Here is a 65,420-nt window from a genome sequence, read left to right on the forward strand (position 1 = left end):
TAATAATTTTGCCTTTGAATTTTCAGCCATCACTAGTAATTCTCAAAGTTTGTTTATTACTTGTTCTATTTATATTTTATTAAAAACAATTTGTTAATATCTATGAAATCTTCATATTTTATTTACTTTCCGCAATAATAGGCCATTCAATATCAGAATGTGATAATTTCTTTTAAATTTTCAGCTATCAACAGAAAAAAAAGAAACTCATCATCAGTGTCCTTACTGCAGCTATTCCAGCTATTGGACAACCCTCTTAAAGAGACACCTTAGAATTCACTCTGGGGGAAAAACCCGATCAGTGTGTCATTTGCAAGAAATGTTTTAAAAGACAGTCGAATTTGCAGCGACATATTGTTTCTCATTCAAATTATACATTTCAACATAATTTCATTCAATCGTTTTGTTATTTTTGTGATAATCTACTTAACCTTAAAAATAGGAGACCTTAATAATCTATGAAACCTTCAATAAAAAGTTTTGTATGTTGTTTTTTAAAATAAAATGTTTTACATTTCTTTTGTTTTTACATTGTGTCTTTGCAATTTTCAAGTTTATATTACCTAATATCCTTTTCTAGTTGAAATAATTATTAGTACTCATAATTTATTTTAATTATTTCAGACATTTTTGTGACTTATTTTGTGCATTTTTTAAAAACATAGTTAGATGCATGTTTTTTTAACCTAGTTTTTTTCTTCTTGTTTTTACCAATTTAATATTCACATTATGTATTCTTCTAGTTAAAGTAGTACCACTGCTCATGGTATCTACTTTTTTAAAGACATGTTGCTCTTTCTGTTTTGTTTTTTTTAACCTTTTTCGTAATTATTAATTTAATTTTGTCAAATAGCATTTTCTTAGTTAAAATAATTGTTCATTCGCAGTTTATTTAAACTTCATCCTGACAAAATGCGGGGAGAAATATTACACTGTAATTAACATGTTACTTATTCCAAAAACTTTTTTGTGTGTAGTGTGTATCACCTGTTTTCAAGTAAGTAATCTCACATAAAGATTTTAAAATTTATTTGTAGCATTCTTTTACATTTTAGCGGAAATAACTGTTGTGTTGCCTAAAGTCTTCTTTTTATTTTATTTTGTTGTGTACAATTCTGAGTAATAAATAAATCTGCTATTCAAATGTTAAATTTGTGATTAATGAATTAGTTTGCTTAAATACAATTATAAAAGCATTAAATAGTTTGATTTAACATTTTTTTTAAAAAAATTTCAGCTTTTTCTGGTATGTATATATAATTTAGTGTTATATTAATCGTAGAAAATCACAGCTAATCAGTCACACATTAAGGCTAATATGGAATTTTTTCACTGTAGTTTTCCAATGTTTCAAAAGGAAATCAAATTTTTAGTTCCACACTGCTCTCATAAATTTTAAGTTTTTAAATAATGTTTTGGACTGTCTTATGATTAACTACATTAAATGTCTCTTTTATGTTGTTTGCATTGATCATATTAATTTAATATTGTTATTTAACAAATTTGATTTAAAACATATTATTTGTATTTGCTGTAAATTTAGATAAAATTTAGAAAAGAAATGCCTGTAAATGTTATACCTGTTGCAAAATGGGTTCTGAATTGTTTTATTTAAGAGCAATTGATTTATTTTTACAGATTCATGTTTCAGAGATAAATTATATTTCTACGCATGAAAGGTAAAATTACGTATATCCCAAACATAATTTTTATAAATGCTAATTCTGTGGAAGGAAATGTGAATTTCCTGCAAAAATATTTCAGAAAGTGGTGCAATTGGTGTAAATATTTTTATTGAATGTGAATGTCTAAGATCACATAGTTTGCAGTTTAATTATTTGAAGACTTTTTGAAACATTTTTACTAAACCATGTGGTTGGTTTCATAATTAAATCAAAGAAAAACATAAAAAGATAAATTCGAATAAAACCACACCTCATGGAAAGTTTAGCTTGGTAAAAGCCTTGAAGACAGCCTGTTTGGTACATCCTATTGAATCAATATCATAAGCCAATATTTGAACAGACTTTTGAATAATTGTACCCAGTGTATTTATATTGACATCTCTAATTGCTTTTTCCAATGCAATGTTAAATAGCCTGCAAGGAGGGTGTCTCCTTTTCTTAAACCTCTTTGCATGTAAAAATGGTCATACATTTTATTCTGTTTTTGACATCTTTAAGGGACATTTTTACAAGGTTAACTAGTTTATATGGGATTCTAAATTCAACCATACTAATGCTATAAACGCTACAATGAAATTTCAGAAAACTGATATAACAGTTGTTTTGTTTTTTTTCCAAACATTTTTGCAATATGTGTAGCTTGTTTTACAAAAATCTGTGTCGAATATATAAAATCTTAATTTTTAATTTTTCTATTTCACTCTTGTATGAACAATAATACAAAGAAAAAAAATCACTCCAAAAACAATTCACATTTTACTTAGATATTTATGCCAGCAATTTATATTTTTTATTGACAGCTAGCAGTGAAAAACTAAATAATGGTATGCAATCCCTTTACTTCCATAAAGCAAATGAATCATCTTGTGAATAAATCTGTTATTGAAAAAATTATGAATATATTGTAATTTTTCAGCTTTTCCTGGAACAAGTGTAATTCATCGATGCCCTTTTTGCAATTATGAAAGCGTTTGGAAGTCTGTTCTAACGAGGCACATTAGAATTCACACTGGTGAAAAACCTTTTCAATGCAACATTTGCTACAAGCGTTTTAATAGAAATTCAACATTGAAGAGCCACATGTTTACACATTCAAGGCCGCAGCTCATGTGAATAGATGTTTATATCAGATAGTCTTATGATAGACTGTCTAGAACTTGAACTTAAAGACATTGACTTTGTTTCAGCCACTGTAATTTATTAGTTTTAGTTGTTTTTTAAGTAAGTTCGTTTTGTGGTGTACCCTAATAGGTGACACATGCTTGTGTCGTGTCTCGGCATTCCTTGGGAACAACTGTCCTCAGTTGCAGCTGTGTAATAAAACTGTCAGATCAGCTCTGTGTCTTTAAAATGTTCAAATTTAACAAATTGCTTGTCATAGGGCCGGGATAGTCTGGTTGGTAGGACAATGGGTCTTTGTCCAAGAGGTCGTGAGTTCGATCCTCACCTGCCGAAGACTCCCCATTTAGTAAATGGTTACTGGTGCATGTTAAATCTGTTGAGTCTCAAAGTCCTCCATGTTCCCATAACAAATCAATACCTCTAGGAGTACTGATCCACGAGTTTCCTTGTCTTCTAGATTGATTTAAAATTACAAGGCTACAGAGTTGAACCATTAGTAGTCTAAACCTAAAAATTGGGTCGGCTGTTCAACGACGGATATAAAATTTAAAATCACTCGTCGAATCATGCATGAGACATGGTCAGTGATGCGTTTTTAGTTGGCAAAAAATCTGTCTACTACATAGATTCGCTGGCAGATTTGTGAATTAGCAAAATTCCCTTCCATGCTGACAGGAAATTTTGCTACTCTATGACAGCGACTCTCTCCACAGCCCAGGTCTCAGCTATATTGGACTCTGTTGGTTGGAAAGTGTTTGACCACCCCTCCCTAAATCCCAGACTTTGGTCTGAGTGATTTCCGTCTTTTTCAATACTTCAAGCATCATTTTGGCAGCAATCTCTATATCAAAGACGAATATGTGAAACCGGCTGCGACCTCTTGTTTAACGGAGCATGCGACAAATTTGTATGAAAAGGGCCTAGAATCTAGTTGTAAGGTATGATAAGTGTTTAAACAAACTTTGTAACTATGCTGAGAAAAAGATAAACACATGTGGAATCTGAAAATAAATTTGCTTCTTGAAATTTTCTTTTGTTTGGTTTTTATTTTCAAATGACCCTTACTTAAGAATCAACCATCGTATTTATGTGAAATATGTAGGAGTTAAATTTCTAAAGACATTAAGTATATTGCTCTGTCATTAAAAATTTTGTTATGATTTCTTAACAATTACTATAAGTAGAACTTAAATTTTTTTTTTCAAAATTTCTGTATGAAGTGTTTTAATATTGTACCTAATTGTATTATTACAAAAAACTATTGATTTATAATGTCTTATAACCTATATTTCTTCGTAACTAATATTTCTGTGGAATGAAAAGTAATTTTCTTCTGGCCCAATTATTTAAAAAAATTTCTAATCGATTTTTATGAGAATTTTTTGTTTTTTTGATAAAGCTTATTAAAATCTTGTTGTGTGTGGATTAATTATATGTTAGCAAAATTTAAATATCTTAAACATATCTTAAAACTGTGCTTTATTGTCATGTCTAATAAAGAATTATAATAAAAAAAACATAAATTATGCAATTTTTGCTAATTATTATATTAAATAATAAAATTATATGTGTATACATATAAACTAAAATAATAGTTCAGTTTTCTGAGGCATTTATTCGAAGAATGTATACTTTTTCCATGCAGTTAGCATTAATAATAAAGAATGGAATGATGTTCTGTAGCCGCATTATTTCAAAATAAATTATTCCCTTATAGAATAAATCCACTATTTCAATTATAAATAATCTGTTTTAATTTTTCAGCTTTTTCTGGAACAAGTGTTTTTCATCAGTGTCCTTTTTGCAATTTCAAAAGCAGTTGGAAGTCATGTCTTAACAGACACTTCAGAATTCACACAGGTGAAAAACCCCATCAGTGTAGCGTTTGCTCCAAACAGTTTAGCAGGGCATCAAACTTGAAAATCCACATGCTGAGACATTTGAAGATGCAGAAGTGTTAATGTATAAATGTTTTAATGAAGTAATTTAGTTAGTTTTATCACTGACTATTAATTATCATCTATTTAGCTAAAGGAAATTATTATTTTTTATTATATCATATTTAAAATATGTGGGAATATGAATTTCTAAGGAGTTAAAAACTATTGTTTTTATTAGTGATATTGAATTTTTTTCAATAGATTTTTGCAGCACTGTAATTTAAAATTTTGTAATGAATACAAATTTACATAATTAACAATTACTGATAATGGAACTTAGACAGATATGATGGAAATGGTTGTACACATTGATAATTAACCTATTCACATTTCTTCTCTTAGAAGCTGTTAATTTATGTTATGATTATTGTTATGTCATGATTGCTTATTTATGGTTTGATTACTGTTATGTTATAATTACTTGTTTTATGTTATTGTTTGATTCATCTCATGATTTCTACTGATTATACTTCATAATAAATTATTATCATTACCATTGTCCGTGCCAACCCAATAGATATTTTTAATATTTCTTAAATGTCTTTAGTTATCAGTAAGATTAAGCTTTATTTATCAAAATGTATTTTTTGCAAGACGTAATCTTTTTAGGAATAGCATCATAAAATTCACATATATAAAGATATTTAACATTAGATACTAAAAGTCCACTCATTTTAGCAGAGAAAATGTTGTCCTTCCTTCCTTCCTCAATGGCACGACAGCCCCGGGTGGGCCCTGGCCTTCTCAATCAACTTCCTCCAGGCCTGCCTCCGCCTGGCAGTTATCTTCCAGTTTGAGACTTTTAAGACTGAAAAGTCTCTTTCCACGCAGTCGGTCCATCTCAGCTTTGGTCGACCTCTGGGCCTTGATCCGATGGGCTGAGCCAAAAAGATTATGTTTGTCGAACGCTCTCTGTTCATTCGAATGATGTGACCAGCCCATTTAATTCTTTGAATTTTTACGTACTTGACAACATCAGGCTCTCTAAGGGCCCGATAGAGTTCTGAGTTTGAACGTCTGTACCAAGTACCACAACATAAAAAACTTTCAACTGTAGCAGATGTTTTAGGCAAAGATATCACATGTTCTACCTTTTAAAGAAAATCTCAATATGAATATTTTATTTTTATTTTATAGCCGGCCCAATTTTGGGTTTACGACTACCAATGTTCAACTCCGTAGCCTTTTATTTTTGAACCTAATACAGAAGACAAGAGAACTCGTGCATTAAGTATTGAGAGAAATTTGCCTTCAAACGGGTTAGTTTCATCAAAGAGGACTTTTTGATGAAACTAACCCGTATTTACTTTACATTGAGAGGAAAATTTTGAGAATCTCCCACAGTTAACCCGATGGAAAGTAGATTCTTTTTTTTATGTGTGTCTTTTTTAAAACTTGCATTTGAATTTTTTTTTTAAAAAAGTTTTAATTTTATTTTAAAATGAATATTATTTGATTTGTGTAAGACTGGACATGATGATTGACTTTGTTTATGTATCATATTTAATGATTCAAAGCCAGTTCTGATCCAGACATGGATGATAATCACCCGTTATTCTTTGTTTTTTCTTCCCCTTCATATGTGCAGTCTTCAAAGTGATTGCTTGACCATAGCTTAGAACGAATGGCCTACAATGCAATCTTTGTAACTACTTGATCTTTTGGAAGAATGATCTGCACAAGTATATGAAAATACATATTTGTGAAAAACCCATTGAAAATTGCACCTGTGGCAAATGTTTTGAAATGAACTTGAAGGATCTATGTTATCTCACATGAAAATGAAATAACTATTCTTTTTGTTACCAATGTAATTTAAGCGTGTTTTTATGTTTTAAAAAATAAATTGCTTTCCTTTCTTTTTTCTATTTTGTTTTTATTTAGATAATACTTTTTATACTTACAGAAATGCAAAACTATAGAAGTGCAAAAGAGGAAAAAAAAAACCTATTAAGGTTATGTGCTAATTTTTAAAAAAATGTTCTTAATGTAAAAGTTAAATAACTGTTTATCACAAAGATAATTATTAATTATATCCTTTATCTAGTTATAATACTTAATCATATCAAAAAAGAAAATTCATGAATAATACCATTTGGGTGAATTTTTATTTAATCTTTCAGTAACTTAAAAAATATTTGATAAAATAAATTGGTAAAATATTTTCTTTAAATTGTATTGCTCGTACCAAAAAAGTATGTTAATGTACATTTTGTTTCTATTCAAGCATTTATAAGAATTATGTTACTAAACACATATGAAATACACATATTTGCAGGGATTTTTTTTCCTTTTAAGTTTTTTTATAGTCTCTTTTGATTAAGTTATTTAATCGTTTGTCCTATTAAATGTATTTATTGCATTCTGTGGTAAAGAATAGTAATAAAAAATTGAAAGAACTCTTACAATTTTGTGCAATAGTAATTTAAAAAGAATTCTTTATCATAAATAACTGTGTAAAAGGGGGAGGGGAATTATTTATGATTTACATCTTTGCTTCTTATTACAATTATCAAATTTTTAAAAAAATCTTAAAAATGTTTTGTGTGAGTTTTTAATGAATTTTTAAGTAACTCAAAAAAAAAAAATTATCTTTAAATTTTTCAGCTTTTACCGAATAAGTGCATCAGTGTACATTTTGTAACTATTCAAGCGTTCATATGAATGATGTAACGAATCACATGAGAATTCACACAGGTGAAAAACCTTTTTGTTGCGATCTTTGTGACTACTCGAACACTTTTAAGAGAGGCATAACCAGTCCACACTGGTGAAAAACTCTTTCCATGTGACCTTTGCGGAAGATGTTTCTCTCAATAATCTAGTTTGAAAACTCACATGAAGCATTCATACTACTTTTTTGCAATTAATGCAAAATAAAAGTGTTTTCTTACCTATTCTGCAAAATAAATGTGTCTTTTAATTTGTTTGTAATTGATATAAATTGCAGATTGATTTATAATTTTTTTTAAACCATTTTTTAAATCTTATCTTTTCAAGTATTCATTATGATTATCCTATAAGATGTCTCTATTAAATTCCATTAAAAAATTTAAACAACCTGCTGCAATTTTATGTTGTGGTTTTTAAAGGGTGGCATAATTGATGTTAAATAAATTATTAAAACTATGAAAATATATTATGAATTATGCTTTGCTTTTTTAATGTTTACTCACTGATATATATATTTTTGAAAGAAAGAAAAGTTTATATGAAATCTTAAAAGTATTTATGGTGTGAATTTTTAATGCATTTTTAAATAACTCCAGAAAAATATAAATATTTTCTTTAAATTTTTCAGCTCTTGTGAAAAAGTTGCATCAGTGTACGTTTTGCAACTATTCAAGCATTTATAAGAATGACGTTACGAAACACATAAGAATTCACACAGGTGAAAAACCCTTTCACTGCCATCTTTGTGACTACTCAAGCACTTGGAAAAGGGGTATAACCAGACACATGAAAGTTCACACTGGAGAAAAACCCTTTCCATGTGGCCTATGTGGAAGATGTTTTTCTGAAAAATCTAGTTTGAAAACTCATATGTTAACTCACATGAAACTTTTATAGTATTTTTTTGTAATCAATGTAAAATAATAGTGTTTTTTTCTCCATATACTCTGCAAAATAAATATGTGTTTTAATTTTTTTTTAAATATAGGAAACTCATTTTAATTCAATATATTAAGTTATATGAACAAATAATAAGTCTTCTCAAATTTCTTGTTGAGCACAAAGTAAAAATTATATATATATATTTTTGTTTTGAGTTATTCATTGTTATTATTTGTTTATCTCTGAGTATATTTTTTAATCTTTATGAGTCATTTTAGTGCAATTACAATTTTTTTCTGAAAAATGTATAGCGGCAATGTGCGGTCAAAGTTTTTATAAGTCAATGAAGCAGTCTGGTAAACTTAATCGTCGTGAGATAAGTTTGTAATCTTACCATTGCATAACCACATATTTAAAACATGCTATAAGAAAATAACAACACTTCAAGTTCAACTGTTTATTCTTTCAAGACTACAATTTCAAAACTTAAAGCCTGAGTAAGTACACACACACACAAAAAAAAGAAAACTTTCAAGGAAATAAATTGTAATGTAAAAAAAAAGTGGTACAAGAAAAAATATGGAACAATGCAAAACGTATTTTCATCTTTATTAAGAACTTGAAACTTCAAAGTGGAGAAAACAGGAATTTTACCAATTATGGTACACGGGAAATTCCTGCTAGATCAATGACGTTCTGACGTCACTCATACCGTTAAAATTAAGTATATTTTATTCTTTAAATATATTTTAACTTAATGCTTTTCAACTTAATTAAACTCTTAATTCTATAGCTGTTTATTATAGCATGTTTTTTATGTCTCTCTTTGAGTTTGAATTAACAAGAGTTAACTGTACCTGCTTCTCTTCTTGTATCTACTCGTGGATGGCACTTATTTTAGTGCCATCTCATTCATATTATTTTATAGTGTGTCATCTAAAGCCAATTATTTCACATAATTTATACAAAATATTTATATAATTGACTTGTTTTTATTTTATTTTAATCTTGTAATCATGTCTAAAATAATTTTTAGACATGATTACATGATGAAATAATTATAAATTAGTTGTATAGATAAATTCTTCTCAATAAAACTATATAAATATCTGGCTACAAAAATTGTCTAACACCAGTCTTTTTAAATGTATTGTCCGAAAACATATTATAGAAAGTTCTATTTTAAAATGATCCGTGCAATTTTTTTTCATTAATTCTTCTAATTTCTTCTAAAAATAAATTTAAGAAAGAGAGTAATTAGTAAACAAAATTTTATTGCAATTATTCTCTCATTAAATATTAGAGTAAAGATTTATGTAATTTCAAGTTAAAAAAAATTACACTTAGATGTAATTTTGTCTCGTTAGGTGTTTTATTTCTGGATCATAAAGTTTTATATATTATTTTAAGATTTCAAATGTATAATAATGAACTAAATTTTTAACTATCTTTAAAAATTACTAAAATTACCCCTCTTAGTTTTGCAGTATATAATAAAATATAAAAAAGAAATTTAAAGCTATAATATTTATTTATAAAGATTTTGTTCACTTTTTTAGCACCATGATAATAAAACTTCCCTATTTTTTTAAAAATTTCTATTTTACATTTTTAGATTTTGCTAAGCAAGTTGGAATACATCAAAGTAATTTTTACAACCATTCAAGTATTTTGAATTGGGATATAGCAAGACACGAAAGAACCACCAAAGATTCGAAAAAATTTCGCTGTAGTCTTTGCACCTATTCAAGTGATTGGAGGAAAAATGTAAAGAGACATATGAGAACCCATACTGGCGAGAAACCCTTTCAATGTGGATCTTGTGGAAAGTGTTTTACTCAGAGTTCTAGTTTGAAAACTCATATAATTGCTACTCACACGAAAACATAATTTTTATTTTTTGTGATGCATATTGTGCAAATTTTAACTAATTTTTCTGCAAATATCTTACAAAATAAATACATTTTCACTCTGTTAATTTATTTTATGATTGTGTTTTTATTAACTTGTCTTTGTGATTAAATTGTCCTGTGTGGTTGGAATTTTGTTTTTAAAATTTCAACCGCTTTCTGACTAGCTGGAGCACTTAATAACTCTCTGGAAATCTGTGTCTGAAGGCAATGTAAATTTGAAACTAATACTGTCCAGTTTATTGGCAGTATGTATTGTAATTAAACACCAAATAGAATTGTTATTAAATAAAAAATACTACACCATCTGCCTAGCTGTGTAATCAAGTTTAAACTGTAGTTCTGTGCTGGAAGAGCAATGGAAGTATCAGTCATTTTTTGACCGCTTCTCATAGAATTCAGCATCATATAATCGACAAAAGGAATTTATCCTTAATAGAAATTTTATCCACTAACTACTCTTTAAAAAAAAAAGCAATTGAAAATTATCGGTTATTAGTTAGATACGTCTCTTTTAACTTTTCCTCAATCAACAACATTAAATTTGCTACACCAGAAAACTGTTTAGTTCCTGTAGTAATAGTTTGGCCTGTCACTAGATGGCAGTATCATTGGCTGTAGGGTCAAGCTTTCTTATATTTAGTTATTTTGATTTCTTTAAAGTTATGAGTAAATTGTCTGCAGGGTATATTAATGTTTTTGATGGTATCGATATTGTGTAAATTATTATGTGCCATTTCCTTCATTTTGCTAATCGCCTGTTTTTATTGAATGCTGATGTTACACTATTCTTTATTGTCACCACTCTCAGTTAACTATTTTCATTATTAATGCTTATACTTACAGTTTTGTTGTAAATTCAATCTTTTATTTCATCAGAATGTTCAATGTGAGGTTGACCGAAAAGTGTCGACCTTTCACAAAAAAGTGATTATTCAGCCTCAAAAAGATTAAGTTGCTTTTTTAAGCAATGAATGGAATCAAATGCAGTAAATAAAGAGACTAAGCAAGACAGATCTCATTGCACAAAATTTCTGATACTTTTTTGTTGGTTATGTTTTATCTTTCTCAGCTAAAGTGTAAATCTTCCGAGATGGTAGGAAAGGGAAGTTTATTACCATCTAATGAATTTAGATGTAACCATCTAAGTACAATGAGATTCTGAATTCTAGTGACTGAGTGAAAGTTGTGTCACCTTTTAGTTTAGATCAGCTATTCCCAATTTTCTTCGGCTACAGAAACCGAAGTGATCCTCCTTGTTTTGGCGGAACCCTGACCTTATAACCAAGGTTTATTTAGGTAACTGTGAACTTTATAAATTATAGAAGACTATATTTAATTAGAGAAATGATTATTTTTATTGTTTTGTCATTGTAGTGCATCTACCCACACTCATTAATTTTATATTAGGTTTTAAAACCGACAGTTAAATTTGCAGTCCTTCTATGTCTAATCTAGTTATGAATCTGGTGAATATGCATAAGCTGAAAATGAATGAAATAAGCTGAGTTATAGTTTTCTTCGAAATGAAAACTTAAAAGAACTGCTATAAACGTCAATTTGTCAGAAAAATCGTCATCTTGTAATGCTTCCAGCATTCTGATACATAATTCCAATCGACAGACATTATCCTCCGAGGTTAAGTGTACAAGAGCTGCACACGATACGGTTTGAATTGTGACTGTTGTCTTTTAGCTATTTATCTAAAAATGTTTGTTTCCTAATTTTGGTTATAAAACTCATTTTAAAGATTAATTCTTTTTGCATTAATACATTAAATTTTATGTAATTTTTTAAAACAATTTGAGAATTTTCTTTTATTCCTTCTTTTGTATAAAAGGGTGTAAATAATGACTGGAAAAAATGTGTTAATCTAAAAAAAGTGTTTCTGTAAATGGTTTATCTAGTTTTTAAAGTCCCCCAAAATTTTAAGCATCACAATTTCTTTTAACGATTTCTGTTTAAATTTTGCAGCTTTTTCCAGGAAGGGTAGACTACATCAGTGCACTTTTTGCAATTACTCAAGCATTTGGAAAAATGATTTAACAAGACACATAAGGACCCACACTGGTGAGAAACCTTTCCAATGTGGAACTTGTGGGAAATGTTTTAGTCAGAAATCAGTATTGAGAGGTCATATGTTTACTCACATGAAAATTTGAGAATCATTTTTGTGTAAATATGTAAATCAGAAGCGGTTTTCTTTCATTCATTTAATTCTGTAACAATATCTATTTAAATTTTCCAGCTCTTCATAAGAAACATCAATGTGAATTTTGCAACTATTCAAGCTTTAGAAAAAATGATCTAACCAGGCATACAAGCATCCACACTGGTCTTAAACCATATCACTGTGCTTTCTGCAATTATTCAAGCAGTTGGAAGAACAATGTTAGAAAGCACACCATAATCCACACACCTGGAAGACTTATTTCAGAAACCAATATCGACTAAACAAATGATGATTCTAAAGAACATTTTTAATGAGTGTTAATTGCAAGTGTTTCTTGAAATATTTCTAAAAAAATAATTGTTATATGTGTTCAGACTATCAGACTAGGGTTATTTTTCCCCCATCTTTGCAACAAAAAAGAAGATCTACCATTTTAAAGTTGTAATTTATCATGATTGAATTTATCGGTCATGAGATCAATAAAATATATTTTAAGCTTTTGGGAGTTTTTATGTTGTAGTAGCTTCAGGTGACATATTGTAAACTCTGTAAAACATTACAATATTTTTAGTTCTGGAATTTTTTTTGTAATAGAAAGTAAAAATTAAAAAACGAAATTCAAAAGTAACGAATGATAAAATGTTACAATATGTTGTTCTTTTGTTTATTTTTGTACAACATAACATAATGTCGATAAAGGAAACTTAGGTCCAAGCCTACATTGTAACATTTTAGCTCCCAAAATTACTAAAAACTTTATCCTTGCTCAATGAAGGAGCAAGAAAGCTTTATATGATTTCTGCAATTGTATTTCTATTTTGACATTTAATTTAAAATGTAACTCCTGTGTTACATGAAATCTTTTGATAAAATAAGTTTTTTGGAATTATTTCATTTATCTTCAAGTTATCTCTAGTTTTTTAATTAGTTCAGTTTTTTTTAAAAAAAATCATTTTATGAAATAATATGAGAAAAAGCATTCTGTTTATATAATGTACTTTCTGAGAAAGAATTTTATTTCTGAGAAATGTATATTCAGATGTAATTTTGTTATTGTAATTTTAGATAAATAAAATAAGTACAAAGTGACCTCAAGCACTGGATACTCCTTGTCCTTTTTTCTATATCCTTGTTTTTAATATGGCCTTTGAAACTTTTAATAAATGAATTATTCTCTTACTAAAAACACATATTTATGACAAATAATAATTTGAAATGTCCAAAACTAATATGCACCTTTTTTTACTGACCTAAATTTCTTACATTCCAAACTTTGAAGAAAAAAAAGGATCAAAGTAACCCATGTTTACGATACTGCTTTAAAATGAGCAAAGTTAAATTTGGTCAACCTTCTTTCTTTTATTTTTTTAGAATTACTTAAAAGTCTCTTTAATTTTAAATTATGAAGCTCATTTAAAAGAATTTTTAATGTTTAATAATTGTTAAAATTTAAAAAAAAAACTTCTATGCAAGTTGTTCATGTAATTGATAATACTTGAAAAAAATATGTATGTATAGTTTGTCTAAGATATGTGTTGTGTTATCTGGAAACATTGGTGTTACCACGCTGTGGCATTATTATTTTTTTAAAATTTGCTTGCATGAGCTTAGTGGCATGGTTATTAAATTCAGTTTAACTTTTATTAACATTGTTTTTAAACTGAGTTCTGATAAAAACTTGTTTAAATAAAACATAAAGAAGGGTTTATAGAGCTGAAAGTTTGGTGTTTTCATTTTACTTTATCTGCCAGAGTTAGTGGTATGTTAGATGATACATATATATTTATACTTAAAATTTTTTTTTGCATTGATAATAATTAATCTAATTTCTGAGCACCGAAAAGTTTGATAAACTATTTAATTTATCTAAAAAATTAAAAATTATTTTACTCTTTCTAACTTTTCAAGCGGTTGCTAAAGTACAATCTTGTAACTAAGCACGTTAGAACTCGTCATGATTGAGAAGCAGAGGTGTTGTATTGCTGCAATCATCCTTATTGTTATATAATTCTATTTAACCATTTGTTTATTCAATTTTACTTTGTTTTATCCCTTTTCCCAGGTTGCACTGCCATGAACAATCTATAAATTTTATTTATAACAACAATTTATAAAGTAACAATGTATGTAAACAATTTATAAAGTTGTATTTTAAAATTTCATTTCTTAATGACTATTCAACTGATTTCTTTCAAATGTTTTATTTGGTTACTTAAAATTACATAGGATGTATTTACAATTATGTGCAAAAGTTTTTAATCTCATAAAAAAAATTCCTGAGATATAGTGAGATTTGCAAAAATTGAAATTGGCATGAGATAGCTTCAATTTTCAATTGCTGTCCTTTGAGCCCTATTGCCCATATTTTGCTTATCCCAACTTCAAATCAGTGCACAAAAAAAGGGACTGTTACTTTAGAGAAAGCATGTTTGATTTCGTAGCTTATTGGCACCTATTACTAATTCCCATGGTAAAAATTAATCTTTAAATTGGCACTTAGTTTGTGTAAATCTAATCATTGGAACAAAAGTTATTGAGGATGATTTATTTTCCTATTATGACTCTCTGTACTCATTACTTTCTATAACAAGCATGAAATATGTGCATTTTTTCAAACTTTTCTTTTTGGTTTTTCAGCATTTTGGAAGAAGTGTGGAATACATCATTGTAATTTTTGTCCTTATTCAACGGTTTTCAAAGCAGACCTAACAAGGCATATCAGAACTCACACTGGGGAAAAACCCTATCAGTGCAACGTTTGCAAAAAATCTTTTAATCAGAAGTGCAATTTAAAGAAGCACTTACATACTCATTATAAGTTAGCCATGTGAAAATAATGTGTGGACATAGACAATTTTCATGCTTTTTATAATCTCATTTATATTTATGTACATTGTTATTTTTTTATATGTTTTGTAATTTATTATAGTGGTATAAAAGTTCTTTGCCATCCGATTTCAAAACCACTCTAGCTATTTGAAAGTCCAACCTTTTTATTTTGAAGCTTAAAATGAGAATTGTGTTTTACTTTTGTATATCTTTGAAAAAAAATGCAAAGCTTAGTTTTTATTAAAGTTAACAATTGGTTTTTATATTTGTTATTGATAAAATTTTATTGTTAAACAGAAAAATAAAGCTTAAAGCGAACAAACATTTGTGTACATTAGTTTTCAAAACATGTTTATTCATATTGTTCATCTAAAATTGATTTCTCACTATTTTTAGCATGAAAAATACAATGTGCTTTTAATTTTCTGTACTACACTCACTTTTAATAATAAGTTTTTGAAAAAAGTATTAAAAATTAAAAAAAATTTTTTTTTAATATTTGTAGTGATAACTGAAATTTATATAATTCTGTGTTATTTGAAGAACTGAGTCAGCAAAATATGCCTAATAATAGTACATTTTAATCAAATCATAAAGTATTGCAAAAAAATCAATTATTTTAATTTCTAGTTTATGGAATTCAGTTTTACTTATATGAAATCGTTTTATGAAAAAATTCTAAAAAGGATTTAATATTTTTTATTAATTAATTGTAGATTTTTATTTACTTATTAGCTGGAAGACTGATGATGAGATTGCTCTTCTTGTATATCAATAGTTTTAGATTTATTCTACTTATTATAGGCAAAGTAATGGGTTGATAATAAATGTTTAACTGTCACAAATGCAAGCGAAGCTTGGAGAAAAAAATTGGGTGAAAATAAATGTTTTGGAAAAAAAAAATCTATTCCCTGTTTTTATTAACTAGACAGCTAAATTACTACCTCTAAGGTTGTGAGCATTCTGTTAAGGTATCTGTAATTTAAAGTGTCAATTTTTAATTTAGAGAAAAATTTATTTGTGCTTATAATTTTTACAAATTGACTGTAAAAATTTTAAGGTTTGAAAACCCAAAGATTTTCTCTTTTTTTTTTAAAAAAATTATGTACCCTCTAGTGTATCTGTTTGTTACAAGAATAATATAAGTCTGTTTTATCAAACTTTTCTTTTGGTTTTTCAGTCATTTTGAGGAAGAGTGGCATACATCATTGTCATTTTTGTTCTTATTCTACAATTTTCAAGACAGATCTAACAAGGCACATCAGAACTCACACTGGTGAAAAACCTTATCAGTGTGCCATTTGTAAGAAACGCTTTAATCAGAAGGGCAATTTAAAGATGCACATGCTTACTCATTATAAGTGATCCATGTGAAGTATTACATGTAATGCATGTGTGTATTGTACTCACAATAACATTTCCTATAAATGTTAATGCTTGTGTCATATGTGAAAATTTTTCCTATTCCTTGTAATTTCTTTAATTACATGTTTTATTGATTTTCAATATATTTTCTAATTTGTTATGATAGAACTGAAGTTTTCCTTTCTTATTGTTGTTTAAAAGGAGATTTAATTTTGCATATTTTTTACTAAAAGTGAAAATCAGTGAAGCTCAGTTTTTGCAATTGTTTGTTTTTTTTCTTTGTAAATAATGCATTTTTCTCTTAAAATACACACAAAGAAATAGTTAAAATAATATTAGAGAATATATACATTTTATTATATATTTTATTAAAATAATTATAAAAAAATATATTAAATATTTTTTTCAATAAACTCTAAAAAAATATTTAATATATACAGTACAGAACCCGTTATCTGGAAATCAGAAAACCGGAAAACCAAAAAAACCGGAATGAAATTCCATACATTTCCCCGCTATTTTCAAAAGAAAATTTTTTTTTTCCTCATAAGATTTTAGGATTTTTCTTTCTACTTTGAAAGATGTTTATCTTACCTTCATTTTGGAAATAATCATTAGTGTATTACTTCGTTTTAAGATTATTTCCAAATTTTTTTTTTTTTTAGTTGGGTTTAACAATAAAAAAAGACGGCTTTTTGTAGCGATTCAGAAAACCGGAAAAATCAGTTATCCGGAATAGCGATGGTCCCGATCGTTCCGGATAATCGGTTCCCTACTGTATTTTTTATATTATTCATAAGATTTTTATTTACTGATTAGCTGGAAGACTGCTGGTTTACTGCTCTGCTTGCATATCAGTAGTTTTAGGTATATTTATTCTACATATTAAAGGGAAAGTAGTTGTTTGATAGAAATAAATGCTTCAATGTCACAGACTCAAATGAATTCTGCAGTAAAAAAGTTGGGCAAAAACGAATGTTTTGAATTATAAAATAAAATATCTATTCCCTTTTTTTATTTACTAGATTATTAAATTCTCACCTCTAAGATTGTGAACATTCTGTTTAGGTATCGGTAATTTAAAATGTGCATTTACAACTTAGAGAAAAAAAAAATTGTATTTATAAATTTTAAAAATTTACTGGACAATTTTCAATGTGTGAAATCACAATGATTTTTCTTTAAATTTCATGTACAGACTATGTATCTGTTTGTGGCAAAAGTCCATTTTATCAAACTTTTCTTTTGGTTTTTCAGTCATTTTGAGGAAGAGTGGCATACATCATTGTCAATTTTGTTCTTATTCTACCATTTTCAAGACAGATCTAACAAGACACATCAGAACTCACACTGGTGAAAAACCTTATCAGTGCACCATTTGTAAGAAACACTTTAATCGGAAGGGCAATTTAAAGATGCACATGCTTATTCATTATAAGTCTTCTATGTGAAGTGTTACATGACATGCATGTATGTGTTGTACTCACAATAACATTTCCTGGAAATGTTAATGCTTGTATCATATGTGGAAATTTTTCATACTGCTTGTAATTTCTTTAGCTGCATATTTCTTTGTTTTTAGATATATTTTATGATTTTTTATAATAGAACTGAAGTTTTTATTTCTTATTTTTGTTTAAAAGAAGATCTTATATTTTAATTTTGCATATTTTTTACTAGAAGTGCAAAGCAGTGAGGCTAAGTTTTTGTAGACGTTTATAATTGTTTGTTTCTTTGTAAATAATACATTTTTGTCTTGAAATACACACAACAAAATAGTTAAAACAATATTAGGGAATTATTTATTATTATACCTTTTATTAAAATAATTATTTAAAAAAAATTATTAAATATTCTTATTTACTGATTAACTGAAGACGGATGCTCGCATATCGGTAGTTTTAAATTTATTTTACTTATTATAGGCCAAGAAATTGTATGATGGAAATAAATGCTTCAATGTCACAGATGCACAGGAATTCTGGAGTTAAAAATGAACGTTTTGAACTATAAAATAAAATGTCTATTCCCTTTTTTATGTTTACTAAAACTAAACTCAGTGGCGCTACAGCCCATAGAGGGCCAAGGCCTAATGTGCCCATCTCAGTTTTCTTGACCTTGCACTCTGGTGTGCAGGAGCAGATGTTCCGGTCAGGTGGTCAGCCGAACGGGGAACCCCCAGTGTTTTCCCAAGCATGCTTGGTACTCATTTATCGAACCACTGAAGGGATGAAAGGCTGAGTAAACCTTGCCCGGCCCCAGGATCGAACCAGGGACCTGTGGCACGACAGCACGAAGTGCTACCGCTCAGCCGCGGTTAAATTCCCACTTCTAAGTTTGTGATCTTTCTGTTAAAGTATCTGTAGCCTAAAATGTCCATTTGTTGTTTATAATTTTTTTTTGTATTTATAATTTTAAATGTAATTTAATTTTAATTGTAATGTAATTTCATGCACACACTATGTAACTGTTTGTGGCAAACTTAAAATAAGTCCATTTTATCAAACTTTTCTTTTGGTTTTTCAGTACTTTTGAAGAAGAGTGGCATACATCATTGTCATTTTTGTTCTTACTGTACAATTTTCAAGACAGATCTGACAAGGCACATTAGAACTCACACTGGTGAAAAACCTTATCAGTGTACAATTTGTAAGAAATGCTTTAATCGGAAAAGTATCTTAAAAATGCACATGCTTACTCATTATAAATCTTGTATGTGAAGTGTTACATAATATCCATGTGTGTATGGTACGCACAATAACATTTCCTGGAAATGTTAGTGCTTGTCATGTTTTCACATTTTTCATAGTGCTTGTAATTTCTTTAATTACATGTTTTATTGATTTTCAATATATTTTGTTATTCATAATATAACTGAAGTTCTTTACCCAGAAATCGCAGAATGATACGATATGATGGGCCCTACAAATTCCTAGAAAATAGAACTTTTTATTTCTTGTTTTTGTTTAAAATGAGAATTAATAGTATCTAACTTTTGAATATATTTTAGCAAAAGTGCAAAGCAGTGAAGCTAAGGTTTTGTAAATGTGTTTACAGTTGTTTTTTCCTTTGTGAATAATAAAGTTTTATCTAGAAGCACAAAAATAATAGTTAAAACAGTATCAAAGGATTATTATTATACATTTTTATCTTAATTATAAAAAGTAATAGCAAATTTGTATGTAGTGTTTAACTGTAGGTGTTATTGATATTTAAAATGATTTGTTTTTACTTAATTTGTTATTAGTTTGACATTGTTGTTAATGATTGAATATGCTTTTAATATCTGTATCATTTTCATGCAATCTAAAACCCACTTTTCCAATGCTATTTACAAGCACAATTTTTCTAAAAGTAAAGTAAATATTTAAGAAGCAGAAATGAATAAAAAAGGTTCTGTTCATTTATGTAATTATAGTTAATAACTGCGTTAACCTTAATTTTTACCAAAGTATTAAAAAAAATGCGTGAAGTTTTTTTTTGTTTAATTAAATAATGTCTTTTTACACTCTGACAAATATTTTTTAATATTCAATATCAATTTTTAATTTTTCTTAAAATTTCTAATTTGGGACTTGCACCACATTATGGAATTTTAATTTAATACTTTGTTTTATATCTAGTTGAAAATGTTAGTGAATCAATAAACCTACTTGAAAAATTTATTGTTATAGAAAGCTTAGAATTGAAGAATTATAAAATGGCATCTTCATAGAAAATACAACTAGACTAAAAAGTTTCATAACTAACAGTTCCTCAAACTAAAACTAAATAGTTCCGTGGGTAATGTTCAACTTCAAATAATCACATGTTGTCAACTTGTCATGAAGGGAAAGTCATATTACAGGTCTGATGAGATATTTCAAGTTTTGATGGGATATTTTGCTCAATTTAATGTACAGTTTAACGGAAATAACAGATCAGTTTGGTGTAAAAATGTTACTCATACAAAAAGCAGGCTGATCACTATATATCCTCAAGTACTTTTATTGTATTTTTATAACATTTTGCAAATTGTATTTTAATAATGTTATTTCTTCTTTCTTTGTTCATTTTAAAATTGCACTTTCAACAAATAGCAAGAGCAATTTTTATTATGCAATCAACATTCTCCTAATTATGTTAATTTTTTAAAAAAATAATGAAAAGGGAAGTTTAATTTTAAATTTCTTTTTAATGTATACTATTACTTTTAATTACTGTATGTTAATCATCAATGTTTTTTCAATAAAAAATTATTTGTTTCTATACTTTGTTTAAATTCTTAACTTAGCTACTTTATTTCTGATGTACAATGATTTAACTCAAAAATTTAAATATTTATTTTATGCTGAGTTTCAATTAAAATAACATTTCAAGTATCTCATATGAATTAAAAATCTTATCGTATGAAGTAAATATTACATGGCTGTTCATCTGAATAATTGAGTCTTGACAATTGAAGTAGATTGGGAATATGACTAACTACACTCGATGCTATAGAACAATGTAGGAATGTATTGTTATATTGAATCAAATGTTAATTTTAATTAGCTAATGAACTTGCATCTAAAATTATTATAATTGGCAAAACTTAGCTCAAACTTGTAAAGAAAGCTGAAGAATTTCTCGATATACAAATTCAGGTTCTAAAGACTTAAAATTATTAACCTGTAAAGTAGCCAAATATCAAAAGCATTAGCCAATTTTCAAAACTCTTAACCAATGGCAAAACTTAAAAAAAATTTTTGATTGATTGTTTTCCCATAAAAAACTTCAAATGAAAATACATTAAAATTTAAATGATGAGTCTATTTGCAGTTGGAGAGGAGTAATTGAGCAATGAATGGGAAATAAATAAATATAGGTTGGGGTTAATTTTTAATTACTTTCTAGACTAGAGATGGGCAGTAGTATAAGGATAAACCTGAAGCATCATTAATTTGTTTTCACGTGATACTGCTGGACCGGGTAAGGAACGTATTCATCTGTATTTTGCGGTAGTTTGTTTTATGCTTATGTAATCTCTTCTGTTGCTTATGCTGACATTATCTGGATTTATTATAATTCTAACTTATCATGCGATGTATTAAACAGAAATTACTGTATTCAAATTTTTAAAAAAATATACCGGAGTTTTACGTAAAAATTCCTTTTGACCCTTTCTTTGGATTTTATTTTCTAGGATTGAGGAGAATATATATATATTTTTTCAGTAAAAGAATAATTTGCCAAAACACAAATTTTCTCACCGAGTTAACGATCTTATTGGCGAGGAAAAGAATGCTTAGCACAGGGCCTAAAATTAAAAGATAAATTTTATACCTCTATTTTTGTGAGTTTACTTCAGAGGTGAGGTAATTTAGGAATATGGTTAGAATTAGCTAAGTGTTGATTAATACCGATATACAGAGCCGGATTATACCTTTCGTAGGCCCTAGGCACAGAGCCGGATTATACCTTTCGTGGGCCCTAGGCATAGCCGTTTTTGGGCCCTCCCCTCCTTCCCCCACTCCTCCCCTCTTTTCAAAATATATGCTAAAATTTTCTTGCATATTTTTTTTAACATTTTTATTAATATGGATTTTAATTTACAAATTTGTTTATCGAACTTTATCTGCAATACCGACATAATACCGATATTGCAGTTGATATCGATAATACCATTGTGATTAGTTCGATCGATAACAATGTTAAAGATAAACTTGTGAATACTTTTCCTAATGTTCACATTGCATTAAGTATATATTTGTCGACTCTTGGATCAAATGCAGAAGGAGAAAGATCTTTCTCCAGATTAAAATCGATAAAAAATTATTTGCGTTCAACAATGATCGTTTGGCATCGCTCGCACTTATGTCTATTGAATACGACATTTTGCGTAGTTTTGGAATTCGACAGCTAATACAAGATTTCGTTGAGTCCAAAAATCGCGAAAAAGTAATATATTAGATCATAAGATTCTGCAAAATAATTTATTACCGAAAATTATTATATTTTTATATGTATCTTTATAATTTTGTGCAAAATACACTTGTTGTTTTTAAAGCTAAATTATTTTTGTCAACAAATTTTTTTCTCCCAAAGATTTTTGTAGGCCCCTGAATTTTGTAGGCCCTAGGCACGTGCCTATAGGTTAATCCGGCTCTGCCGATATATATATATATATATATTGTGTTAACCTTAGAAAATACCTAATGCTCAATATTTTACAATTAAACTATTTTTTCTTAATGAGTTTTGTTTTCTATATGTAGTTTAATAATATGCCATCGCTGTGTAAAAAAGAAATTCGATCTTTTCAAAATTGAATTCATATATTTCATGTTTAATCAATACAGAGTTTCCAATAATTACAATTTATCCATAATTGTTACAATTTTGTTATCAAGGTTACAGCTGAGTAATAAAAGCTATATTTTTTGAGAATTTTCTTTATAATCTTTCCAAAATAATTTTTTTTCCTTGACTTCCTAAAGTTAGGAAATTTTCTTGTTTGCTGTGAATTTCTGATAAAAGTAACGCTTGTGTTTTTTTTTATTTAATAGTTAACTCATCCTTAATATTAGTTAGATACCTGTATAGAATTAAGTAATCAAAACACCTTGAAGTGTGCTATTTCAAAATTTGTTAAGATTATTTTTATTATTGTACTTTTAATTATTGATAGGTTGTTTAGAAAGTTCACATCTCTGTTTATATTTACCAAGTGTAAATAAAATACCTCAAAAGTTTCATTAAAATAAATTTTATATTTTGGATTTAGAACCGTCTTTAAAAAAAAAAGCTTGTTTTTATTCCTATTTTCCCTAGTGTTTATCCCCTTTGATCCTAGTGTTCCATGGAGAACCTTTGCTTGGCTTGAAGAAAATAATTTATTCCAGCAGCTCTTCAGTTAAAGGAGTGTCAAATAATAAATTTTTCTGTTTCAACAAAAAACATTTTTGTATGATAATATTTTTGTATACAAGGAATATATATGTCATATATCAACTTGGTGATTAATCATTTTCTGAATTTAGAAAATTAGTTTTTCTGATTGATTATTAGAATCACATGTTGATTTTTCAAGTTAAAGAGTGGAGTTAAGTAACAAATGGGCTGTGTCATGATTTTAATGAAAATAATATGGAATGAATAACTTATTATGCTTAGATTTCCCTGTTTTCTTTTCTATATTTTAATTTATATTTAATGAGTGGTGTATCAATATGATGATTAAACTCTATATTTTATGAGAGTTTATCTGATTGAGCGTTTCTTATTACAGATAGAACTACGAAAAAGACATTTCTTTGTAAATGTAGTTTATTTTGCTTAGTATTAGTGAAATAAATGAACCTCAACCTTTTTTGACACGAACTTCAGTTCTAGGAAAAGTTCATAGCATTGCAACATTAGTTCTGGGCCACTGACAAAAATTCCATCTTTTTTATATGTTACATGTATATATGTATGTTTAAAAAAAATCTGTATTCTATTTTTTTAATAAACTGTGATATTCTCATTTTTAAATTAAAATTTTGAGCTTATCTGTTTTACACAAAAACTTATTTAAAAAAAGGTATTTTTATAATTAGCTTTTAAAGTTTTTTTTCTTACAATCCTATTTTTATTATTTTGAAATAAATACAGTAGACTCTTGATTTATCAGAACTGGGTTATCCAGTTTGCAGATTATCGCCCCCCCCCCCCCNNCCCCCCCCCCCCCGTGCCTTAAAATGTATAAGTAGGGAGAGACCACATTTTTCTCAACCCTTCTATTATGTTGGATTTGTTCAGCTAACTTTATGTAAGAATGTAATATACTATAGTATAATTGTAAATCTTAATGTACTAAAATTTTGTTTCATTCTTTTTCTTTTTAAAATTCTTGAATTATTGTTTAATTGTATATATAACACTTTTGTATATATGTCTATTGTACAACACTATACATGTGTTTTTTGTAATATTTTTTTTTTAAATTTCTTGAAATTTGCACACATTTGATTATTTATTATACTCATTTATTCAATATAAGACAATTCCTGCACTCCTTAGTTAATCAAGAGTTTATTGTACTTATGTATTGTTATTAGATTTACTAAATATAATGCCTGTTGTTATTTGATTTGCTACATCTAAATGTTTTCAATGATGTCAATCAACTAAAGTTATTTCCCTGAATAAATCCCCATTTATTTAAAAATATCGTGAAATGAGTATTCAATTATCTAATGATATATTTGAAATATTTATAATTTAGATGCATTCTTGCTTAATGTGTATTTTATGTATCAAGGAAAGCGAATGTGGTTCTTACAGTAGCTTTTATTTTAATGTTTCAGCATTTCTTATTCCAAGGAAAGACAAAAAACATCAGTGCATTTATTGTCACTACTCTGCTGTTAAGAAGAGAGATGTTACTAGGCATATGAGAACTCACACTGGTGAAAAACCTTTTCAATGCGAGACTTGTGGAAAGTTTTTCTCAAGAAAGACTAATGTGTTGCGACACAAAATAACACACATCAAATAACGCATTGCAAAATTGATTGAGGTAGAAAGCTGAGAATTGAAGAATTATAAAATGGCATCCTCATAGAAAATATAACTTAACTAAAACGTTCCATAACTAATAGTTCCTCAAACTAAAACTGAATAGTTCCATAGAAGATGTTCAACTTCAAATAATCACATGTTGTCAACTTCTATTGATGAAAGGAATGTCATATTACAGGGATAGACAAGTTCTGATGGGATATTTTGCTCCATTTAATGCTGTATGGAAATATTATTAAAGGTACTCGATAGTCCCATCAGTACATAATGGGTTAAGTTTTCTTCTATAAGTGTTTTACAAAAACCGTAGCAACTAATTGAGCAAACTAATTATTAATTTTTGCTACTATTTGTGAAGAGTTGAAAAATTCTTTTGGTTTATTATTTAAAACTTGTTGATTTAGCTTTGATTTTCTGAGGTATTGTAAAGCTTCACGCAAATTTTTTTGACATATAAGATTCATTCTGAGCTATTATTGATTCGCAGATTATATGATTGCTGATGAAAGTCATTTTAGGGTATTCTCTTAGCTTCAGGAAAACTTGAGTTTTTATTGTGCTTTAAGAAATTTTGAAGCTAAAACTATTATTTTATAAGTTGCTATTATTACAACTAACAGTTTTTAAAGAAATTTTGCTTGTAAATATTTTCTACTCTTAGATAATTCAAAACATCTATATTAACTTAAATTGAATGTTTAGCAGCAATTTTTGCTCATGACAGCATTAGTTTAGTTTTAAATTTCTTTTTAATGTGTACTATTACTTTACTGTATAATATTTGAAATACTGTATGTTAATCGTCAATGTTTTTTCAATAAAATTTTTTTTGTTTCTATGCTTTGTTTAAATTTATAAGTTAGCTACTCTATTTCTGATTTACAATGATTTAAATTAAATTTATGTTTTTTGAGAATTTTCTTTATAATCTTTCAAAAGTAAGTTTTTCTTCCTTAACTTCATAAGGTTATGTAATTTTTATGATTGCAGCAAATATTTGATAAAAGTAACACTCAGTCTTTTTTTAAATTTTATATTCAATAATAAATTCATTGTTTTCATTAGGTATATACCTGTATAGAATTCAATAGTAGTACACCTTAAAATGTTCTATTTTGCAATACAAAATTTGTTAAAATTATTTGTATTATTGTGTTTCTAATTACTGATAACTAGCTTGAAAAGTTAGCATTTCGGTTTATATATTTCAAATATAAATAAAATATCTTAAAGGTTTCATCAAAATTAATTTAATATTTTGGATTTAGAACCTTCTTTAAAAAAGCTTGTTTTTATTTCTATTTTCCGTAATGTTCCATGGAGAACCTTTGCTTGCCTTGAAAAAAAAATGTCAAAATTATTCCAGTAGCTCATCAGTTAAAGGGGTGCCAAATAATAAACTTTTCTGTTTCAACAAAAATCATTTTTTCTATGATCATATTTTTGTTTCAAAACAATGATGTGTCATAAATCAACTTGATGATTAATCATTTTCTAAATTTTGAAAATGACTTTTTCTGATTATTAGAATCAGCTTTTGATTTGTCACGCTAAAGAGTGGAATTATGTAACAAAAATGCTGGTCATGATTTTAATGAAAATAATATAGAATGAATAACTTATTCTGATTAGAACTCTCTGTTTTCTTTTCTATATTTAATTTTAATTCATATTTAATGAGTGGTGTATCAATATGATGATTAAACTCTATATTTTATGAGAGTTTATCTGATTGAGCGTTTCTTATTACAGATAGAACTACGAAAAAGACTTCTTCTTAAATGTAGTTTATTTTGCTTAGTATTAGTGAAATAAATGAACCTCAACCTTTTTGACATGAACTTCAGTTCCAGAAAAAGTTCTTGGTATTGCAACATTAGCTCTGGGCCGCTGACAAAAATTCCATCTTTTGTTGCATGTATATATATATATGTTTAAAATAAATCCATATTCTATTTTTGTAATAAACTGTATTTTTAAATTAAAATTTTGAGCTTATCTGTTTTACACAAAAACTTTTTTAAGAAAAGGTATGTTTTAAGCTTTTTTTTTGTTACAATCCTATTTTTATTGTTTTAAAATAAATACAGTAGACTCTTGATTTATCAGAACTAAGCTATCCAGTTTGCAGATTATCACCCCCCCCCCTCTGCCTTAAAATGCATAAGTATGGAGAGACTACATTTTTCTCAACCCTTCAATTATGGTGGATTTGTTCAGCTAACTATTTAACAATGTAATATACTATAGTATAATTGTAAATCTTAATATACTAAAATTTAATTTCATTCTTTTTCTTTTTAAAATTCTTAAATAATTGTGTAATTGTATATATAACACTTTTGTATATATGTCTATTGTACAACACTATACTTATATTTTTTATAATATTATAAAAAACAATTGCTTAAAATTTGCATACATTTGATTATTTAATATACTCATTTATTCAATATGAGACAATTCCTGCTCGCTTTAGTTAATCAAGAGTTATTAGATTTACTAAATATAATGCATGTTATTAGATTTGCTGAATCTAAATTTTTTCAATGATGTCAATAAACTAAAGTTATTTCCCTGAATAAATCCCCAGTTATTTAAAAATATCTTGAAATGAGTATTCAATTATTTACTAATAATATATTTTAAGCATTTATAATTTAGATGCATTATTGCTTAATGTGTATTTTATGTATCAGGGAAAGCAAATGTGGTTCTTTCAGTAACTTTCATATTAATGTTTCAGCATTTCTTATTCCAAGGAAAGACAAAAAACATCAGTGCATTTATTGTCACTACTCTGCTGTTAAGAAGAGAGATGTTATTAGGCATATGAGAACTCACACTGGTGAAAAACCTTTTCAATGTTCTGTCTGTAACAAACGCTTCAGTGTGAAATCTGCTGCCAAAAACCATATGCTAAATAAACATTCATTTTTCCCGATGTAACTTTCAAGCTATACAGTATTAATTCAAAAAAATTATGCAGTATTACCATAGAATATAGAAAGGAGAAGAAGTCCAGCTCTTCAAGTATGTAACTAACACGAAAAATTGCTCAGTGAGCTATGCTACACGAGAAAATCATCTTACAGGGTAAGCAATGTACTCAGATTTAACAGAGCATCATAGATACCAAGATCCATCGCATAAAAAGCAAAGTGACAGTCATGAGGTATGTTCCCTCTGAACTGGTTGGAGAACCTTACATGTATGCTGCCTCCATCATTTTATTCTTTCTTTCTATGTCAAAATGTGTTAGCAGATTAATGAACATGGATGATATAAATGTATTCTCCAAGATATATCTTAGTTAATAGTATGGTATCAATAGTATGAAAATGCCGAACAAATAACAAAAAATAATAAGTGAAAACTTTTCTTCTCCTCAACCCCAGCAGTGAATTGGAGAAGAAAGTGGAAACCTGTTTCTAAAACCACTGTTGTTGTGCCTCTAAAAGTAGTATTTTTTCTTTTATACACAGGAACCACATCAAACCTCGGGGGGGGGGGGACTGGTTTACTTTATGTCTATGGAATCTAGTTTTCTTCCCCCATTTATCTTCTTTGGTATAACCTTGCATGGTTGAAAATTCATTTTGATCAATGGTACTTGCAAATAGTTCTGTTTTTTTTATTTATTTGACTGTTCAAGTAACATTGTTTTGATACTGTAATTTTTTAAAAAGTAATACTGTTTTGCGTGACAAGAAATATTTTTGTTTCAGCACTTATCATGAAAGCTAGACTTCACCACTGTACTTTGTGCAACTATTCAGCCTTTAGGAAGAATGATGTAACTAAGCACATTAGAACTCACACTGGTGAAAGACCCTTTCAATGTAACCTATGTAATAAATGTTTCACAGTTAAAACTGCTTTATTCAGACATTTGATAACTGTTCATAAAAAGAATCCTTATTTGTAATTTACGTCAAGTGCTTTTTGCTCTGAGTTAATTCAAAGCTTTCCTGTCAAAATATTGCATTTATTCTAGCCTTTAAATGGTTTTGTGGTGTAAATTAATTATAGTGTGTATTATAGTAACTCTGTTATCCTATTGTTTTGATGTTTCAGCACTCCTCCGGAAAACTAGGCTACATCGTTGTACGTTTTGCAACTACTCGGCAGTTTTGAAAGCAGATGTTACCAAACATATTAGAACTCATACTGGTGAAAAACCTTTCCGCTGTTTTATTTGTAACAAATGTTTTACTCAAACATCTACTCTAATAAGACACATGGCTGTTCACAAAGAAAATTCATATTTGTAATCCATGTAAGTTGCAAGCCAAGTGCAGGTATCAATGTGAATTTCAAATCTCTTTTGCTGCAAGTATTTTTGAATCTGCTTGTTAAAACATAGTGATTTCACTGTCTGTTAAAGAATTTTATATTATTAAAGGCTTTATAAATGTGAAACATAAATTTCTATTTTATTATTGTATTAGTTTATTGTTAACAAAATCTTACTTTGTTTTACATATCATTTTATTGTTTTAATCGCTTTTTTTCATAAGCAAGGCCACACCAGGCTGTGTGCAAGAGAGTGCTTTTGACATAGTATGAGTCAAAAAAAGAATTCTAACATCAGTCTTCACTTCATCTACTCTTAATTTATTAACAAAAGAAATCTTAATTCACTAAACATTATTAAAGTCACTCATTGAATTATGTCTTTCATGATTTATATCCTGCAAAATACCCATATACTATGAGATTCACTATCTCCATTTCTGCAAAATCATATTTCACAATTGTTCCATTGTTTTTGTAAGTGAAATAGGTATATTTTTTTATTTTCACCATTGTCGAGGCTTTTAAAGTTTTGTGTTTAAATAAATTTTGAAGTAGTGCCAAAGGTTAATCAAATTGGGTAATGTTTTTTTACACTGTGATTTGATGAAACATCAAAATCCAACAATGATTATTAAAATCATTAAAAAAAATAATAAATAAAGGACGTTTAATTCAAAATAGACTTATTCAACTTTAAAACAATAACGGCTCAATTGATTTAGTGTAACATATTAGCTATTAAATATTTTTCTCACCTTTATCATTAAAATAAATCATGAGGACATATTTGAAGTATCTATTCAAATTAGATTCCTTTATAATGCATACAATATGCTTCATTGACCTCGTAGTTAAAAAAGTTTAAAGTGTGAAGGATAATTGCCTAACATTTATTAGTGGTACAACATTTAGAGTATGTAAATTTAACTTTTTCTTGCCTGAAGATATTTTTGTGGTATTAACTCATAGCACATTAAACATTTGAAATACTGTCAGCAGAAAGACAAAATCTAGCTAGTCTTTGGGAGCATATTATAATGTTGCAACCTTGCTTTAATCTTCATCTGAATCAAATTTTTATTTCCAAGAAATGCTGTGCATGATGCATTTTGCTTTTAAAAAATCGTATGCAAAAATGTCTTGATGGAGATAACAACTTACAACAGTTCTAAAATTTGGTAAGTTTAATTGAAACCATTTTATTGCAGCTCAAAAATTTCAAAATGATCTTTGTATGATGTTTTTCCTGTAAAATATCCTTATTTGTAATCCATGTGAATTGAAGGTATTGTTGTTTAATGCTAGTGACTGTAAAAATTGTAAGCGCCATTTGTTTCGAGTTTATCTGTATCCCTCTTTCCAAAATCAAAGTGGTTACAGTTGTTTTATTGTGTTAATAGATATTTCACGTAGCATAAAATAAAAATATCTTACTACAGTTACCATTTTACTATTTCAGCATTCTTCCGGAAAGCGTCACACCGGTGCTCTTTTTGCGACTACTCTGCAATTTCAAAGGCACACCTAAATAGACACATGAGAACGCACACAGGTGAAAAACCTTTTCCGTGTGACACTTGTAATAAATGTTTCACTCAGAAGTCTACTATGATCAGGCACATGATGACTGTTCACTTGAAGAATCCCTACTTGTAATCTAGAAAGTGCTTGAAATATTTTCAAATCTCTCTATGAAAAACCGAAAAGCTTTTTAATAGTTCTATATTTGCAAATTATTACATAGATGCATAGCATAAAACCAATTTTGTTACAGATATTATTTTCATATTTCAGCGTTCTTGAGGATACATCAGTGTTCATTTTGCAACTACTCAGCTGTTTCAAAGGCGCATGTCACTAGACACATGAGAATACACACTGGTGAAAGACCTTTTCAGTGCGATACTTGTAATAAAAGTTTTACCTTTAAGTCTGCTATGCTGAGGCATATGATGACTGTTCACACAAAGAGTCCTCACTTGTAATCTGTGTAAATTGCAATCAAGTTCTTTTTTTAAGAAAAAAGGAAAATTTTAAATTATTCTTTTTATTTGTACATATAAAATGCCCTATGTACAAGGGGTGATCAAATGAAAAGGTACGAAACGTCACGGTGGGTACAAATGCAGACTTTATTCAAAATATACACCATAGGCCTGAGCACAACGATCCCACTGATGAACACCGCAGGATTCCTTGTTCCCAGAATTCCTGTGGCCGTGACGAGACCCAGTCCTACACAGCGTCCTTGAGTATGTCGTCCGAATTGAAGTGCTTCCTTTTCAGGTGTTTTCTTCAGTGAATCAAACACATGGAAATCGCAGGGCAACATGTCCAGACTATAGGGCGGATGGTCCAGCGCCTCCCACTTTAACTTGGCCAGTTCCATCTGTGTGACTCTGGAGACATGTAGACGCGCGTTATCATGGAGCAGAACCACACCCTCTGTGAGCAGCCCCGGTCTTTTGTTCTTGATGGACCTGCATAGGCGTCAAAGTGTCTCACAGTACGCATCGGAGTTAATGGTTTTTCTGTGCTCGAGTTTCTGCTCCTCATACGGACTGTCGCATCATTTGGACGCCGCTTTTGATAAGAGCCTCTGCTCTCTCCTGCGCGGGCGCCCGCCTGCGCATGCTCCGATTCCAGTCAGAGACTCCAATCGCTTCCCGAGATGTCTCGCTACGTTCTCCCATGGCGGAATATGCAAATATTTAACTGTTACGTTTTTACATCGTTTCGTACCTTTTCATTTGATCACCCCTTGTATATATGGTGATAAGACAAACTTGGAGGTGTGGTACAGCTTTTTGCATAGCAATGTATGGTTAGAAGTGTCACATTGAATCATGAACATAGAAAATGAGGTGCGACAAAATATCGTTAAAAGTGTTTCTTCGCAATAATGTTAACATTAAATGCTTGAAATTGTGACTGCTAACACTATCAGTAGTATGAAATGATTGATTGGTGAGCAGTTCCGATAATGCCAAGCATGTTGTATGTACTTGCACTTTCAAAAAATCCGAAGATTTTTAAAAAAATTCGACCCATTTAAAAAATTAGTTTTTTAATTGAGTTAATTAGAATCTCCTGAATCATTACCTTCAAACAGCTTTCATAAGAAATATTTGATGTTCTTTAAATCTGGACATATTGTAAAAGATGGTGTTGTAAATGAACATTATTTTTCTTTTCATGTCTCATTTCATATTTTTGCCCTACCGTGTCATTGCAGACCAATAATTCCTATACAAAATTCATATTTTAGTTAGCTGTAACCACCACTCAAATTTTGTTCCCTGACCAAACAATGTACATAATTTTTGCTACTAGAAACAATTTATTTTATTTCTTCTAATTTGTGTTTTCATTGTTTTATTTCTGAAAATAATTTTTTTAAACTTATTTCCATTTAGAAGTATTGAGAAAAAATTCCTTTCCCAACTTACTTTTTTCCTTCAGACATTTATTTTATATTAAAACACTGAAACCTCCAGGAAAGACCACCTCTGTGTAGTGACCTTCTCTTTTTATGAACACTTTTGAAGGGACTCATTGTTTTATTCCATAGACGAGAAAACCTTTGGGAGAGACATCAAAACCTACCTCAGCGACCGGGCAAACCTTCACACCAAATGCGATAAAAGTCAAATGGGGAAACACGAAAAAGTATCAAAACAAATAAGTAGATTTAAATGTATTCAAAATAATTGAGAGTAGCTTTTATTTAGAGATCTCTTTCTGACGATCTCTGAACGAGATCGATAACCTCATGTTGCAGTCAGAGTGCACTTAAGACAATGCTATGTATGATTTATTTTCAGAGTTGTAAATTAATTTTGAAAGAAACTTATTTTAGAAAAAACTAAGCATTTTAAGCAAACAAACTATTTCTCATTTTCTAAAGTTAAAAAAATTTTATGATATAAAATGAAATTTAAACTTAGGCAAAAAACATAATTGTTTATTTTATCTAAAGTAGTTCTATCATTCATACTTGATAAATTGAAGCTAAGTTTTATTCATTGATCGGGTTTTCATGAACCCAACACAAATGGAACTTTTGTACCAAGAAAATGACACTAAGTAAAATTTAAATTGCTTGAGAAAACAATCATCTACCTTCGATAACATTTTGAAGTCAATGGAAGTAACCCCTAATATCGACCAACCTCCATTGACGACCCTTTTTAATGTAGAACAGAGAGTGGTCTCTCCGAAGAGGTTACTCAGTATTTGTTTCAAACTTCCTAAATTTTAGTATAGTTGAATACTTTCAACTTTTTTTTTGTTATGTGTAAGAATAAATTATTGTATTTTTGTGAATTGTTTATTAATTTAATATATGTGTCTAAATTAATGTATGCAAAATTTTTTATCATTTATGTTAAACTTGTTTTTCATCAAAAAACACAGTTTTAATCAATGCTTGTTTTTATCAAAACCAGCAAAAATTAATTTAGAGAGCAGTGAGATGAGAATTTCAACAGTGCATAATGTTAAATTTTTGAGGAATTATTTTCTTTTCTGAATAGTCAGGCAAATATCACTAAAATTAGATTTCTTTTTCATCTTGTTTTAGTTAGCAAGATATGTAATCTTTAATTATTTTGAACAGAAATGTCATTAGAGTGGTGCAATCAGGAAATTTTTCTTCATTCCTATTATTCTATGTGGTAGTGATACTATTTGGATATATGTATCCTTATTAACATCATATTCGGAAATTTTTCTATTCTTAAATATTTCAATTATTTTTAATATTTTTCTTTAGTATTGACATTTCAAAATTCATTATTGTTTTTTATTAAATCATATATATGAAATTTCAAAAGAAGTGGCTGTCTCTGCATTTTTAGGGGTTTATCGAACTTTATATTAATCAAAATTATATAGTTATAACTAAGGTTTATTTAAATATTTTTATGGGATTTTAAAAGAGTGGTCACTTAACTCAATATATTTACTATTTATGCCCTACATGTTGTCTACATCAAATGTAAAAATTAAATGACAGTTTATAATTTGAAGGAAAAAATATAAAAAAGAAAATTTAAGTTTGTTTTGAGAGGAAAGGAAGGAAAATAAAAAGGAAAAAAATCATATCTATTATAATAATGTAAGCGATAAAGCGGAGTTCTAAGTAATTTAATTTTCTAAGAGTACAACAGACAGAAATGTCTCAAAATGTTTTACCCAAGATTCCCCAAAACCTGTGATAGTACTGATTATAAACTTCAATAATACTTCTAGTTTTGTAAATATCCCAGAAAGAAATAGAAAAATATAGCTATCTTTATTATTTTAATGTTGGGATACTGTAAGAAGACACATGATGTGCAGAGATTTCTTGATAATAAGATATCACTCTTACTGTTTGTCAACCATGCTTCTTCTGAACAAAATTCTATAGGTATACTTTAATAGTCAATAGAATTATGTACAAATGCATCAATTTTATTTAAAGTGTTCTTAGTATGTTATAGTCTCTTATACCTTACAGGTTTTTGGGTCTTAAAAATGACCTACAGATGATAATGTATGTTTAAAATCCATCTTACCTGTAGATTGTTTTTGCAATAATACTTGAATAAACTAAAATATTCGTATATATTGATTTATAGATTCTATATTTTTCCCAAATTTTTAATATCTGGTATTATTCTGAACATTAAACTTTTTGAATTTTTTTTTCTATATCATGACATTTATATAAAATTATTCTTTTTTGTATATTACTAACAGTATGTTGTCAAATATCATAATGATCGTCAATTGTATATTATATCTATGAGCAAAAGATGTAACAGCTTCTAAATAAAATTTATTGTAATTCGATTTTATATCAAATCTAGAATTTTTTTGTTTTATTCTTTTATGCACTTTTACATTCTAATACATATGTATCTCTCTAATATGGTTTGTTTTTATTACCTATTTTTTGTTTTAAATTGTTTTTGTAATAAAATTACTATAAAATAATTTTATTGGTATTTTAATCTTCAAAAATTATACGCATTTTTATTTTATAATATTCTCAGTTTTATTTTTGCAGCTTTGGAAAGAGGGTTCAAGATTCACCAATGTTCCTATTGTGCATACCGGACGGCTTTCAAAAAAGATTTAACCAGACACATCAGAATTCATACTGGCGAGAAACCCTTTCAGTGCACCTATTGTAAGAAGCGTTTTACACAGAATTCTAACTTGAAAAGTCACATGATTACTCACTTTAAGAAACTTTAGGATTTAGTGATTTTGTTTAGTTGAAAATGATTTTTTTAATTGCTCTCATTGGGTATCACTCATTTGTTATGTATTTACTTATTTATTTCTAAGTTCAGCTTGGGTAATTTTCTTAAAGATTTGCATTTTTATTTTTTTCTTCTATTCCATTGCTGCAAAAGATTTACTTTATTATCCAAAATAGTTATTAACTATTTTTCTATATATTTTTGTAATTATCCATAAAGTAGAGTTAAAAGAATATCTGGCAAAAAAAAAAAAAAAAAAAAAAAACGTCTCTGGATTTTATATATTTATTTATTTTAGTTCTTTGTTGTTGTAATGTTTTATATCTTAATAATATCATTATACATATATACGTCTGTATGTACAGTAGAAACCTGGCTTTCTGGAATTTGCCAAGTGTTGAAGGTTGAAGCTTCAACTATCTGGAATTGAGGTTTTGATCTCTCCTACATCCTACTTAAAACTTTCTTTTATTAAACAATTTGTGTGTTTAATTAGACGATAGTTATGAAACTATAAAAAAAAAAAAAATTTAACTTAAATTTCTCTTAATTCATTTACTATTTAAATAGTGACATACTTTCTTGTTATGGTTTGTATAAAGGTGGTATGCGTAATGAAAATTTGTCTACAAGTTTTAAAATTGTTTACAAATGATGGTTACTGAAACTATAAGACATTTTAACTTAAATTTCCCTTAATTTATTTACCATTAAAATAGCGACATAATACTTTCGTGTTATGGTTTGTTAATAGGTGGTCTGTGTAATTAAAATTTGTCTGCAAGTTTTGCAACCTAATTTTTATAAATGATGGTTACTCGAGCCACGAGGGCTCAGGGGATTGAGGCCTCACCTTCCAATGAGGTGAGCCGGGATCGCATCGCAGCTATGTCTGGTTGATATGAATCTGCATCCAACTTGTACCCACCACAGTGCTAATGTGAAATATCCTCTGTGGTAGACAGATCATGGGTTACAGTCACCTTGTTGTCAGGCTAACCGTAGGAGGTTCTCATGATCTTCCTCACCATGTAACACAAATGCGGGTGCGTTCCATCAAAAAGTCCTCCAAAAAGGCAAACTTCTCCCAATACTTGATCCAGGAGCTCTCTTGTCTTCTGGATTGGGTTCAAAATTTTCAAGGCTATGGAGTTGAACATTAGTAGTCATAAACCCCCCAAAAAATTGGGTCAGCTGTGCAACGACGGTTATAAAATAAAATAAAATGAAATGATGGTTACTGAAAGTATAAAAATTTCAATTTCTCTTAATTCATTTACAATTTAAATAGTGACTTAATACTTTCTTTTTTGATTTAATGATCAGATCTTCACATTCGAGAACTTGTACTTTATGGTTCGCGGGGGTGATTTCAAATATGCTAAAAAATAAGTACAGACGATATATTAAAATACGAAATCGGGCACAAAAATGTACTTTCTCTGAATAATGAGTTTGATGGATTCGAATTTCTGACTCCTAGAATATAGGGGGTAGCTGTAATCTAGAAAATATGGTCCTAATATTTTGGTTAGGAGAACGCTCCAAAATTTGAACCCCTTAATGTTAATTTTACTTTTTGCATATTTCTCTATATAAAATTTCTTGGTCACCTCCTCGTTTAACAGCAGCTCCAACTCTATCGGTAGCTCCTTAGTCATGATCAGTCTCAAAAAATCACCATGATTCATATTCAAAATTTTTCTCAGCTATGAGCTTCTTTAAAAGGGAAAAAATTATGCTGATATTGCATTGTGGGACCATCCAAAAAAGGGTGTCAATTTTTAATGGAACTTCCTTAAGGTGATCTAATATTGGTTGAAGTTGAGCTCAAATTACAGTTGGCTTATAATCATCATAGCTCTGAAATTGCGTAAAAAATTAATAAAAAAACTGATTCTTCTTTATATAAAATTCTAGTTTCTATTAAATTCTTCTTGTTTTCTTGAACCTCCAGGACGATATGCTTGAATTTCTGTGGCAAGTTTGCAAACATAATATTCTGAGAAGTCAATGTGAACTGTTGCTTTATATTGAAGCTTTTCTTCATAATTTTATTATGCATGATATTGCTGTCTAATATTGAAAATGTGTTTTATGAATCTGTTCATGGTATTGAATTTTGTTATCAGTTCAAAAATGCTAGTCTCCATTATTTCTTTTGACATAACATGAATCTGAATTCTTCTCTATTTGTAGTAACAGTTTTCTATTGCTCATTTAATTTATTTGACTGCCACTTTGTTTTATCACTGCCTTCATTGAAATTTGTATGTATTCATAAAATTCATATGTAATATGTATATCGTCACTGCTTGTTGGAATACATAAAATGGATGAAGTCTAGTGAACGCACAATATGTAACTTTCACAGAGACATTTTTCTTGACTAACGTTTTATGAAGATTTTTTTAAAATTATCTTAAGAGATATCTACTTTGCCTTTTTATCATGTTAAGTTTGATAGTCTCATTTTTTTACCAACTATTGCCCTTCTGAACATCTTGTTGTAAAAAGAATGTACATGTTCATATGATTCTATTAGACTTAGAATAGATTCTATTTGACTTAGAATATGATTCACCAGAAACGTAAAGTGTTTTTGAAAATTTATTATGAAACATTAAAATGAGTATATAAAATATAGCATTATAATGGTTGCAAATGATGTTAAAATTGATTTAAAAAAATTTGGGTAAGGAAAATTTTATTCGTAATTAAGAATTTGAATTCCATATTCTGATTAAAATTTGTCCGAAAAAGAGACTTTTCGGAATTTTAACTTTGTCACAAGTTAGACATGTCATTTCAAAGAAGAAAAAGAATCTTTTGGCAAAACAACTCTTACAAATATTAAATATGATTTTTGATTTAGATTAAAATATCTCTCTAAAATAAATTATCTACTATATAACAACAACTATATATTTCTTTCAACCTTAGGTCAGTGTTGCTCTGTTATTTATTTTAAACTAATTGGTATAGCTGAAAAGAAATTCTCTTAAATTTTTATGTAAATATTAGTAAGGCTAGCAATCTTTGAAAATGTTATAATATAACAGTAAAATCTTAAATTCTCAAAACTGGTAGAAGTCGGTCATCCCGTTTAACACATTTTCAATTATATAGTATTAAATGTCTAATGCACATATTTTAGCATTATAAAAATATATGACTTTAATGAATTAATTTTAAAGATTTTTTCACTTTTATCTTTTTTAAAAGTTCTGTCAAAGGAAGATTTTTTTTTTCTTACTAAAATCGACCTAAAAAATTCTATATGCATTAATTTAGTGAAACAGGCTTAATGTTGAAAGTTTTCTATAACAACCTATTCCTTCATTAAAAATTACCATTTGTTTATCATCCTCACCTTTTTTTTAATTAATTTAGAATTTGCCGGTAGAATAAAATAATCTCTACTAGTCTTTAAGGTTTTTTTTTAATTAATGTGAAATGCAAATTCTGTGAAGTATAAAATAAAATTATTTTATTATTGTTGTCATTTTAATATTCCAGTGCTCTACGGGAAAACTAGGAAACATCAATGTACATTTCGTAGCTACTCATCATTTTGGAGGACACATGTCACTAGTCACATGAGGACACACACTGGTGAAAAACCATTTCAATGTGACTTTTGTACTAAGTGTTTTACTTTTAAATCTTGTATGTTATGGCATATCAGATGTGTTCATATGAAAAATCCTCACACATAAGCTTTGTGTATTTTACGTGTTGTTCTAGCACTTTTCTAATTGTATGTGTTGCACCAGTTAATTTTACCACTGCTATGTAGTTGTTGAATCGGGAATATGTATATATCTATATATTAATTGACTTCAAGCTGGCGTCCTATCTATTCAGCATCAATTATTCAAAAATTAGCAGATTCTTTACAACCTATTTTGACAACCTTGTAACTCTAATACTCAGTTGATTATTTACATATTTTGATAGCTTAGCATGTCTGAACTTGGAGAAGATACTGTGAAATTTAATTGTACTTTTAACCAAAAAGAGTGTATTATGAAGTTAAAAAAGATAAATTGTTCCAATGGCACCACACAGGCTTGATTCTATCAATTTAAATTAAATGAAATTGTCATCGATATTTTATCAAATACTTATCTTATATCTTATTAAATACTCATATCATATAAACTTATTTTGTATTCACACTGTCTACATCTATAGTGACTGTCAGAAACCATATTTTTTCCCTTTTATCTCAGAACAGCATTTTGATTTCTTAAAATTAAAGCATGTGTTCAAAAGAACATAGCTTTGTTAAAAAAAAAAAAAAAANTGAGAAAAGACTTTGTTAAAAAAAAAAAAAATAGATGCCACTGGCTCCGTTTATTTGGAATAACAGCCAATCATTTTAAAAATTAATAGTCATACCTCCTTTAATGATCCAAGGAGTTTTTTTATTTTATTTTTTAGTTTAAGATTGATAATTCAATACACTGTCAATAACACTTTTATTTTGTTACTTATTTGAGTATATAGTTGTAACAGCAAGTTGTTTTGTTTAAATATTTTTTATTTATTTTAAAAACTGATTTCATGCTTAATGTATCATATTTTTATTTTAAGAATGTAGGCAATGTTTGAACTATGTAAATATTTACTCTAAAGCTGCAATTTAATTTATATAACAGTAGAAAAAATAATGGAAACATCTTTCATGTTAAGAGAATCAAATTTCAAGTAAATTTAGTTTTTTTTTACCGTTTTAATGTTCTGCATTGCAAATGTGTTATATGTTTATTGGAAGTGTATATTTATGCAAAAAGTTTATTTCAGTTTCATCATGCACTTAGAATGTGTAAATAAATGCTAAAAAATTTAACTGTAAATCCTTGCATATTTTAGCATTGTAAGTTTTAATTTAAAATGTGCTTTGTTGATTGACACTGAATTTTTGTAAAAACTAGGTACTTTTTTTAAAAGTATCAAAATTAATGATTTTTTTAATTTAAATAATTATTTTATAATGATACTTTTTCTTTTGTGTTACAATTAATGTTTCTTACTTTCAAAGTAGCAAATTGTGTTTATTGACTCAACAGTTGTGTTTGAAATGATAATTGGGTGCCTCTGCGCAAAACAATCCGAGGCTTTTTTTACATACAAGGTAATTTGTAGGTAGAAAATAGTGTAACGTTTTTCAAATGTGCACGACCACTTAGAGAATTAAAAAAATTGTGATATTCTGCTTGCTATATTTAGTGCATTTTCAACAATAACATAGTTCTGTTTTATATACAATAACATTTATGTCCAAAAGAGCCAAATTGTCAATCTTATTGAATTTAAGGTCAAGTTAATAAATGAAGTACTTTACAAAGCATAAATTTTTGGTTTTTGTATTATTTCTATTTCAAAAGTATTTTATTCAAAAGGTTTTTCACCTGCACAACAAACTTAGAAGTTAAAAAAAAATTATGATATCCTATGTGCTATATTTAGTGCATTTTCAACAATAACATATTTCTGTTTTATATAAAATAACATTAATGTAAAAATTAGTCAAATTGTCAATCTAATTGACTTTGAGGTTAAGATGAAGTATTAATAAATGTAATATTTTACAAAGCATGCTTTTTCGGTTTTTATATTTCTGTTTCAAAAGTATTTTACTTTATTGATTAATTTCTTTTTCAGAGCTTTCCAGCAAAGGCATCTTCCATCAGTGTATATATTGCTCATACTCATCTTCTTTAAAAGCAAATTTAAGCAGACACATCAGAACTCACACTGGGGAAAAACCCTTCAAATGTGCCACTTGTAATAAATGTTTTACTCGAAAAGCATCTGTGATAAGTCACATGCTAAGTCATAATAAAAATTTTAGTTTTGTTGAGAAAAGAAAAACAAATTTAAGTTGACTTAAAATTGTGCTGTGTTAAATAACATTTCCTGAACTGACAACCATGAAGGGGAAAATGGAAAACGTGGTTAATAAGAAACCTTATATGTATTTTATAATGAAATAAGTTAAACTTTAATTTTTATGATGTGTAATATGAATTTCACTTTGTTTATTTATTTGAAAATGCAGTATGTGAAGGCATAGTATGATTATCATATATTTTACAATAAAATTTGCTACATGCAAGAAAAAATTTGTAATGTTATGAATATTTGAATAGAGTTTACTCTTGATATCTCAAAGTTGAAGGTACGCTAAAAAAAATTTGAGATAGCGAGTTTTCGAGATAAACTTCTATTAAATGTGTATGTAATGATAGTTGACTATAAGTCTAAATACAACGATGATTATTTTGAATTAAATAGAAAAAAATTGGTTTACAATGAACTTATACTTTGATTTTTCCAAAAAAATTCATTTTCTGTTTTGCAAAAAAAACCAGACTTGGCAAGGTTTTGAGAAGAAACCCTTCGGCATAGGAATTCAAATTAACGCTAGGTGGATTTATATGGCCAGGGAGAAATTTTTTTTTTGACATAGCAAGGTTTGCGGGATATCGAGAGTATACTGTATAATGAGTAATCATTAATAAAGTTGAGCAAAATATTTATTGTTATCATTTATATCAAGCATTGTTTAAACTCTTATTTATATAATCATTAAATAATTTGCTTACAGACTTTCGAATTTCTGATAAATTTTTGGTATTCACAGGATTAAAATGAATTACTTGCATTTCAGGATTGTTGTTTCCTCTGCAATATTATACTATATGCAATACTCTTCTATAAAAGATGATTCTAAGAGTAAATGATTGTCCTTTTCCGTAACAAAGAAAAAGTGTTTATTGTGAGGTTATCAAGTTAATCGTCGTGTAATTTTAGTTAATGTTTCTCTGAGTGATAATTGAATTCATGAGATAATGAGTGAGTTTTCTGGTACATATTTTGCTAATAAATAATCCTTTAATTACTGAGTATGTATACTTCATAACAGAAAGAATTCAATGCTAATTAAGTTAATTTTAGATAAAAATTAAATTAATTTTTTTCTAAAATTAATTTTTTTACATGCAAAAGTCAAGCATGATTGTCTTACAACCAGATAACTTACATATGATTAATTGAGCATATGCTTTATAGTGAAATATATTTTGTGATTTTTATCTATTAGTTTTTCTCATTTTGTAGCGATGTTGAACGAACTAGATATATCTTAAAGTGGAATAAAAAATTTTTAAAAATCGAGCAAAATTAGAGGAACATTATTTATTTAAATTTTTTGACCTGATGAAATCTGGAAGTGCGCAAATTTTTTTTTATCTGGTTAAATTTAAGTATTGAAACTTGTATCTAAACAGCCTTGTTTTTTGTTACTTTATAGAAATAAAAATTGTTTAAATTTTGCATTTTAAAGCATTCTTTTAGTTTCTTAAATCAATATAAAGCATTTTTTTATACTGATGTATTTGTTTAAAAACTTTTTTAACTGTAGTTTACTTTTTAAAGAAAATTAAAATTTTAGTGTGAAATGAAAAATATATTGTAGAGAAATTTTTCCTATGGTGTGTTGCAAATGATAAATGTTTTTGACCTTTTTGAAAGTCTTAAGTTTATTTTTGTACAGACTTGTCAGTTGTTTTTAAATTGATCTATTGTATAAATCTTCATCTTTTGTTCTTGTTTAACTTTCATAAAAAAATCTAAATATTATTTCCCTATGGATGGTGTTTTCAATATAAATGATAACAACACTCTCGAGCTCTACCTGCTCTACTTCTGGTTAGAAAGTATACAGCTGCTTACTACAGCTTATTCTTATAATTTCTAAGCTCAAATCTGCTGTATATCATAAGATTCTAATGATATCAAGTAATTCTTGTGAGTTTGAAGTGAAATTTTTTTTAGTTATTTATAGATTTTTTGTTAAAAAAGGTGATGTGGTTTCTAGGTTTAGAAAATACTTGCTTTTTTGGTAGTCCTGATTTGACGTCTTTTTACTTATTTATTACAGTTTGCTCTTGTTGCAAGCTGTGCACCACCACACGAAAGTATTAGCATATTGGTCGAGCAGTGAAATTAAGTTTATTTTACAAATTATCATTTAGTTTTAAATTTCAAAGTTAGTATATTGTTGACAAAGTAAGAAGTGTTTTATGTAATAGCGATTCTGTTTTTCAAATAATGATTCTTACATTTTGAAATAACAAGTCTCCAATTGACGATTTTTTTAACACAAATAATAAATCCGGTAATAAATACACCTATACAAGAAATAATATTCAAGAGAATCTGAAAACACAATAATCACGTGAGCCGAATGGCTTCAAAATACACAGGAAGCAGAAACCCAAAAGTATAAGCAGCAAAAAGTTTACAGTGTAAGTTTACCCTAGTGTTGAAAACACCATTCATATTTGCAAAATTATATATTTTGTTTTAGAAAATTTTAAATAAGTAATAAAATACTACATCCATTCTACATAATTTTAATCTTGTCATTTTGTATGGTGCCCCAAGAAAACTGGAAAATTTAATTTCTAAATAAAATCGTTCTTTTTTACTGAATAAAATTATTTTTTACTACATAATGTAGCCCTATTGCTACTATGTTGGTATCAGCACTTCTAACAGGGGAATTGCTTTGAGAAAAGTTTTAATCTTGGTAGATCTTAGTGTTCTATTTTGCTAATATTCTTCAAGTCTTACATGATTGTATAAATCCTTTGATTAAAAACAGAAAATATTTTTTTAAAGTATCTAACTGCATTGTCTAATGCAACAATTCTTGTATGTAATCAAAAGTAGAAATTGCATGACTAGCAATTAGATGAGAGAAAGTTTAACGATGTTTCTAAACAGTGACAGATTTACCAGATGTGTTGTTTCATACATAATGTCTATTTAAAGATTAAATAAAAATTTAATTTGTAAAGAAAAGAAAATTTGTATCTTTTTTAAGAGTTTAAATTTTATGTTCTAATTTGGAAACATTAATTAGTTGAAAACTAATTGTATTATTTTTTTCAAATGGGTAGGTAGTTTCACTAATTTAGTGCATTACAGGCATTTTAATAGACCGGAATACTTTGTTCACTTTATAATAAAACTGCCTTACCGGAACTGAGTTTGAGCTTTTTTAAATGCTAGTGCATTTATAAGGGCTTTTGTTTTACAAAATATCTTTTTAATGATAATTATGTTTTAAACATATTTTTTAATACATGATTTTATTTTTCAGCAGTTCTGAAGACGGGTAAAAAACATCAGTGCACTCTTTGTTCTTACTCAACTGCTTTAAGGGCTAATTTGGCCAGACATATGAGAACTCATACTGGAGAAAAACCTTTTCAATGTACCACATGTTACAAGAGTTTTAGTCAAAAGTCTTCTATGAGAAGTCATGTAATGCTGGTTCATTTGCAGAAACATCTTTAATAACCAGTAATAGTTAATCAAACTTACTTGTATTTGTTGACTTCAATTAATTTATATAAATACAAACTTAACTATTACTGGACATTCTGTGTTTATTAAAATTTATATTTCATTAAAAACTTTCTAACTTGTAATCAATATCAGTTACAGATGTTGTTTAACACACGGGCTGTTATAAGCGGAAGTTCTCATATTTTCCAGACATGCATAAGTGACTGGTAACGAGTTTTTTTCTCATTGTAATTATTTTTCTCTTTTGCACGTCCCGCTATATATAATTTTGCTTACAATGTACCATAGTTATTGAGGTTACTAGAAAAAGAATAAGCTTGCATAGTTGCCAACTCTATTGGGTTTTACAGTAGATTACTGGATTTTGCCAGTTTTACCTGGTCTGCTGGGTTTTTTACATTTTTGAGAATCACCTAAAATTGAGTAAATTTCCTAAGAAATCCCTTTTTAATGAAAGTTTCACAAATTTTTTGCTTGTTTGAATGTTTAAATAAGTATTACTAATACATAATGAATTGTAATCAGTTTAAAGCTTCTTTTTTTTTTGGTTCTAAAATTTTTAGTTCATTTTTATTCAGAACTTCCTTCTTTAATTATTTAAATCATTAATGAATTAAATTAGAATGAATTCATCTGTCTTTAAAGAATTAAATGACTATTACTGTTCAAAATTATGAATAATGATAAATGGAAAATATTACTAACCACTTTTTATAATTTATTAGTGTAATAATGTTGTTGTATTTCAACGACTTCAAAAATCCCTAAAATTCCCTGTGTGTAGAATATTCGGTATATTATGCCACAATTATTATCAAATTTATATTTCGTAAAATCTACTGAAATTTTTTCTCATCCATGTTGGCAGCTAGATGCTTGTAAAAACTAGTTACCCAACATGACTTTTGAAAAACGCATATTAATGTCATCTAAAATTAAAAAAAAGTGATCATTATTTCAATGGAATAAGTCTACTGTTTATAATTTTTTTAAAGAAAAATATTTAACAATCAATTATTTGATAAATCTAAACAACTGCCACTTTTTAACATCATCACTAAGGCAGATTTCTGCAATGTACCGCTGCTCTGTGTTTATTGCTTGGTTCTGACTCTTTTTCTAAAGAAAATGCTAGTTTTCAATTTTTAAATCAAAATTTTTTTTTTTTTTTTAAATAAAGTATTTTTGTATTTACTAGTTTGGTGATGAAGCATGTAATAAGCGTTTTTTTGTACATTTGTCATTTTAATATTTCAGCACTGTTGAAGGAAACTAGGATACATCAATGCACTGTTTGCAACTACACTGCAATGGTCAAGTCAAATGTAACGCGTCACATGAGAACACACACTGGTGAAAGACCTTTTTCGTGTGATGCTTGCAATAAGTGTTCCACTCAGAAATCGGTTATGTTGAGACACAAAATGCTTATTCACATGAAACACATATATTCATAATATTTATGTTAATCGCAAGCATTATTCACAAAATTGCTAGTGTTTTTATATTTTTTTCGAATGTTGTGCAAATAGACTTTTTTATTTAGTAACAAATAGACTTATATAAATTTAGTTCTCCGTTTCAGAACATTGGATTTTAGTTACTTTTTTATTTTGTTAATATAGTTGAACTCAGATTTAACGTCACCTACCAATAATGTTTACCTGCTTATGATGCCTTTTCAGCTTGGTCCCCTTTTATTTCCCATATCAGTGATGTAAAAAAGAAAATCCCAGTATCTAGTACACACACTAATCAGACATATATTTTTCATCTTTTTATTGTTTTCTTTATAGACTCATTATTGCGCATTGTTCATACTTGTAAAAACTGTACATATGTAAATTGTATAAATAATAAGACTCTATATAAGGAATTTTTACGATACTTAATCGAATTGTCCAAGTTTTTTTTTTATTGCCATGTTTTGTAAGGGAAAAGTCATTGTGTCTCCCTTCTATACTATATTCTTGACTTTTGTACTGTAAAGTTAATTTGTTCCGATATTTGTACTTTGGTTTCCTCAAAAACTTTAAGGTATACCTTATCTCATAGTTTATGTTGAAAAAGCGACCTCATTGTTGCTAGTTGTGCATAGTTACTTTGTATGCACATTTGTATATTTGTATCTTGTTTCCCTTAGAGTTAATCAATAATTGTTATGAACTTTTTTTTGGTATAATTAAATAGATTGGGTATTTTAGAAAATTTCAACTGAAAAAAATAATTAACAAATAATAAAAGTAGACTTTTACTAATAAATAAATTTAATTGGTTTTGGTTCAAAATGCCACAATGCAGAGGCCCAAACAGGTATTGCAGTTTTCAGCAATAGACTTTAAGTCAGCAATGGAACAGATTCCTTTTCGCTGATGAGAAGCTCTTTTCCGTCCAACAAGCTGATAACTCTCAGAATGATACGTGCTCGCCTGTAGACAGACACTCCAAACACCTCTACAATTGTTGAGCTTAAAAATCCAAAGTCAGTCATGGTCTGGGAAAAGTTAATGGAAGTGGCAATACACCTGGTTTTTGTGGGTGAGGACATTAAAATAATTCAAAAAGTGTGCCAGTGGGATATTCTAAAAGCTGTTGTACTTCTGTGAACCAACAAGCACTTTGGCAATGTAAAGTGGACCTTGCAGCAAGTCTGCACCAGCTCACAAGAATGGTGCAAGGTGCATTTTTTAAACCCGATATCATCTGAAAGATGGCCACCTTACTCACCAGATTTCAATCCCGTGGATTATGGTGTATTTTGGTGTCTAGGGCTTGATCTAAACCTCAGAAAAGTTTGGACCCTCTAAAGCAATAGCTTTGACGGCAATGGGAGAACTAAAGGCTGAATACTTGCTGCCCGTTGCTGAAAATTTCATTTCTCCTCTGCATCACAGCAAACTACGACCATGTTGAAACTAATTAAATTCATTTATTAGTAAAAGTTATTCTTACTATTTGTTATATTTTGTTAATTTATTTATTTTCTATAAAACTATATTAAAAGTTCTTTGTCCAAGTTTTTTTCTGCATCTGTACTTAATATATATAAGGAATACTTTGTTAATGTTGAAATCAATGAAAAGATTGTGGTTAGTAATAATGGAATCTCATCATTTCTTTCAAATCTGTTTTAAACTGGAGGTCAACTGAGACCAAGAAACATTAATTAATGCAGCATTACTGTCATGATAATTTTAAATGAGGATTTCATTTATTCAAACTTTTTTTTAAATTTAAGTATGTGTATTGGTTAGTCACTGTAATGTTGAAATAGAAGTGTGGTGAGTAAGGTCCAATAAATGTTTATTATTTTTTCTAGTTGCAATTGTTTTATTAACCTTGTTTATTGTTTCTGAATGTTTGTTTAGAAATTTTTTTTTAATATAGTGTAAAAACAATTTTTTGTAAAATTGAAATTGTTGCTTTTTAAAGTCTGAAAGGTTTAACCATGTGTAGAGCAATGGAGTTTTCATTTAAAATTCTGCAGCTCTCTCCCTTTAAAATTTTTTTTATTTTTTTGAAAAGGAAAAAAAATGAAGATCATCCAATTTTTTGCTGAAAAAAAGTAGAATCTCACAGTTGTAGTTCAAAATTGGAAGTTTTTACTTTTGAGGAAAAATTAAGCTGTGAAATTGTATAATATCATGTCAAAAGTCTTTTTCCTAAGTTTTTTTAGAGACTAAAATCTCTTAAACAGTAAAATGTTATATAGTTTTTAATAAATCTTTAATCTGCATCTTTGATTTAAAAGTTTTTTACATTACTCATCATAACACCTTTCATTCCCTATTTTCAAATGAAATTTTGAAATCAAAATTTTCATGCAAGGTATAATTTAATATAACATACGAAAAATTATTGTCTTTTAATGAGTCCAGTAATTCAGTTTTTAAATATAGAAACTCAAATTTACATCCAAACACGAATTTAAAAAAAAGTTAACCGTAGTATAATTCAATAATTAACCGTCTGAAGATCGAGTTCCTGCACAGAATTATACTAAACGTTATGCTTCACTCCACTTTCTGATTAAATAACAAATTTGGTTTTTGGTGATAAAAAGCCCGCAGCTTTAGGCACCTAAAATTATTCTTTCTAATTATTCTCAATTATTCAGTATAATTCTTAAGAATATTAAAGTTCAAAAAATTTCTCTTTATATGAATGCAAATATTAGTATATATTAGCAGTGGACAAACAGCAGTAGTGTTATAATGGCTTTGAAATAACTATGTTTTAACTTAATAAAAAAAGATTTGATGTTATTTAAAAAATATTATGATGGCTCAAAATATTTGTTAAAAAAAATATCTTATAAATTAATTTTGCCTCATGTGTGTGCACTGTTCAATAAATTTGCACTATTTCAATAAAATTTTATTAACTTTTAGCTTTGAACAGGCTTTAATGATTGATACATGATTTTCTAAAAATTTAATTGTCTAATATTTTACCTATCTAAACCTTCATGTAGTTTAGTACTTTGTTGTAACTTTAGTTTCATTTTTTGCAGCATTTTCCAAAAAAGGATTCAAGATATTTCAATGCTCTTATTGCAACTATAGTACTGTTTTAAAGAAAGATTTAACCAGGCATATCAGAGTTCATACTGGAGAAAAACCCTTCCAATGTACCACTTGCTACAAGTGCTTTACTCAAAAGTCACACTTGAAAAGTCACATGGTTACTCACTTAAGGAATCTTTTTATGTGACTCGTTTCAATTCAAATATTTTCTTCAATACTGTAAATAGTTATTTTTTTTTTCTTATGTGTGCAAGTATTGGTAAAAGAGACATTTTAAAAAACTCGAAACTGAGTGAAAACTATTTCTATCTGTTGGATATATACTATTTTGTACACAAAATTTATAACTATGTACCATACTTTTCCTTACTCGCTGCCCTTGCTGTACAACATATTTTGAAATGACCATCCTAAATGTGTGTTTTTTAAATTTTTATTAAGAAATATGGGAAAAAAACTATACACTTTACAAGTTGCAAATTAATGTTAATATTTATGAGAAAAAAATGAAATCTCAAATGTTACCATGACCTAAAAAATTATTGTTTCATGAGGTAAAATTAAAACATTAAAACCTGTTTGATGGCCTTAAGCAATCTTGAAGATGTTTTCAATAGTCACTTCTCATGTTTTCTCGAGCAATCGTATCGGTTTTGATGTTTTTAATCTTGTTTTCCTCATTAATACTTCATCAGATTAATACAAGTTCATATTTTTAAACATTTACTATGCATATATTTTTAAATTAATTTTTAATAAAGATTTTAATTTATGTAAAGGGTGGTGATTTAAAAACCCCTGTATATCTGTTTTAATGTAATTTTGGGTGCTAGAATTATCTATTTTCCAAGTACTAGATGCTCTATATGTGTTGCTGTTTTTTTTTTCATTGATATTGCACTTTTTCCTATTTACCTATTACTATTATATAAAAATTTACCCATTTTTCAAGTGTATTGAAAAAAATTTAATTGACAATAAAACATTGCAATTTTAAATTGACATGGCAATTAAAAACATTGCAATTATCAAAACTATATAATTGTCCATGGAACAGTGCATTAAAGACAAAAGTAAATTATGTTTCTACTTATGTTTTATTACTTTTTATTATTGAATAACAAATTATATATTTTACTATACTGCTCATGGAAATAATTTATTTTCTCTCTTAATAAATTTGTGTTAATCTCAATTGTAATGTTTGTTCCATAACACACAAAAATTTTTTAATTTTTAATGCTGCTTTCATTTTATGTTTACAGTCAAACCTGCCTTATGTCACAATTATGTTTAGGTACACAATAATTTTTTTGAACTTATTGCAAGGTAAACACTTTTTTTAAATTACGTGATTTTTGCACTTGCACCAAGTCCATAATTCACTTTATCTGCTCCAACCTGTTTTAAAACATGCATTTTTCAAAAAGAAAAAAAAAACATGAGATTTTTACTAATAAATAATTAGTGTGTGACAGATATAGAGAAAGTGTGTATTTAGTCCAGGTTTGTATTATTGCTATAAACTCTTTCTGCCATGCTGAAAAACTTTATAACAATTCTCAGGTCAGTAAACCTTTGTTTTTCTAATGGTTCCAAAAGCTGTAACTAGTTACTCTAAAATGCTATTAAAATGCAAACTTTCTGTTTAATTGCCTAAAAATGAATGGGAATTGTTCATTCACCTTATTGCATCGCTAAACGTGTTTACTCGGGTCACATGGAACATGTTGCCGTTACCAAAACAATTTTCATTCCACGCTTCTTTTTTTTTATTTTTAAATTTAGTAAATTACTTGGTTGTGCCTCAGACAAGATTTAAGGGCTTTTATGCATCTTTTCAACTTGGGCTGTTACTTTGCCTGATTGTTATCTCCAAAAGCAAAATCTAAAAAATTTCTACAATTTTCATCATAAGCTAGCTTTTTTTTAGAAATATTTTTAAAAAATGTTAAAATTTCAAAATCAAAATTTTAATAAATTATCATTTATTAAAATTTCCAATTGGAAACAGGGGCGTGCTTTGTTTTATTACCCCCTCCCCCCCAGGCTTTCTGAAGTTATAGGTCCTTATGCCGATGGTGTCCTTTATGTTAAATCCCAAATGATTTTCACTGTACTACTAATTTTCGATAGCAACATAATGCAGTTGTGTTGTCTGTAACACTTGTCAATTCATTTTTTTCCATTTGAATCAAACAATGCAGAGTTATTAACTGTACATTATTTAAATTTATTGTTAATTTTGTTTAGCAGCATGAAATGCAAGAACCATAATCTGTTTTTAATGTCTGTTTTAATTTTTCAGCAGCTTTAAAGAAAGGCAAGGTACATCAGTGCACATATTGCTCCTATTCAACTATTTTAAAAACTGATTTGACCAGACACATCAGAACTCATACTGGAGAAAAACCTTTCCAATGTACCACGTGTTACAAGAGTTTTGCTCAGAAGTCTTCTCTTAAGAGTCATATTGTTGTCCATTTTAAAAACCAGGGTCTGTGAGCCAATTGCATCAGGAAAATGTTTGGTCGGTCTATGATTAATTTATTATTTGTTACTTAAAATCTTCTAATTTTCACACAAGGGGTAACTTCTGAAAATGTTCCTCCTGTACATGCTGATATAGAACCGAATAGGTGAAACTTGTTTGTTTTGCTGTGAAGCATGCAAGTTTGAAGAACTTTTAATGCAGATTTATGTAGACAAAATGACATGTAGATTACTAAATGTATGGACAATGGATGCTATTAAACTTCATATGAAGAGATCTGAACAAGCAGAACGAGACATTTTCCTAATTTAAAAAAATACATTTACTGCTTGAAAAAGGATTACAAGAGGTATCTTACCAGCTTGTTCCAGTTAGCTCCATGTATTCTCAACTATAGCAAAGATTGCAGAACATTCAGTTTTTATTATTATTGATTGGTAGGAGACTTTTTATCGGAATTGTATAGATCATGCTATTTTTTTTCTCCAGCTAAGATTGCTTATTGCAAGTTACAATTATCGTATTGAAGGCGATTTTCAGCATGCGTGTGAGTTTTTTCTTTCTAAAGTTGTTCATTTATCTAGTTCTCTATTAAGCCTATTCTAGATAATGGATATGGAAAGTATGTAAATATTAAGTCATGTCTTCAAAATTTTAAGTAGATTCATCTGTTTTGTTAACCATTAAAGAAACTTGAGTGTTGAGGATATCTTACATGATTCATTGTTCATTATTATGTGCATTATCTAAGTTATTTATTAATTTTTGTCGCATTTTTCAATGAGATCAGTATTGAACATATTGTCTCAATATTAACAACAAATTTAAGCTTTTTTTTCAGTCTTTTAGATGAAACTATATGATTTTGTATAAATAAAAGGTGTCTGATTCATGTATCAAAACTAGAATAATCCAACATGTGTCATTATTTTTTTGTTTGGAAAAGTTTCTAGGGAATTTTTATTTATCTCTCTTCATTAATGCATCTTAAGCCTTAGTTTGCAAACAAGGTTTTTGTTATCAAAATGTTCATAAGTTGGTGACTTTCCCACTGTAAATGGAGGCACCTTTCTTTTGTTTATAAGTCGCTATTGTGTTCTGCTAAAATATATAAAGTCACTAAGCTTTTAAAGTGGATTTTAGTAAAATGGTATGTGATAAACAAGAAATAATTACAGAGATTGCTATCGACAGCCAAATGTATACAATAAACATTTATTTTCATCTGAAGGACATTTTTCATACTGTACTGTATTATTAGGTGAACTACATTTTGCACCAGCTTTGCTCTGTTTAGCCCACTAACGGTTCTGCACGTAAAAAGTCTTAATTTAACCTGCAGTCTCCTCCACATGCAAAACCGGTTTTTCCATGTTATGAAGTAGGGAATCATTGTATTGGAGAAAAACATTCTCCCAATTTTGCCCATATGCTAAACCTCCAGTGGATTGATAAAGTGACAAATGTAAATCCATTCTTTATGGACATTGACTATTATAGTATGTTGCTCACATTTATTGTAATATTATTTCATTTTGATTCATTATTCATTTTGATTAAAATAAAAAATAATTAATATGTTAGATTATCTTTAAGACAAATTAATTCATTTTAGTTAAAAATATCATTTTAAAATTTGTTTTTGAAATATTACGAATGATAGGAATTTCATTGTTTCTTAACTTTGGGAGTGGCGTAATAATATTATCCTTTTGACTTAAAGTTGAACTTGTCAGGGTCATAAAATGAAACAGATTTGTAACTCATCATCATTGGATGTTATGAATATGATGTAATATTTTAAAATTGCAGTGAAAGTTAGCTGAAATTATGTAATTATTACAAAAGCTCACAACTGTAAATTTTTACTGATAATTTTTAAAATTCAGTATTATGTTTTATATTAAAAACTAGTTTCTTGCTGCAAAATTATGTAATCTAGCTTCTTCCATAATGTTACACAAAGTGTAGTATATTTATTTAACTTATTATGTTTGATGTTATTTATTTTTCTGTGAATGATATGCAGATTGACTCTACTTTCAAGTGCTTACAAAATAGTGTGTGCTTCGATATAATTACTTTTTGATATAATTATTAACTTTAAAATAAAATGTCTGAAAATCCTAATCCATTGTAGTTATTGCATGAAATAAATGCATTCTATAATAACATTTCACTAATAAGTTTTTATTTTAGCCTTAAAATATCTTTTTATTTGAAATGCTTCTTATTGAAACAAATAACTAAAATCTGTAAAGGTGTAAAAGATTTAAAAAAAATATTAATTTAAAAACATTATATTACACTTCCTTATTACTACATANGTTCACTAATAAGTTTTTATTTTAGCCTTAAAAATATCTTTTTATTTGAAATGCTTCTTATTGAAACAAATAACTAAAATCTGTAAAGGTGTAAAAGATTTTAAAAAAATATTAATTTAAAAACATTATATTACACTTCCTTATTACTACATATAAATTTTATTGTTGATAATTTATAAATAGTATTTTTTTTCTTGTGATTAAACTGAAATTAAATCTTATAAAAATGGCTATAATATGTAGAAAATTATTTCATTCTACTTATACTTTTATTACATTAAATAATGAACTGAAATTTTACTTAAAATTTTTTTACTTTTAAAAAAAGGAAAACATTTTTTAATTAAAATAACTTACTTAGACATAGTAGATTACATGACATATATTTTTGTTACTCATTGTCTTTTATTATTTCAGCCTTTTCCCAGACAGCATTTTTTCCAAAAATATTTAAGTGTAATACATGCAGCTACACATCAATTTACAGAACATTTTTGACCAGGCATATCAGAGTTCACACTGGTGAAAAGCCTTTTCAATGTTCTTACTGTAGTAGAAGTTTTGCCCAAACATCTGCCTTATACAGACATAAAAGGGTTCTTCATCACAAAAAGAAGTCTGTCTAACCTCAAAAGAATTGCAAGTGTTATTCATTTTATATTATATATTTTTTACTTTATAGTTATTGTTTTCAAAAATCGATCATCTGAAGACAATCCATTGAAGTTGCCAACATTGTGCTAAAAATATTGTCGAAAATTTATCTGTGTGCACATTTTATTGCTTAAAGCAGGGAGGGATTATATTTGATTGTACCCTGGAATTCCAGATTTTTCTTATCATTCTTTGGGGTCTAATAACTAGAAACAGGGCTTGTGATTGTTCCGTGAATATAGCAGAATTCCGTGTGTCTCAAGACTGTTGGTTTGTGGACGAATCAAAAACTCATAATTTGACCATGGGGAGGAAAACCTCCCACGGTTAGCCTGACAGCAAGGGGAATATTTATGATTTTTAAATATCGCAATTATTTTTGTTATACTTATTTCATAGTGCTTGGTCCCTTTTTTGAAGGGAGAAGTTGAGCTTGAGCCTATTTAGCCTATAATAAGAGATCCACCAATGGTTTGTATTTAAGGAATAGAATGCAATTTTATTTGTAAATTCATTAAAATGTTTTTTATCTATGTTATTGCTACTTTCTTAAGAACCAATGCATTTATTATTTCTTAAATAATGCAATTTATGTAATTTTCATGCACAGTTTATGTTCATGAAAATTACAATTTGGATTACAGTTGCAATTTTATTCTTAGATTACAATTTGGACAAATATTCAATCATAATTATCAAATTCCTGTTTATCTTTGAACATCTTATTTTTTATTTAAAAATTTCCTTCACATTGTACTATATTGCATGTGTTAATACTATGCATGGTTCTGTGCTCCATCAGTCTGGTATCATTCAAAATTAAACTCAGAGCACCTTAAAAAAATTATCCGTGGTTCCTGAACCAGCAATGGATGTAAAGGATCGTATGCTGATTTTTTTTTTATTTGCAGTATCATGTTTTTGTCTGTGTTGTAAATATTACTCAACAGTTGTATGGTACTTTTTTTATATTAATTTACCTTATTACATTTCGTTTTACAAAAAATTTAATAGAGACTTGTAAACGCGTCTGTGAAAATATATACCGACTTGTTCAGGGACAAGTTGCTAAGTTTTCTTAGTTTCAACTCCTGTTACGTAAATAATATCTTCAGAGTTGATGTATTCTTTTATTTTTTACAGGGTTTATAACTAAGGAAAGAATATTTCTATGCCAGTTGTGCAGTTATACCAGTATACGGAAAGGTCACGTGAATAGACATATGCAATCCAAGCACTTTCAAGAAAAACCTCATAATTGTACGAAGTGTGGGAAGACTTTTTCACGTTCAGATGAACTGAAACGTCATCGTTTTAGATGTTTACAAAACTGGAATTAGTATATTTTCTTAAACTTATAAAATTACTTATGCCTATACGTATTGTATTTACGAAATTCGATTCGAAATGTTGAGTTGACATATATTTTATTCATTCATTTTGATTATAATTTTTGAAATTTATTCGTAGAGTTGATTGTGTGATTAAAATATTTACCTGCTTTTGCATTCTCTATATTCACTGGATATGATCTATATTTTAATTAAGAGCTATTAAATATTTTTTGAATTATTAAATTATTTTGCTTATTTTTAATCAAATATTGGTTTTTTTAGCTATACAGTGGAAAGTCGCGTATCCGGAATCGGCGGGACTTCCGGAAGTCCGTATATTTGATTTTTCCGTATAATTGACCTCCAAGGTAAACAAAGCTTAAAATGATCTGAATCTAAGAAGCAGAAAATAAACATTATTTTTCGGCAATAATGTTTTAGTATTAGAATGATATCTAATCTATCATAAACAAAATATTAGAAAAAAAATAATTATTGCTATTCTAAAAATAAATATAGAAAACGAAAAAAATTCACAGTTATGAAAATATTAATTGCTCTCTCCGCCATTTTGGACTAGAACGATTCAAGCAAGAAGGGGAAATTCCCGTCATTCAGTAAGGTGGGTAGGTGGAGAAGAAAAATTCATTTTCTCCTTACTTGTCATTCAAGTTGAGGACGGGGTAGGGACAAATTCTTATTTTCTCTCCCATCATTGGCTATCAATCAAGCATAAAGGCGTGGCATGCTGATTGGGTTCTCTTTATTTTTTCTTGTGTGACTAAAGGGGATTCCCCCTCCACTTTAACATTTGCTGTGTTTATCCTATTTCACAGTATTTCTTCTTCCCCTGACACTCAAATGAAAAGGTTCCAGGAAATGCCTCTTTTACTAACCAGCTGCATAGGAAAGAAGGGGGAGGGAGGTGACTCAGTTGTGCTCTTTTGAAAACAAATCTCCCCCACCCTTTCCTGGGTTCCAGAGGTCATGGGTCATGGTCTTAGTAGATCTTCTGTTCTCTTTTCTGTTGATTTATGGGTTCAATGCATAGATCTCTAGAAGCTGAGAAGGGGAAAAACCTGTCAAAAGACTTCGTTTTTTTTTATTATTTTTTTTAAAGGAGAGGGGAAGATGAAGAAATTTTTGTTTATTTTGATTGTTAAAAAGTGTCCGGGAAATCGACCCTTCCGTAAAAGGGACGTCCGGATATGGGACGTTACACTGTATATTTTATGTGTCTAAACCTTAGTGAACACTTTTTGTGAATTACATATCATGGAGATTTCAGATGTATGCGCAAAATATTCTATAATTACCGTCCTTAGTATATACATTTAAAATCTCTGTCAAAATAGTTGTACGACCATCTGGTGTTGCAAATTATGAAGTGTGGAAAAAAACTTAAACTTTTAACAATTTAATATGTCAATTAACAAAGGGAAAATTAAGCTTTCAAAATCTATTACATCTTAGCTAAAGCAATCTTAATAATAATTCATCAGGTTTTAAACCTCGCTTAAATATTAATATTTAAGCATATACAATTTTATACATAGAGCTGTATTACAAATAGAGCAAGTTCATTGTTATATTTCCCCTTATCTCTTAGTCCCCAACATCATAGTCTCGTCTGGCATATGCTCCCTCTGTTTGTGCGGAGAGAAAATTGTGTCGTGTGACGATTGAGTTGAGTTAACTTTTCCGGTAGATTTGAGTTTTGTATTTTTACAGGCAATAGAGGAAAGCTAAAAGCTTCTGGAGCATTAAGATTAATTTATTTATTTTATTTTACTAACTCTTCTAAAAGCTAAACATTATTTGTGATATTTTGCTTACTAAATGTAAATATACGTGGATAGCTTTGTTCAAATCAGTGAAGATTAATAATGAAATTAAAAATAAAAAAACCTTTTCTTGTGAAAGTAAATTTTAGAAGGAGATAGTGTTAACATAAGCTATTTCTATGGTAATAAAATCGTTTTTATTAGTATGATCTTATTTTTAAAGCATTTGAGAAAGTTGAACGCCTCATTCTTTTATTGATTTTCCTCAACAGATTTTTAGGTCAAATTATAAGAATAAAAGTGTGTGAATTATCCATAGAGCTGTAATACAAACAGAATACGTCGTCACATTTCCCCATATTTACACATGTGATGACAAGGTTAATCAGCTTCAATACCACTGCCAGTATTATAAATTTTTATTCCTGCATTATTGCAATTAAAAAAGAGCAATTATAGTGCGATTTTAATTTAAAAAGATCTGACGATTTAACCAAAGAATTTATAATTAAATGTTAAATATTATTTATATCAAAACTATTCCATAAAAAGTAATATTAATACTTTTTAACGAACAGTTTTGTAATAATCTTTCATAAACTAACCCCACTTCTCTTAAGATGTATTTTAACTACTAAAATAATTCAAGCAAATGTATTTTCTGTTCTAAAATAATTCAAAACAAGCTACTGAATTTTAAAAAAAATATTAAAGATTTTATTTTTTTTTGAAGTATTATAGAGAGTAAAAAAAAATGCAATGTAATTAAACAATGATAGAAAGAAACAACATTGTCACCAAAACTTGGCATACTACATTTTAGCCCTAAAATTAATTTAATGAATGATTCTATATAATAATTACTTTATACTTAAATTGTGTCTTTATTTATTTAGATTTACTTGTTAGATAGTTTTAAAAGTACACATTTGGAATGAATAAAATTGAATAATGTGGTTTAATATGATGTTTTAAAGAAACGAAAAACATTTTAAAAAGAAAACTTTTTTTTATTCTTTCCCCACTCTCATGCCTGTTTGAAACAAAACTTGTTCATGTTTTCAAATAAATGGATTTGACTGCCTCTAAGACAATTCATTTTCTTTCATTAGTATGTTGCTTATTATCAACTCTTTTTCGTTGTCATTTCGAAGCATCAAGCATACAAACATTCATAGTACATCTTATTGTTGTGTTAAGACTATTTGTATCACTAGAGCGCTATTGTCACGATGGAATTCTGCTCAAGAAATATGCATATTGGTAAATTCACCGCTCATATGGCTTTGTGATGACTACAGCTTTTATGATGCTTGTTTGTCTGAAAGTCATGTGTCCTTAAAATTTACAAATTCAAATATAGTTGTCATATTACAAAAATGACTCATTTTAGAACTTCTGTAAATTTTTTCTCAAAAATTGAAAGCATTAAAATTGTTTGCCTAACAATTTAGGCTATTGTTTAAGAACATCATACTGTTTTTAGATACTGTTAATACTGTTTTTATATTTTTGAAAGTTTATTTATTTATTTATTATTATTTATTTTTTTTTTGAACTGACAAAAGCTTATTTGAGTTATAGTATTAAATTAAAAAATTATTTAAGCTTAAAATGGTATGACGCTGCATTTAATTACCTTCGTAACAAACTGTGTGCTCACCCAAACAGGTGTAAACAAAATTTTACTCAAGACATAAGAATTTTGGTTAGAAATATCAGTTGATTGGCACAATTGATGTTGTTGATTGATTAAACGTTAAAAACTCTATTATAGAAAAATAATTTAAATAAAGAATCTGTCAGAGTGTTTTATTAAATCTTAGTTTGTCCCCTTCATATTTTTTTCCCAAAAGTTGGAATGATGTTTATCTTATAATGTAATGATGTCTTAGATAGTTAGGAGTCTGCTGTGTATTTAAAAATTTGACTGAAAATATGTGCTTTAATACTTAAAAAAAAGTTTATGGACCCTATTTGTTATAAATATGTGTTTTGTCTTTTGATACTCTTGTGAGTTAAGTAATGTTGGTTACTTTTTCCACTGCATTTTTGTTGATTTATTTTCATGTCATATAGAATATGGGTGCTTTCCTAATTTTTTTTAATAAAAATTTTTTTTCTTCTCAGTAAATTTAATTAAAGTTAGCTTTGCCACATTCCAATGTTTAACATTTTTAAGCAAATGTCTATTTATTAATAAAATATATGAAATGTGTTTCCCCTTACTTATAAAAATTTGATGATTAGATTTTTTTAATAGTTTTCTTTATTTTTTTTTTAGATATTTCCACAAGAAGTAGAAGATTTCATTGTTTTCTGTGTCCCTATTCCACTGTTTTGAAGACAAACCTAACCAGGCATATCAGAATACATACTGGTGAAAAACCTTTTCAATGTAACACTTGCAAAAAATGTTTTAACCAAAAGTCTGCTATGAAAAGCCATATGTTCACTCACTTGAAGTAACATTTAATATTTCTCTTCCTGTGTGTTATTTGAAATGTTATTTATGATTTTTTTTATTAAATGTTGTGATTTCTAGTATGCCATGGATTTATTCAAACTTTTTTTTAGATAACCAGTTATTTCTCTATTTTTAATATTAAAAAATGTTTTTCCAATAAATCATAGGGAGAAAATTACTGTTATGGACAACTAAATTACCTAAAAGGTTGATTTGGGAAGAGAGAAAGAGTTTATTTTATTGTTTCCTTTTAAATGTGCATTTGTTCTAATTAAGAAAATGTTCCCAAAAAAATAATTAAAGTTGTTACTATAACTGTAACTATATAAATATAACATATTGGTGGATCAAACCTGTAAATATTAGAACAGAATTCTGTAAAGTTGATAAATAGTAGATCCTCGATTTCGTGTTTTCCCTCAGACCAGCCGTAAAAAAAAACGCAGCGGGAAAACATAAAATCTGAATAAAAATAATCTAAACATACTTAGCAAAAGTGAATACCTGATAAACTATTGAGAAAAAAAATGTGTAATATTTAATGTTTAGCCTTTTTGCTTTTAGATACAACTTCAACAATAGCTTGTTTAATACTAACAATGTTTCGTAAATTTGTTTATTTATTATTATTATTATTTTTTTTTTGCATTCAAATATAAAGATTGTTTCAGAGTTTTTACACATTTGAATCCCTTAATCAGCTGTGGGTTCATAATCAGTTCATTTTCACCATCATTATCACGAGCGGGCATTAAATGAGACCTCAAAGGAATTTGTGAAGCATTTGGATGTCTGTCACATTCGGTCAAAGGCAAATTTGTAACAGGAACATTTTCTCTGGCCACTGGAATCAAGAAAAAGTGATTTCTGAACTGGTTGTGTCATGTAATGCTCTTTAATTGACCAGATGATTCCTAGATTTGAAGGTTGGAATTTGTTGAAATCGTCCAACAGAAATTGAGAAAAATATATTAAGCTGGTTTTTGTGATAGGGTATGACGTAAAATCTTTTTAATGTTACTGGTAAAGGTGAATTTCAAAAACCAGCAGTAAACGATTGAGAGGGATAATGTACAAAAAGAAAAATTTTAAATCCGGATTCCACTGCGTAAAAAAACTGATCAACTAGCATTCTTAGAATCTTCAGCGGTTCTTCCCTGACTCTAGCATGGAGAATCACTTGTTTGAATTCAATATCTTTGGGAATGAGGTAAGTCAGAACTATATTCTTCTGTACTTAATCGGATCTGTTAAATGAACTGGACTGAATTTCTTTTTCTTGATGATGTTATGTAATCCTCTGTTAAGATTTTCTTGATTCTTTTCTCAATTTACCTTTGAATGACATTTAAAATTATCATCCTTGCTTTTCACAATGTTAATCATTCAATTGATGCATTTAGTGTTTTTTATTAAAACTAACTTTTATAACCTTGATGACTTCATTTTTATCTTTGGTAGAAATTTTCTTTAAAATTTCAATGTGTTTATTATGAATGTACTATTTGCTAAAATATTTTACAAAATGTGACGAAACTTATTATTGTAATATGAGATATACATTAAATTTGCTTAAATTTATGTTGATTGGCATTAAAACATTCATGCCACATGGTTTGTCTTGCATTAGAGAGTTTTTATCAGTGAGGCACTTCATAAGATTAATTTGGTGCCCCATTGATTTAACAAGGCACTACGTAAAAATAATGTGTCAAATATATATTCAACACAAAATAATACTACTTGGCTACATTTTTTGTTTTATTTTTCAGATGCCTTGAAGCAAAGAAAGATGCACCAGTGCACTTTCTGTAGTTATGCAACCTATAGAAAAATGGATGTAACAAGACACATGAGAACTCACACTGGGGAGAAACCTTTTCAGTGTGACACTTGCAATAAATGTTTCACTCAGAAATCTGTACTCTTAAGACATGTAATTATTCATATGAGGGATCCTTGTTCATGATCTGCTGTGAATTGTGGATGCCGTTTAAGTCTTGTATATGTGAAGTGTGTTATGACTTTCTCCATGACTTGTTTAGAAAAGCAGTGCTCTGTTTGACAGTAAAATTTCATAGCAACCAACTGTTCTGATTTTTTAACTTTGTATTGAAAATACGATTTTAGATACAGATGCTCTGATTTTTCGGTATTCTAGTGCCTTTTCACTCCTTATACTGATTTTCTTTTCACACAGGCGGGTCTAAAAACTAGAAAGCAGGGCATGTGAATTTTCTGCGAATATCGCAGAATTCCTCATATCTCAAGGACCATTGGTTCGCAAACTTCCATGAATTAAAATCTAATAATACGGCAAAATTGCAAAACTTTTACTAAATCCCATTAGTTTACATACATATGAATATTAGATATTTTGATTCTGCTATTCTTATTCACGCGATTTAAAAATCGCAGTTCCTATTGATGCGATTCAAAAATCCAATATTCCAATTAGTATTAACGCACTTGTAATATCAATCATCAATTTTCGTATTTAAAAAATCGTACATCGTGATTCCTATTTACGGAATTTAAAAATGCAAGGTCGCAATTTGTATTTTCACATTTTTAAAATCCAATTTCGCGATTCTTGTAAGAATCAGTAAGTTTTTTCTTGAATTAGTTACTATAAAGATGTGATATTCTTCCTTAGTAAATGATTTAATTAAAAATGTTCAAAAAATTATGTTAAATACGAAAAATGTTTGGTTTATAAACTGATATGTAGATATTGATTTTTGGCACATAAAGCTTTCAGGGTTTTCAACTTGGTATCGCAATTACTCCTGATTGGCTTATCATGCTTTGTGTTTTTATTTTTAACAAGTTGGCAGCTATGAAATTTTGCTAATGAGCATCAAGCTAAATGTTGATTTTCAGAATGCAAATATCTTCGCTTGCTTTTTGTATTTTTGTTATAATTTTTTTATACCAGCTTTACTTTTGTTTGTAAAGTAAAACTTTTAGCACTGAAATTGGCAAGGTTAGCCTCCTGAAAGTGACGTATAATAATCTGCCTCCTATTGATTCCTTCTGAGTTTATTATTTACATACTTAATAGAAAATTATTCTTCAATAGCCATTTTAATCTTTTTATAAAAAATACATTTAAAATTTAAAGAGAGACTATTAAAAAGTATTGTTCTTTTGTTCCTAAAATAAATTTGGTTGTTTGTTGAATTCTTCTTACAATTAAATTGTTAAATTCTGATTTATGTAAACTTTAAAAATAAATTTTTCAGGAGAAGACAGTGCTTAGTTTGAATTAACCATAGTTACTTATATCATAATCTGCACTACCACTGTCAGTTCTGAATTGAGTTCAGGATGGGTCTCAATTATTTTTATGTGTAGCAAAATGTTTTTGCTGAATAAAAAAAAAACAATGTATGCAGTGAAATGTTTGCATACATTTTTTTATTATGCTTGACTGTGAGAGTTTTAATTGAAATGTTGTCTTCGAAGAAAGTTTTTTTATTTTATCTAGGTCTGACTATGTTATAATTTGGAAATACATGTTATAGTTTGAAAATTTGCATACTATTAAATTTATCTTAGTTTAATTTTTTTTTTGCATTCATTCAAAAAAATATATTTAGCAGGTTTTACATTTAATCTATGTATGAAACTGTAAAGCTTTTCATGAATGCATAATTAACACTGAAAAATAATTTTATATAAAAGGAACAAATAAACAAAATATTTACTTTTGATCATTTTTTCAGCCTCGCATAGAAAAAGTGGAATGCACCAATGTTCATTTTGCTCCTATTCTACCATATTAAAGACTGATCTTACAAGGCATATTAGAACTCATACTGGAGAAAAACCTTTTCAGTGTAAATGTTGTATGAAATGTTTTGCACTAAAATCTTCTTTGAAAAAACACATGATTACCCATTTCAAGAATTCTTATTTGTGACTGATAAAATAAAATCAGATGTGTTTATGAAATTCTTAATTATTCGTATCTTTTGTTCATATCTATAAGTTTTTGCTCTTTATTGTATTTGGATTTAAAGACCTGATGGGCTTAATGTTTTTAACTGTTTAGTATGATGTAACCTACCGTATATTCCGGCGTATAACGCGCACCCGTAATTTGTAATAACTTTTTTTAAATTTCAAGATATACTCTTCGTATAACGCGCACGAAAATTTGGATTGTACATGTGCAATATCTCGTCTAATATCAATAGAAAACCAGAAAGCCTTTTAGTGTGGGACATGTTTAGGTCCCATCTTACAGATAATACAAAAAAATTGTTGAAAGAATGTAACACCGATATGGCAGTTATCCTGGGCGGATTGACACCATTAGTTCAGCCATTGGACGTCTGCTTAAACAAGCCATTTAAAGCCAATTTAAGAAAAACAGTGGAGCACTTAGATGTTGGAGGGCGAGAAAACCTTTACATAAGGAGGACATATGCGTCATGCAAGTTTGGAAACAGTGTGCGAATGGATATTAAAAGCATGGGATGAAATTAAGCCTGAGATGGTTAGAAAATCATTCAAAAAATGCAGCATTTCAAATAATCTGGACGGATCAGAAGATGACTGTTTATTTATGGATGAGGGTAACACAGATGATGAAGACGAAACAGATTGTGATGACGTGCCTGAAGAAATAACGGAAGGCGGATATAATGAACTATTTATATGTAATAACGAAAATCAATAAAGTATATAGGTAAAGGTATGTTATTTCTTTAAAATAAAAGTATTTTTCTATATTTCAATTTTTTTAATCTATAATTTTTTATATTCGGCGTATACCGCGCACCCG

The 65,420-nt window shown here is 28.2% G+C and overlaps 2 long non-coding RNA genes and 1 other non-coding gene across 3 annotated transcripts in view; all 3 read left to right on the forward strand.

Annotated features, from left to right (window-relative positions):
- Positions 1 to 8,501, forward strand: part of LOC107456390 (uncharacterized) — a 62,005-nt gene extending 53,504 nt beyond the window's left edge. Inside the window, exon 4 of the long non-coding RNA XR_006224786.2 lies at positions 185 to 8,501. This is a non-coding gene — a long non-coding RNA (uncharacterized lncRNA). The remainder of the gene's footprint in view (positions 1 to 184) is intronic.
- A 1,416-nt stretch (positions 8,502 to 9,917) lies between these two features.
- LOC122268922 (uncharacterized) lies at positions 9,918 to 13,480 on the forward strand. Its single transcript, XR_011636080.1, has 2 exons — positions 9,918 to 12,282; positions 12,461 to 13,480. It is a non-coding gene; the product is annotated as an uncharacterized lncRNA (long non-coding RNA).
- A 14,570-nt stretch (positions 13,481 to 28,050) lies between these two features.
- LOC107456368 (uncharacterized) lies at positions 28,051 to 60,705 on the forward strand. Its single transcript, XR_011636072.1, has 7 exons — positions 28,051 to 29,381; positions 30,861 to 30,953; positions 31,196 to 35,579; positions 41,326 to 53,561; positions 54,807 to 55,028; positions 56,187 to 56,452; positions 60,446 to 60,705. It is a non-coding gene; the product is annotated as an uncharacterized protein (transcript).
- Positions 60,706 to 65,420: the final 4,715 nt, after the last annotated feature.

Source organism: Parasteatoda tepidariorum, chromosome 2, assembly GCF_043381705.1.
Source record: "Parasteatoda tepidariorum isolate YZ-2023 chromosome 2, CAS_Ptep_4.0, whole genome shotgun sequence".
Classification (NCBI taxonomy): domain Eukaryota; kingdom Metazoa; phylum Arthropoda; class Arachnida; order Araneae; family Theridiidae; genus Parasteatoda; species Parasteatoda tepidariorum.